This window comes from Triticum aestivum, chromosome 2B, assembly GCF_018294505.1.
Source record: "Triticum aestivum cultivar Chinese Spring chromosome 2B, IWGSC CS RefSeq v2.1, whole genome shotgun sequence".
In the NCBI taxonomy this organism is placed as follows: domain Eukaryota; kingdom Viridiplantae; phylum Streptophyta; class Magnoliopsida; order Poales; family Poaceae; genus Triticum; species Triticum aestivum.
This window is the reverse complement of record NC_057798.1, coordinates 102,510,396-102,582,281: the sequence shown is the minus strand read 5'-3', so window position 1 is coordinate 102,582,281 and position 71,886 is coordinate 102,510,396. Positions and strand designations below refer to the sequence as shown.

At 45.3% G+C, this 71,886-nt stretch overlaps 4 protein-coding genes across 6 annotated transcripts; 1 reads left to right on the top strand and 3 right to left on the bottom strand.

Annotated features, from left to right (window-relative positions):
• The first annotated feature begins 38,381 nt into the window (after positions 1–38,381).
• On the top strand, positions 38,382–39,525 carry LOC123040647 (uncharacterized). Its single transcript, XM_044463430.1, has one exon. The coding sequence runs from the start codon at positions 38,412–38,414 to the stop codon at positions 39,342–39,344; it is 933 nt and encodes a 310-aa protein (XP_044319365.1). The 5' UTR covers positions 38,382–38,411; the 3' UTR covers positions 39,345–39,525.
• Positions 39,526–42,315: 2,790 nt separating this feature from the next.
• LOC123040646 (RING-H2 finger protein ATL64-like) lies at positions 42,316–43,074 on the bottom strand. Its single transcript, XM_044463429.1, has one exon. It carries the CDS (start codon positions 43,055–43,057, stop codon positions 42,578–42,580), a length of 480 nt encoding a protein of 159 aa, XP_044319364.1. The 5' UTR covers positions 43,058–43,074; the 3' UTR covers positions 42,316–42,577.
• Positions 43,075–46,454: 3,380 nt separating this feature from the next.
• On the bottom strand, positions 46,455–51,341 carry LOC123043710 (uncharacterized). 2 transcript variants are annotated; one of them, XM_044466245.1, is made up of 4 exons: positions 50,802–51,341; positions 47,537–47,652; positions 47,270–47,369; positions 46,455–46,913 (listed from the first exon to the last, which is right to left on the bottom strand). In XM_044466245.1, the coding sequence occupies exons 1-4, from the start codon at positions 51,087–51,089 to the stop codon at positions 46,818–46,820; spliced, it is 600 nt and encodes a 199-aa protein (XP_044322180.1). In that variant the 5' UTR covers positions 51,090–51,341; the 3' UTR covers positions 46,455–46,817. The 2 variants fall into 2 exon arrangements, with proteins under 2 accessions (XP_044322180.1, XP_044322181.1); XM_044466246.1 differs by lacking the exon at positions 47,270–47,369.
• A 208-nt stretch (positions 51,342–51,549) lies between these two features.
• Positions 51,550–54,227, bottom strand: LOC543436 (60S ribosomal protein L19-1). Of its 2 annotated transcripts, none has more exons than XM_044466244.1 (5): positions 53,978–54,227; positions 52,616–52,738; positions 52,218–52,529; positions 51,879–51,928; positions 51,550–51,788 (listed from the first exon to the last, which is right to left on the bottom strand). In XM_044466244.1, exons 1-5 carry the CDS (start codon positions 54,087–54,089, stop codon positions 51,756–51,758), a joined length of 630 nt encoding a protein of 209 aa, XP_044322179.1. In that variant the 5' UTR covers positions 54,090–54,227; the 3' UTR covers positions 51,550–51,755. The 2 variants fall into 2 exon arrangements, with proteins under 2 accessions (XP_044322179.1, XP_044322178.1); XM_044466243.1 differs by having other exon boundaries at positions 51,879–51,925; positions 52,216–52,529; positions 53,978–54,226.
• Between the last annotated feature and the right edge of the window lie 17,659 nt (positions 54,228–71,886).

Here is a 71,886-nt window from a genome sequence, read left to right as displayed (position 1 = left end):
TATAAACAGTGACGGATGGAGTAGTATGAGCGGATTCAAAGAAGAGCGTATTGATGGTTGCTTCTTCAGAGCAACTTACAGTGGGAAAGGTGGGGCTTATGATTTGACTGCTCATTACTCACTATTAATGCGGCGCAACGACTGTGCTGAGTCTCCCATGCGGTTGTGCACTACCCCCTCGGTTCTTAAATATACTCCGGAGTATTTGTCTTTCTAGAGATTTCAACGAGTGACTACTCAAATATTTGTCTTTTTAGAGATTTCAAATGGACTGGCACATACGGATGTATATAGACATATTTTAGAGTGTAGATTCACTCATTTTGCTCCGTATGTAGTCACTTGTTGAAATCTCTAGAAAGACGAATAGAATATTTAGGAACGGAGGGAGTACACATACGAAGCAAAATGAGTGAATCTACACTCTAAAATATGCCCGTTTGAAATTTGTAAAAAGACAAATATTTAGGAACGAAGGAGTATAATTTTGTGCATGGCACATGGACCCGGATGATGAAGAGGCTTCTGGCAATGCTATCAAGCTTCCATCATTTGTTTACATAATTGACGTACTATACAAATAATTTTCCAGCGACATGAAATTGTACAATGGTGTGAGCTTTCAGCTTTTGTTTCGCGTGTCTTGCCATCGATGCTCTTTCGGAAACAATAAAAAACTAACTTCCTTGCTAATGCATGTCAATTATTAGCAGATCAGAGCTAATAATTACATCACAACTGAAAACAGAGTTGTGAGAAGGTGTTAAATTAAAATTGATCCATGCTTTCATTGGCAGCAACGTCCCCCCAGCTCTGTCTAAATCAACAAGGCATGTTGGGAAAAAAGTAGCTGTCTGGAGCATGCAACATTCCGATCATTTTGTGCAGTTCCACTAAAATAGAGCTGAGCGTCCCTGTTCCAAAGATATTAAGTGTGATTACGATAATAGAGGACTGCTGATGAAACAATAAACACACAAATAGAAGCCGGTCACCTTTGCAGTCTCTCTTAAGACTAACTAGTTGGAGAAGATTAGGCTCGGAGTTGGATGAGGAGGATAGAGCAAAACCAATCTCCCTTTGTGCAGTCGCACTGAAATGTAGAGACGTTGCCCGTGTGACATTTTAGTACAACTGCACAAAACACTCTTAAGAAAAAAGTGATTTGTGCAGTTCACCAAAAGGTCGCAATAGCAACGAGGTGAAATGGATAGCCCTGTTTGCAAAAAAGAGGTAGAAAGGAAACAATTACTAGCCAATAACAGTTGATGACACATGCGACGACAAAAAAGAAGGATATTCCTTGTCCTAAGGGAAGATAACAACACGGTTGTGTTTGTCTAAAATGGTGTGAGGACGAGAATGCAATATGGAAAGTACGTCGGATGAGCTACGTTTTGGGCAAAGAACTATGGAAGATCCACATGCAGCGACGTGGGAAGACGGGCAGTGGAGCAAGGCCAGAGGGGATACCTAGAGGTCGTCGGGATGTAACTAGGTGAGCGGCGGCAGGCGGAATCTGCGAGCAGGTGGCGTAGGCCCTGCCGCGCTGGAGCTTGGTCAGAGAGAACGGCATATACCGCAGATCGGGACGTGCTGCCTCGGTGTCATCGAACGGAGAAACGATGCACTTCCTCCCTTTCCCCCGGCGGGCGGGATGCGGCCGGATCAGTGGCCAACGGTGAGAGAGAGAGAGGCCACCGCACTCCCTTTCCCCTGGCGGACGGGATGCGGCCGGATCAGTGACCAACGGTGAGAGAGAGAGAGGCCACCGCAACCTTGTGTGAGATACTCTGAAGAGCGACAAACCAGGAAGGCAGGCTCCATTGTATATAGTGAGCGGACTATCTTTTTCTCCATAAAAATCATTTATATTCTGTTTACGTGCCATTGAGCGCTATAACTTTATTTAAAAATAACAGCAACGCGTTAAGTCCAACTTTGTTTCGTGCACGTGTGGTACACAACCTCCCTAGGTAAACAACCGCTACAGGCGTTCAAATTAGCACATGGGCTGCCATTTCGGAAAGAAATGAGCTCCACCATGTACCCGCGCGGGTGTGGCTGGGCACGAAGAGTGAGTACGTGCACGGTGCACCTATTCTCTTCTTGTATACGTACACCACCTACGTGGGGTTGTGTGAGAGAGATACAAACCTAGAGAGATATAGTGTGTGGGTTCTTGAGAGTTTTTTTGGGGGGGGTCAATCAAAAATGTAACATATGCAATGTGTGTGAAATAGAGTCTTGGATATAACATGTACATAGAGGAGGCGGTCCACGAGAAGAGAGTTGAGGTATCATCGGCTTGAGGTGTCCAAAGAATCGAAGAGAGGGATGATGTGTGTGTGTGTGCGCGCGCGATCGATAAAGAGTGCCATCGAATTTGTGTGTGCCCACGTCAAAGATATAGAGTGGCTGGCCTACTGGAACGTGAGAGGGGACATGTGCAGTTTGTCTCTATGGCATGGATACCTACCTGCAGCGCTCGACTATCGGTGTGTGGTGGGGGAAGAGGGAGGCCCAATTAACTATAGAGGTACAATGGCTGGTATATGTGTGGAGGAGGAGAGAGGCCTACCTCATGTATTAAGGAGATCGATCTGCCTCATGTATTAAGGGAGATCGATCAACATCCATGCATATGTGCAGGAGAGGAATAAGGTTGGGAGAGAGACAGAGCTAGAGTGTTGGAGGGGGTGGTAGTGGAGTTGCTTCTAACAAATGGTGGGATAGGCTTGCTAGACAGACGGAGGGCACGCCCGCAATATCAATAAGAGAGGAGATGGCTGCTTTTTGTCAGTGCACGTGCGTGTGAGAGACGGGTCAGGAGGCATGCACGAATGATGAGGGGGACGATGTGGCTGTGGTAAGCAGACGTAACTACATAGGAAGATCAATCACCCTTTGTTAGAGAAAGGAGAGACATAACTTGTGAGGTACGTCGATCGATGGGGGGGTAGTTAAAGTCGATCTAGGTATATGTTGGGAGATCGATCGGTATACATGCATGTGTGTGTTAGAAGCAAATGAGGCACGAGGAGAAGGATAGAGAGAGAGGGATGCATGTAGGAGGTGGTACGAGAGGCATACTATATCGAGGGGGGAGGAGTGTGCGAGTACGAGAACGATGAAAAGAGTGGTGGGAGTGAGGCATGGACGGTGACAAGAGAAGAGGGGAAGCTTGTGTTTGTGCTAGGCACACCTGGCTAGAGAGGCATATCGATCGATGTGTGCCGTAAAGAAGGAGTTGGGGGGCCTACACACACCGTGGGTGAACGACCTAAAGTGAAAAGACGAATTTGCGTGATGGAGCTAGAGAATGCTGAGGGAGGGTGAGAGGGATGCGGGCGTGTGCATGCACAAGAGAAAGTTAGCGCTAGCTACAAAGATAAGAGGGTTGTGTGGGTGTAAAAGACGAATAGAGATCATATATACTTCATTATAAAAAGCGAATTCGGATATTTGAAGAATTTATCATAGTGTTTTAAACCGACGCATGTGTGAATATATATAACGGTGATACACATGGTGTGGTTATGAACATGTTATACTACATTTAATATATTTTATCTCTACTCTTATAAAAAAACGGAGTTGTTGATGATGGTGTGCCTGCCATCCTGCATTATAGGCCGTCCGATTTATATCTGGCGGATAGCAAGGAAACTATGATGGTTGAAGTTGGCAACAATCATGATATTAGATTCTTATTGAAATAGAGAAACGAATTCAAATTTAGTTCGAATTGCAGCGGTAGTATAGACATTTGGAATGCACTAAAATGTTGGTATGAGTAGGTTACATGCATTATACAGCAAGCGAAAAAATTTAATCGGACATAGCTTTGAATAGCATTTGTATAGTAAAACGGGGCAAGACTCTCTCTTTGTGTGGTGTGAATAGTTTTATTTTTTTCGTTTTCTTTTTGGTTGAGGGAAGTGCGAATTGATTTGGTACGTACAAGTACAATAGTACTACACGTTAGGCTTGTCCCTAAAATTCAACCCGCGTCTTGTTATATCCCGAAAATTCAGATATCGTGCTCTCAAAATTGGCGCCTTCACAACCCGCGCCTTGCTATCCCGAAATTACAACGCGCGCGAAAACTCCCTCCAGCTGCCAAATCCCGACACGCGAAGTCCCCCTTCTAACCCTGAGCCAAAAGGGCCGCTAGTTCAAATCGGTGGGGGGTACTTTTGTAACACACCCTACATTTTGGACAAGCGCGTCCCTAAGTCATGCTTCACCCCCTCCCATCGCCCCATTTTCGCCATTCGAAATCCCAGGCCACCATAACCTCACAGCTCCAGCCGCGGAACCCCACACTCCTCCGTCTGCCACGTCACCGCTGCCCAGCCGGAGCCTCTTCCCCGACGATGTCGTCCACCGCAACAGCTCGACATGCCTCGTCCACCTCCCCGGATGAGGATCCGTCGTCCATCTCGCTGTCCCGCCGGTTCAGCCGCCCCGTCCTCCACCTCCAAGGAGCTGCTCCGACGATCGCCTCGTCTATCACGGCTGCTCCATCCCCACAGCGCCGCCTTAACCTGCTCCACCGAAACCACAGCATCCTCACCGACTCCTCGGACGAAGCCGAGGCCTACTCGGCGCCACCAAAGAGGTTGTACACTCATCGCATCACACCTTCTCCTTAACTCGACCTCCCGGCGCCGACGGTGCTCCATCCCGCACCCCCATGGAGCGGCTACCTTGAAGCCGGCGCCGCGGGTGACATCTCCATGGCGGCTCTCCCCCAGTACGAGGCCCCTTCGGCGGCGGCGGCCATACCAGCCGGATCTGCTGATGCTGCTCCGGCTCCCGCTCGCTCGCTCGCCCAGCTGCTGATGCTGCTCTTCTCCTCGCTCGTGCTGCTGCACTGCTCCGATTAAGCCACACTTCATTCGACTGAATCGACTTTTGGGTCAGTCGATTTTCAGGGGTTGGGGGGCTCGCCGGGGTTAAGGAAGAACCACCCGCAGCGGGGACGGGGGCTCACCGGAGAGGTACCCCACTATATATCTTAGTGTTCAGGGCGGGGGCGGGGGGGCTAGATGGCTGTCCTGGGCGGCGGTGGTGAGTTGTTTCGGGGCGGCGAGGCGGCGCTGGGGCCGGCGGTTCGGCCGGTGGTGGCTGGCGGCTCGGGGGGTGCAGGTTGAAGATGAACTACAGGCCCTCCCTAAACTACATGTCAAGTGCCTCTCTGCTACCATTGCGTTCAGTTTCGACAGTAGCATTCAGATTCTACAGTAAATTCCAGTTTCGACAGTTAAGTTCAGAGTCAACAGTTTTTACCTCATCTGTTGTAGTCAGGTGGTTTTTGGTGATGTTAATTTTACATCCATTTTACATCATCTACTGGAGATGCTATTAGAATCCCACTTGAGATTGACGATGTCTGTCTTGTGCTGCTTCAGCCTTGACGTCTTACGGCTCACCGGAGCTGCTCCAACGACAGAACGATCCATCACAACAGAGCAGTGCCCTGGACGCCGTCTACAGATTCCTCAGATCTTCCTCCACACCTCCGACAGCCACCTCTGCCTCAACTGCTTCAGCGACCAACCCAATGATGCTGAAGTCGACACGGCTACGGCAAAGAGGTTGTACACTTGTTGCATCACTTATTACTATACATTCACGTCGATCCATTAGGGCTATTTTGGTTCAATGGAAAAACGTCGATCCACTGGTTGTTACCATCACTCTAAATTTCTGCATGCTCTCCTTACATAATCTCACCATATTTTTTTCGTATGCATGTCAGATATTGTACACAGTCATGCTGAACATGTAGAGAAAAAGAGAAGAGTTTTGCGTGGCAATACAATGTCATGCAGACATCGCTCCATGGTGGGTTCAATGGCAAACCCTCCCCACCCCTCTCCAGATTGTAATCCAGAGGATATATCTGTTCTGAGGCGGATTCAGACTCCGCTGACCACTCCTATTTACCCCCCAAGGTGTTTCTACCTTGGCATGATGATGTTAGTCATATCATGCATATGTTGCCTTGCAGTGCCTACTTTTGACATCATGTATGTCATCTGCTTAGTTTAGACATGTTATGTAATGCCACCTGTTTAGTTTCTATATCATATATGGGAATTATGCAGTCTCATGTCTTTTAGCAATGCCATCGTGTTTAACCAGGCATCATATATTTGAATGATATCTTGCCCATCCTTTTCTTCATTACATTTCCATTTGTCGACAATGTTTATACATTAAACTACTCTTCCTGTGAATCAGCCATTAGGGTGGGAGATGGAAAATCTGGAGTGAAAACAAGGCCTTTAGAGCAGACAGTGCTACCTGTCGAAGAAGATCTCTTGTTGGGTCCCGATAGCTCCTCAGAGATGGATTCAGAGACAGATGACCAATCCTATTCCCCCACTGAGGTGTATGCTCTAACTTGGCACAGTTATACTGCTCATATCATGCTTACGGTGTCTTGCATTGCATAGTTTAGACATCATATACACAATATTCAACACCATGTTCTTAGTTCAGACATCATATCGAATGCCCTCTGTTTAGCATATAAATCACATATGTGAATTAAATGATGCGATCCTGATTACTTAGATAACATGTAGGTGACTTATGTCATGCGATCCTGTTTAGCTATTCATCATATCTTTGAATTATGTTATCCTATGCTATCCAGTTTAGATAGTAATCATATATGTGAAATTATGTCATGCTATCCGTTTTAGTTAAACAATATACATGTCAATCATTTCATGCCCTCTTTTTTCCACACTATCTATTGCATCTGTCTCTCATGCAATGTCTGTACATTCAACTATGTTTCCTGTTTATCAGCCATTTGAATTGGAGCGGGTGATGCCAGTATCTAGCGGACTAAAAACACGATCTTCAAATAAAACAGTGCTACCTCTTGGTGGAGATAGCACCCCGGTTGTACATGCACAAGAACCAGCCCTACCACACATAACCCAAGCTCTCGCAGATTGTACCCCTACTGCGATGGACAGAGAACCAGCTTCACCCAATCTAACCCCAACCCCAGCCGATAGTAACACAGTTCCTGTTGACACAGCACCATCTCCACCACAGAGCTCCCAAACAAGAGCAGTTAGTAAGGCAACTCCAGTGCCCAAAGGGCCAGTAGTATCACGGTGAACCCCAACTCCACCAGTTAGTACGCCTATTCCTGTGGAGGAAGCACAACCAGCTAGTCGTAGTTTAGCATCTATCGCATTTGATGTTGTTAAATCGTATGTGCGTATCTTCCCATCTTGGAAATATTATACTGAAGATGAAGGAAAATGCCAGTTGCAGGTGTTTGTCCAGGAGTTATGTGTAAGTAATGTTATTCATGGCAATTACTTTGCTTCGTCCCATACATCCTACCTCCATGATGGTTATAATACAGCAAATTTTCCCATTTTTCTCTATAGAGAAGGACCGATTTGGAAACTCAGGATGAGGTAACCTGTGCTAATACCTCTGCTATCTTCAAGAATGCTTGGTGGCAGTATCGGAATTACCTGAAGAAAACGTACTTCACCGGCAAAGAAACTCATCAAATTCCCTTACGTTCTCCTGAGACACATTTACTGGACGATGACTGGGAACGCCTTGTTCTGTACTGGTCCCGAACCAAGAATGTGGTAAGGTCTATGAGCTCATTTTCTATTTTTAAGTATTATATTCTTGCGTCTTACTGTACTCTGTTCATGTAGAACAAGTGCCTAAACCTGAAGAACAACTGTTCTAATTTAAGATTCCATTGCTATCATAGTTCAAAAAAGCGCTAGGCGTTAATTGTGCGTTTTGCCACCGTCTTGTGCTTTATTGACCAAAGCGCATGCTTATGCGCAGTTATGCACAGATTATGCGTAGTTATGCGCAATGCGTTTTGCCAACGCCTAGAGCCTAGGCGCGCTTAAGCGCTCGCTTAGGCACGCCTTTTTTAACTATGATTGCTTTGCTCTTGTATCACTGTATTTACTCATACAAACTTATTTTTAAATTGAAGGATCCAATCGAAACTCCAATGGCACAGCAGGTATGTTCACGCATGTTTCTTTAACAGGTTTGCTCTTATCAATAGCTCTGTTGATTTCAATTTCAATTGTGTATACAGTTGACTTTCATATCATGCACATTACTAGCATCACAACAGAGCCAATAGTGTTGTTATACATGTAGACCCGTGGTACCCATATGAAATCTTGTTGTGCAGTGTAGTTTCCCACGCTTTGTATTCTTTCACTGTTGCTTTGTCTTGAACTGATATGATTTGAACCGTGTCTCTATTTTGATTTGGCAAGACAATGCAGTGACCATAGGACATAGATATATGTTTGTTTGATGCTTTTATTATGTACTAGTACTTGGCAATAGAAGACTTGGTAGTTTAATCATGTCCACCTTACTACTGAACTGGTTCACCGAAATGAGTTTCATATACTAGTACATGCTAAACTTGTTATGTGTCTGCTTGTTTCTTCTTTTAGAATGCTGACAGAATATTGGGGAAGAGTGCCTTATTAAGCAATGGTAAAGGAAGTAATGCAGATAAGGTTCAGGATAGTGACACATCCTTGTTGGTCTCCAACAAAGCTGATAAAATAGCTAAGGAAGACTATCTTGAAGACAGCGAGACAACCCCAAAGTCCTGTCTTCGTTTAGTGTTTGAGTTACTGGACACTACCGCTTACACAAGCTATTCAAACTCACTGTCTGAATTAGTTTGGTTTCTTGAGTCTCAACTACAAGCTGAAAGACATCAATCAGCTGTGCTGCGACAAGAAGCGGAAGGACTGCGGAAGTCCCTGGAGCATTCAGATGCATACTTTCTGGTGCAACAGCAAGCGTTGGAGGATTTTAGCGCCAAACAGGACAAAGCTAATTAGCTTGGTAAGCTTATTGCCAGCATAGTGGATACCCAAGATAACGTTTCTTGAGCTCTTCTAAAGTTGTTTCAGTTATGCTCTTGTTTTGCTGTCGCGTTTATTTGCACTAGTGGCCAATTTTGACGGCCAGTGTATGTAATGTGCTGCTTTGTTCCCTATATTTGCACTGGTGGCGAACTTTGATGCCTAGTGGATGTAATATGTGTAATAGTGGTAATAGTCTAGGGTTAATTGCTTGCTTATTTATTTCCTTATTGTCTTGTTTTGTTGTTTGCTTGTAGTCACAATAGCCTATTTTTGGTAACTAGGCCAAAATAATCATGGCAACACACGGACTGTTGTAACCATGGGCCTCATGCAGACCATATGATCCATGGGCCTTCTTTCGGTCGTAGGATCCATCAGCCTTCTATACAGGCCTTAGGGTCCATGGGCCTTCTACGGGTTGTAGGGTCCATGGGCCTTCTGCGGGCCGCAGGGTCCATGGGCCTTCTACGGGTCGTATGATCCATGGGCCTTCTATGGGTCGTACTATCCATGGGCCTCATACGGGCCGTAGGATCCATGGGCCTTCTACGGGGCGTATCATCATTTCGCCAATCATGGTCCATACTATTCGTGGACCATAACGGGTCGTTAATAGGCCGTATTTGATAACTCTATGAAAACAGCCCAACTGGTTTTTTTACATGAAAACGGCCCAACGTATTAACGGTCCGCAAACGGGCCGACTGTAACGACGGGCTGAATTTGGCCCACAAGCAGAAAATGACAGTAACAGACCGTATGTAAGCGAATGCTGCAAATGAGCCCAAGAATCAATGGGCCCTGAGAAGGCCGAAAGACAACTTGGGTTGGAAACGGCCCAATGGAATAACGGGCCGTTAATGGGTATAGCGTGATACACTGTTCATTACGGGCCAGTTTCACCACGGGCCGTTAATGGGCCAAGAGGTACAAAGGGCCTCATATGGGCCTAAAGAAGTCATGGGCCACACATGGGCCGGAAGTTAAAACAGGCTGGAATCATATTGGACGGCCCAGATGACGCTACTGGGCCTAATTTGGATAGGGCGTAACGGGCCCTGGGTTAGCGGGTTGTAAATGGGCTATATGGGAATAGGCCGTTAACAGGCTTTCCATGGGCCGGCCCGCCACCTTTTGACCAAGTCAAATGGGCCGGCTTTTTCACAGGAATGGGCCTCTGTTGGGCCGTGCCACGTGTTGCTGTATCATAGGTGCCTTCGGTACAATGAGCAGATGACATCTGTCCCAGCGGTGAGCCGGCACGTGTTTCCTCCAGCCAATGATGATTTTACACGTGGAAAATCCCCATTGGTCGGGGCTGTTAACGGGTTATCGGATCCAAAACCCGACCCGATAGCTTAACGGCGTTCCGTTATGGTGGATGCCACGTGTCGGTCACCCTTGACGAAAGCACTTCTGTGACGCGCGATTTATCGTCATGGAAGTGGACACTTCCGTGATAATAATTTTGGTAATGTCATGGAACACTTCTACGACAGCACAGGTATGACTATCTAGATTCTATCATAAATTTGTCATGGATGTACATGCATGACAAAAAAACGCGACCTACTATGACAAACACGTATCATCACAGAAGTGTATTTTTTGGGTAGTGTTGGTGATGATCATGTTTTGCTTGTGAGAGAGGCTTAGTCAACGGGTCTACAACATTCAGATCCGTATGTATCTTGCAAATCTCTATGTCTCCCTCCTTGACTTGGTCGCGGATGGAATTGAAGCGTCTCTTGATATGCTTGGTTCTCTTGTGAAATCTGGATTCCTTTGCCAAGGCAATTGCACCAGTATTGTCACAAAAGATTTTCATTAGACCTGATGCACTAGGTATGACACCTAGATCGGATATGAACTCCTTCATCCAGACTCCTTCATTTTCTACTTCCGAAGTAGCTATGGACTCCGCTTCACACGTAGATCCCGCCATGATGCTCTTCTTGGAACTGCACCAACTGACAGCTCCACCACTTAATAAAAATACATATCCAGTTTGTGACTTCACCCGGATTAGTGTCAAAGCTTACATCGATGTAACCATTTATGATGAGCTCTTTGTCACCTCCATAAACGAGACATATCCATAGTCATTTTCAGGTATTTTAGGATGTTCTTGACCGCTGTCCAGTGATCCACTCCTAGATTACTTTGGTACCTCCCTGCTAAACTAATAGCAAGGCCCACATCAGGTCTGGTACACATCATTGCATACATGATAGAACCTATGGCTGAAGCATAGGGAATGACCTTCATTTTCTCTCTATCTTCTCAAGTGGTCGGGCATTGAGTCTGACTCAATTTCACACCTTGTAACATAAGAACCCCTTCTTTGCTTGATCCATTTTAAACTTCTTCAAAACTTTATCAAGGTAAGTGCTTTGTCAAAGTCCAATTAAGCACCTTGATCTATCTCTATAGATCTTGATGCCCAATATATAAGCAGCTTCTCCGAGGTCTTTCATTGAAAAATTCTTATTCAAGTATCCTTTTATGCTATTCAGAAATTCAGTATCATTTCCGATCAACAATATGTCATCCACATATAATATCAGAAATGCTACAGAGCTCCCACCCACTTTCTTGTAAATATAGGCTTCTCCAAAAGTCTGTATAAAACCATATGCTTTGATCACACTATCAAAGTGTATATTCCAACTCCGAGAGGCTTGCACCAGTCCATAAATGGATCGCTGGAGCTTGCACACTTTGTTAGCACCTTTTGGATCAACAAAACCTTTTGGTTGCATCATATACAACTCTTCTTTAAGATATCCATTAAGGAATGCAGTTTTGACATCCATTTGCCAAATTTCATAATCATAAAATGCGGTAATTGCTAACATGATTTGGATGGACTTAAGCATCGCTACGGATGAGAAGGTCTCATCATAGTCAACTCCTTGAACTTGTCAAAAACCTTTCACAACAATCGAGCTTTGTAGACAGTAACATTACCATCAGCGTCAGTCTTCTTCTTGAAGATACATTTATTCTCTATGGCCTGCCGATCATCGGGAAAGTCAACCAAAGTCCACACTTTGTTCTCATACATGGATCCCATCTCAGATTTCATGGCCTCAAGCCATTTTGTGGAATCTGGGCTCATCATCGCTTCCTCATAGTTTGTAGGTTCGTCATGGTCAACTAACATGACTTCCAGAACAGGATTACCGTACCACTCTAGTGTGGATCTTACTCTGATTGACCTACGAGGTTCGGTAGTAACTTGATCTGAAGTTTCATGATCATCATCATTAGCTTCCTCACTAATTGGTGTAGGAATCACTGGAACTAATTTCTGTGATGAACTACTTTCCAATAAGGGAGCATGTACAATTACCTCATCAAGTTCTACTTTCCTCCCACTCACTTCTTTCGAGAGAAACTCCTTCTCTAGAAAGGATACATTCTTAGCAGCGAATATCTTGCCTTCGGATCTGTGATAGAAGGTATACCCAACAGTCCCCTTTGGGTATCCTATGAAGACACAATTCTCCGATTTGGGTTCAAGCTTATCAGGTTGAAGCTTTTTCACATAAGCATCGCAGCCCCAAACTTTAAGAAACGGCAACTTGGGTTTCTTGCCAAACCACAGTTCATAAGGTGTCATCTCAACAGATTTAGATGGTGCCCTATTTAACGTGAATGCAATCGTCTCTAAAGCATAACCCAAAACGATAGCGGTAAATCAGTGAGAGACATCATAGATCGCACCATATCAAGTAAAGTACGATTATGATGTTCGGACACACCATTACGCTGTGGTGTTCCGGGTGGCGTGAGTTGCGAAACTATTCCGCATTGTTTCAAATGAAGACCAAACTTGTAACTCAAATATTCTCCTCCACAATTAGATCATAGAAACTTTATTTTCTTGTTACGGTGATTTTCCACTTCACTCTGAAATTCTTTGAACTTTTCAAATGTTTCAGACTTATGTTTCATCAAGTAGATATAGCCATATCTACTCAAATCATCTGTGAAGGTAAGAAAATAACGATACCCGCCGCGAGAAAAAACAGTCATCGGGTCGCATACATCAGTATGTATTATTTCCAACAAGTTTGTTGCTCAATACATTGTTCCGGAGAATGGAGTCTTAGTCATCTTGCCCATGAGGCATGGTTCGCAACCATCAAGTGATTCCAAAAGCCCATCAGCGTGGAGTTTCTTCATGCGCTTTACACCAATATGACCTAAACGGCACTGCCACAAATAAGTTGCACTATCATTATTAAACTTATATCTTTTGGCTTCAATACTATGAACATGTGTATCACTACTATCAAGACTTGGTAAAAATAGACCACTCATCAGGGGTGCATGACCATAAAAGATATTATTAATATAAATAGAACAACCATTATTCTCTGATTTAAATGAATAACCGTCTCGCATCAAACAAGATCCAGATATAATGTTATGCTTAACGCTGGCACCAAATAACAATTATTCAGGTCTAAAACTAATCCCGAAGTTAGATGTAGAGGTAGCGTGCCGACAACGATCACATCGACTTTGGAACCATTTCCAACGCGCATCGTCACCTCGTCCTTACCCAATCTTCGCTTAATCCATAGCCCCTGTTTCGAGTTGCAAATATTAGCAATAGAACCGGTATCAAATATCGAGGCGCTACTGCGATCATTAGTAAGGTACACATCAATAACATGTATATCAAATATACCTTTCACTTTGCCATCCATCTTCTCCGCCAAATACTTGGGGCAGTTCCGCTTCCAGTGACCAGTCCCTTTGAAGTAGAAGCACTCAGTCTCAGGCTTAGGTCCAGACTTGGGCTTCTTCTCTTGAGCAGCAACTTGCTTGCTGTTCTTCTTGAAGTTCCCCTTCTTCCCTTTACCCTTTTTCTTGAAACTGGTGGTCTTGTTGACCATCAACACTTGATGCTCCTTCTTGATTTCTACCTTCGTAGCCTTTAGCATTGCGAAGAGCTCGGGAAACATATTATCCATCCCTTGCATATTATAGTTCACCACGAAGCTCTTGTAGCTTGGTGGTAGTGATTCAAGAACTCTGTCAATGACACTATCATCAGGAAGATTAACTCCTAGTTGAGTCAAGTGGTTGTGGTACCCAGACATTCTGAGTATATGTTCACTGACAGAACTATTCTCCTCCATCTTGCAGCTGTAGAACTTATTGGAGACTTCATATCTCTCAATCCGGGCATTTGCTTGAAATATTAACTTCAACTTCTGGAACATCTCATATGCTCCATGACGTTCAAAACGTCGTTGAAGTCTCGGTTCTAAGCCGTAAAGCATGGCACACTGAACTATCGAGTAGTCACCAGCTTTGCTCCTGCAGCGGGTTTGTCACCTAGCGGTGCTTCCAGGATGTAATTCTTCTGTATAGCAATGAGGATAATCCTCAAGTTACGGACCCAGTCCGTGTAATTGCTACCATGCATCATCTTTCAACTTAGCTTTCTCTAGGAACGCATTAAAATTCAACGGAACAACAACATGGGCCATTTATCTACAATAACATAGACATGCAGAATACTATCAGGTACTAAGTTCATGATAAATTAAAGTTCAATTAATCATATTACTTAAGAACTCCCACTTAGATAGACATCCCTCTAATCATCTAAGTGATCACGTGATCCATATCAACTAAACCATGTCTGATCATCACGTGAGATGGAGTAGTTTTCAATGGTGAACATCACTATGTTGATCATATCTACTATATGATTCACGCTCGACCTTTCGGTCTCAGTGTTCCGAGGCCATATCTGCATATGTTAGGATCGTCAAGTTTAACCCGAGTATTCTGCATGTGCAAAACTGGCTTGCACCCGTTGTATGTGAACGTAGAGCTTATCACACCCGATCATCATGTGGTGTCTCAGCACGACGAACTGTAGCAACGGTGCATACTCAGGGAGAACACTTATACCTTGAAATTTAGTGAGAGATCATCTTATAATGCTACCATCGAACTAAGAAAAATAAGATGCATAAAGGATAAACATCACATGCAATCAATATAAGTGATATGATATGGCCATCATCATCTTGTGCCTTTGATCTCCATCTCCAAAGCACCATCATGATCACCATCATCACCGGCACGACACCTTGATCTCCATCGTAGCATCATTGTCGTCTCGCCAACTATTGCTTCTACGACTATCGATACTGCTTAGTGATAAAGTAAAAACAATTACAGGGCGATTGCATTGCATACAATAAAGCGACAACCATATGGCTCCTGCCAGTTGTCGATAACTCTGTTACAAAACATGATCATCTCATACAATAAAATTTAGCATCATGTCTTGACCATATCACATCACAACATGCCCTGCAAAAACAAGTTAGACGTCCTCTACATTGTTGTTGCAAGTTTTACGTGGCTGCTACGGGCTTAGCAAGAACCGTTCTTACCTATGCATCAAAACCACAACGATTTTTCGTCAAGTGTGCTATTTTAACCTTCAACAAGGACAGGGTGTAGTCACACTCGACTCAACTAAAGTTGGAGAAACAGACACCCACTAGTCACCTGTGTGCGAAGCACATCGGTAGAACTAGTCTTGCGTAAGCGTACGCGTAATGTCGGTCTGAGCCGCTTCATCCAACAATACCACCGAATAAAGTATGACATGCTGGTAAGTAGTATGACTACTATCGCCCACAACTCTTTATGTTCTACTCGTGAATATAACATCTACGCATAGACCTGGCTCGGATGCCACTATTGGGGAATGCAGTAATTTCAAAAAAAATCTTACGCACACACAAGATCTATCTAGGTGATGCATAGCAACGAGAGGGGACAGTGTTGTTCACGTACCCTCGTAGACCATAAGCGGAAGCGTTATGACAACATGGTTGATGTAGTTGAACGTCTTCACGATCCGGCCGATCCTAGCACTAAAGGTACGGCACCTCTGCGATATGCACACGTTCAGCTCGGTGATGTCCCATGAACTCTAGATCCAGCTGAGGTCGAGGGAGAGTTTCATCAGCACGACGGCGTGATGACGGTAATGATGAAGTTACCGGTGCAGGGCTTCGCCTAAGCACTACGATGATATGACAGAGGTGGAATATGGTGGAAGGGGGAACTGCACATGGTTAAACAATCAACTTCTATGTCTATGGGGTGCCTCCTTCCCCGTATATAAAGAAGTGGAGGACCGGCCCTCTCTATGGCGCGCCCTAGGGGGAGTCCTACTCCCACCGAGAGTAGGATCCCCCCCCCCCTTCCCTAGTTGGAGTAGGAGAGGAAGGAAGGAGGAGAGAGGGAGAATGAAAGGGGGGCGGACCCCCACCCAATTCGGATTGGGCTTGGGGGGCGCCCCCTCCTTGGCCGCCTCGTCCTCTCTCCCACTAAGGCCCAATAAGGCCCATACACTCCCCGGGGGTTCCGGTAACCCCCCGGTACTCTGGTAAATGCCCGAACTCACCCGGAACCATTCCGATGTCCAAACATAGTCATCCAATATATTGATCTTTATGTCTCGACAATTTCGAGACTCCTCGTCATGTCCGTGATCATATCCGGGACTCTTAACTACCTTCGGTACATCAAAACAGATAAACTAATAATACCGATCGTCACCGAATGTTAAGCGTGCGAACCCTACGGGTTTGAGAACTATGTAGACATGACCGAGACTCATCTTCGGTCAATAACCAATAGCGGAACCTAGATGCTCATATTGGTTCCTACATATTCTACGAAGATCTTTATTGGTCAAATCGCATAACAACATATGTTGTTCCCTTTGTCATCGGTATGTTACTTGCCCGAGATTCAATCATCGGTATCTCAATACCTAGTTCAATCTCGTTACCGACAAGTCTTTTTTGCTCGTTCCGTAATGCATCACCTCGTAACTAACTCATTAGTCACATTGCTTGCAAGGCTTATAGTGATGTGCATTACCGAGAGGGCCCAGAGATACCTCTCCAACGATTGGAGTGACAAATCCTAATCTCGATCTATGCCAACTCAACAAACACCATCGAAGACACCTGTAGAGCATCTTTATATTCACCCAGTTACGTTGTGACGTTTGATAGCACACTAAGTGTTCCTCCGATATTCGGGAGTTGCATAATCTCATAGTCATAGGAACATGTATAAGTTATGGAGAAAGCAATAGCAATAAACTAAACGATCAAAGTGCTCAGCTAACGAATGGGTCAAGTCAATCACATCATTCTCTAATGATGTGATCCCGTTTATCAAATGACAACTCTTTGTCCATGGCTAGGAAACTTAACCATCTTTGATCAACGAGCTAGTCAAGTAGAGGCATACTAGTGACACTCTATTTGTCTATGTATTCACACATGTACTAAGTTTCCGGTTAATACAATTCTAGCATGAATAATAAATATTTATCATGATATAAGGAAATATAAATAACAACTTTATTATTGCTTCTAGGGCATATTTCCTTAAGACCCACCATTGCAAGAAGCACACCCACCACGACAAATTCTCAGAGGGTATCATGCGCGGCTCCAATGGCGCTCCGAGCGGCTGCCGACAACGAGAAGCAGTTCACCATGCATGGCATGGTGGACACCCACGGAAGGTTCACGAAGCTCTCGGTGGTGTATACCAACAACCCGGTTTGGGTGGAGCACTCCATCCACATCATGGAGTTGTTGCTTGCCGAGGAGAAGTACAAGGTGGTCGGGTTCGACCTCGATTACACCCGCGCTCGTGTCGGGTCTCGTCCCAAGGTCGTCATCGCCCAGATGTGCGTGCGCAACCACGTCCTCGTCTACCACTACTGCCTAGCCACATGGCCTTGCGAGCATTTCGCCAGTTTTATCAACAGCCCCCACTACATGTTAACTACGGTGCACATCACCAACGATGTAAAGGTGCTCAAGAATTCGGGCATCGCCTGCCAGAATCTTGTCGACATCCAGGGCCAATACAAGATCTGGGGTAGCAAGGAGCATGAGAAGGACTCACTGGTTCACCTCACCGAGGCTATCATCGACCCCTGCTACAGAGACATGAAGGATTCCTGCAACAAGGATAAGCGTGCCTAGCACTCGGCCTGGATGGAGAACTCGACAAAGCTCACGTCGTGTACGCAGCCAAGGAGGCGTACACGAGCTACGACATGTACAGGCGGATCGTTGACATGAGGAAGTGCATCCTTCCCCAAAACGGCCAGGGATCCAGTCGGAAGCAGAGCAATGGCAAGCGTCGTTGCAACAAGAAGTAGATGATTAGATCCTCGTTTCTCCTAGTTTAGTATGTGATACGTCTCCAACGTATCTATTATTTTTGAAGTATTGATGCTATTATATTATCTGTTTTGGATGTTTATGGGCTTTATTATACACTTTCATATTATTTTTGGGACTAACCTATTAACCGGAGGCCTAGCCCAAATTGTTGTTTTCTCGCCTATTTCAGTGTTTCGAAGAAAAGGAATATCAAACGGAGTCCAAACGGAATGAAACCTTCGGGAGAGTTATTTTTGGAATGGAAGCAATCCAGGAGACTTGGAGTAGACGTCAGGGAAGCTTCAAGGTGGCCACGAGGCAGGGAGGCGCGCCTGCCCCCCTGGGCGCGCCCCCACCCTCGTGGACCCCTTGTGGCTCCCATGACCGACTTCTTTCGCCTATATATATCTATATACCCTAAAAACATCGGGGAGCACAATAGATCAGGAGTTCCGCCGCCGCAAGCCTCTGTAGCCACCAAAAACCAATCGGGACCCTATTCCGGCACCTTGTCGGAGGGGGAACCCTCACCGGTGGCCATCTTCATCATCCCGGTGCTCTCCATCACGAGGAGGGAGTAGTTCACCCTCGGGGCTGAGGGTATGTACCAGTAGCTATGTGTTTGATCTCTCTCTCTCATGTTCTTGATTTGGCACGATCTTGATGTATCGCGAGCTTTGCTATTATAGTTGGATCTTATGATGTTTCTCCCCCTCTACTCTCTTGTAATGGATTGAGTTTTACCTTTGAAGTTATCTTATCGGATTGAGTCTTGAAGGATTTGAGAACACTTGATGTATGTATTGCATGTGCGTATCTATGGTGACAATGGGATATCACGTGATTCACTTGATGTACGTTTTGGTGATCAACTTGCGGGTTCCGCTCGTGAACTTATTCATAGGGGTTGGTACACGTTTTCATCTTGATTCTCTGGTAGAAACTTTGGGGCACTCTTTGAAGTACTTTGTGTTGGTTTGAATAGATGAATCGGAGATTGTGTGATGCATATCGTATAATCATACCCACTGATACTCGAGGTGACATTGGAGTATCTAGGTGACATTAGGGTTTTGGTTGATTTGTGTCTTAAGGTGTTATTCTAGTATGAACTCTATGATAGATCGAACGGAAAGAATAGCTTCGTGTTATTTTACTACGGACTCTTGAATAGATCGATCAGAAAGGATAACTTTGAGGTGGTTTCGTACCCTACCATAATCTCTTCGTTTGTTCACCGCTATTAGTTACTTTGGAGTGACTCTTTGTTGCATGTTGAGGGATATTTATGTGATCCAATTATGTTATTATTGTTGAGAGAACTTGCAGTAGTGAAAGTATGAACTCTAGGCCTTGTTTTCTATCATTGCAATACCATTTACGCTCACTTTTATCACTTGCTACCTTGCTGTTTTTATATTTTCAGTTTACAAAAACCCATATCTACCATCCATATTGCACTTGTATCACCATCTCTTCGCCGAACTAGTGCACCTATACAATTTACCATTGTATTGGGTGTGTTGGGGACACAAGAGACTCTTTGTTATTTGGTTTCAGGGTTGCTTGAGAGAGACCATCTTCATCCTACGCCTCCCACGGATTGATAAACCTTAGGTCATCCACTTGAGGGAAATTTGCTACTGTCCTACAAACCTCTGCACTTGGAGGCCCAACAACATCTACAAGAAGAAAGTTGCGTAGTAGACATCGGTATGCATGTAATTGCTAACTTTGGTGTGTGAAAATGTTATGTGTGTAGTCACTTCTGTAATTGTATGCTTAATTTGGTTATGCAATGTTGTCTTTTTAAGTATATATGTTGATGCTCTATAGATAGAGTGTAGATGTTGTGCGGACAAAGAAAATCACATCGCACACGGACTGAACAATGGAACTCGTCGGTGATGTTTTCATCAATCACTCACAATTGTATACCAGCAATCGTTTGCTCACAACACACGCGGCTTGTTAACAGGAATCGCATGTGTTGTTATCAGTCTTCCTACACGTTTCCGATTACACACCTGTTTGCCGCGTATCACACACATCTTGTTAAGTTGGACCATTTCTGTTCTCTTGGCTCAACGCAAATAGCTCATCCGAGTGAACTCTATGCCATATATCGCACACACCTTCATCTGCCTGCCCGTTTCTGTTGTTCCGCCTCATCACAAATAGTTTATCCGAGTGAACTGTATGCCATATATCGCACACGCCTTCATCTGCATGCTCGTTTCTTTTGTTCTGCCTCATCACAAACAACTAATTGAACTGAACCTTATGCCCGGCATCACACACGGAACTAAAATCTGGACCGTTGTAGGATCGAAAGTATGTCTAGAGGGGGGGTGATTAGACTACTTGACCAAATAAAAATCTAGCCTTTTCCCAATTTTAAGTCTTGGCAGATTTTAGCAACTTATCACAAGTCAAGCAATCAACCTACACATGCAATTCTAAGAGTATAGCAGCGGAATGTAAATCATTGCATATGAAAGTAAAGGGGAGGAGTTTGGAGGGAGCAAACACAATGTAGACACGGAGATTTTTGGCGTGGTTCCGATAGGTGGTGCTATCGTACATCCACGTTGATGGAGACTTCAACCCACGAAGGGTAACGGCTGCGCGAGTCCACGGAGGGCTCCACCCACGAAGGGTCCACGAAGAAGCAACCTTGTCTATCCCACCATGGCCATCGCCCACGAAGGACTTGCCTCACTAGGGTAGATCTTCACGAAGTAGGTGATCTCCTTGCCCGTACAAACTCCTTGGTTCAACTCCACAATCTTGACGGAGGCTCCCAAGTGACACTTAACCAATCTAGGAGACACCACTCTCCAAAAGGTAATAGATGGTGTGTTGATGATGAACTCCTTGCTCTTGTGCTTCAAATGATAGTCTCCCCAACACTCAACTCTCTCACACAGATTTGGATATGGTGGAAAGATGATTTGAGTGGAAAGTAACTTGGGGAAGGCTAGAGATCAATATTCTTGTGGTTGGATTGGAATGTCTTGCTCTCAACACATGAGTAGGTGGTTCTTTCTCAGAAAATGAATGCTGGAAGTGTAGGCACGTTTTGATGGCTCTTTCGGCGAATGGAGGAAGGATGGAGGGGTATTTATAGCGTCCACACAAAATCTAACCGCCACACACAATTTACCAAACTCGATGGGACCGAATAGTGAAACTCGGCCAGACCGATTTAGTTCAAAATGTGAACGTTAGGCTTTTTGGTGGGACCAATATGATCAACTCGGTGGGACCGATTGTGTTAGGGTTAGGGCATAATGTAATCTCGATGAGACCGATCACATGAACTCGGTAAGGGCGATTTCTATAATAGGCAAACAGAGAGTTGGTCAGGTAAACTCGGTGGGACCGATTCGCTCATTTCGGTGAGACAGAAACGTTACAAAAAGGAGACAGAGTTTGAATTGAGAACTCAGTGGGGCCGATCGCTCATCTCCGTTGGACCAAACGTTACGAAGGGAAACAAAGAGTTTGCAATCCCATCTTAGTGAGACCGAGATCCCTATCGGTGAGACCAAACTGATTAGGGTTTCTACCTATGGCTATGTCAAATGAACTCGGTGGCGCCGGATAGATCAAATCGATGGGGCCGAGTTTGACTTTTGGTTTGGGATATATGTGGATATGAGAAAGTGGTTGAGGGCTTTTGGAGCATATCACTCAGCATTTTGAGCAAGCAAGCCATTAAGCAACACCTCATCCCCTTTTAATAGTATTGGCTTTTCCTATGGACTCAATGTGATCTTGGATCACTAAAATGAAAATGTAGAGTCTTGAGCTTGTGACAATATGTGTCCTTAGCATTTTGAGGGGTCCACATCTCTAGTCCATGCCATGCCAATCATATAACTTTTTGAAATGATTATCTTGAAAGAATATTAGTCCAATGAGCTATATGTTGTTAAGAATTACCAAAACCATCCTGGGATTAGTTGCACTTTCAATCTCCCCCTTTTTGGTAATTGATGACAACATATAGATCAAAGCTTTGACAAATGATAATAAGAATGAAATACATCGTCGCGTTGAGAAGTATGTGATAAGCAAGAGCTCCCCCTAAATTTGTGCATTATTTAAAATTTGCTTTTGAATGCAAATGCACAATCGATTAGGATCATGGGTTACTCTTCCATGTCACATACATCTTGGTGGAGCGCTCAAAATGATAGTATATGAAATATGCACTCATCATCAAGGCAAGATGTGAATGATCATACATGAGAGATAGATAATATCATCAAGCACAAGCATTAACGTATGATATGATCAAACACATGACCATACAACTATCACACACACACACACACACACACACACACACACAAAGTATCATCCAAGCAAGCAAAAAAATAAGTGGCAAACAAGATAGCAAAAAGAAACAAAGCTCTCTCTCGAAGCCTATGATCTATACACTTTCTCCCCCTTTGGCAACGAGTTACCAAAAAGCTTGAAAATTCATAGTGCTATGTGGATCTCTAGGCTTGATCTTCGGGAGGTGGTGTGGAGAGGAGTCCTACAACAAATGCATCTGATGAGGTTGTGGGAGCTGGTGAAGTTGCAACCGGAGGGGCAATCGAAGCTGTGGCTGCAGGTGCTGAAGTAGTAGCTCTAGTGTCTGTCACTGGCACGGCTGCAGACCTATGTGCCCTAGGCACTCCCTAAAAAGCTTCAGTGGTAGCTTTCCCTCTCCTCTCTTCAGCTTCATCCTGGAGCTGCTCAACTGCTAATTGCATCTCTGTGACCTTCAAGTCTATATCATAATATATTTTTTCAATGATCCTTTCAAGGCTCTCTTGATTTTGAGTCAGGGTGGCCAATCCTTTCTCAATCCTCAAAGTGGCTTGAATAAGATAGCCAAGTTGATCCTGTTTTGACTTGAGAAAAACTTGTGAAGCCTCTTCAGCACTTGGCATCTTGGCTACCTTCTCTGCTTTTGCCTTCTCCCTCTTCTCTTGAGCCTCTGCAGATGTAGGATCTGAAGCATCCATAACAATTGTGTTGTCCTCACGATCAGGCCTCAAGGGAAGGTGCTCTTTGTCCAACAAGTATATGCATTTGCCCATCATGGAGTTGATGAGCATCTGGATGTGTGGAGCATACCCACATGATCTGTTTTGGCATGCTGCTGTTCTCTTGATGGTTTTAACAATCAAACTCATCACTTTGAATTTATGGGGCACATCAAACATCTGAAGCAAGTTGATGGAGTGGCCTCTGATCATCATGTGATCTCCTGATTTGGGCAGCAAGGTGTGCCTCAAGATGGTGTTCATGGTGGTCAGTCCAGACAACAGATAATACACTAAGCCTAGCTTGTGTGTCTCTAAGGCCTTGTCAGGAATTTCCTTGTACATGTTGGCCATGGAGTTGTGACCCTTCCTAGGTTTAGCATAGACATCACTGTCATCCTCATGCTCTTCAGGGGCATTGATCAGCTCGGCCCACTCAGCAATAGTAGACTGATATCTGGCTCCTTCAGTCATCCATACAATTCTTCCATTAGGGTAGAAGTGAGCATTTCTGACACTACAAACTGAAAGCTAACCCTATGAATAGATATAGTTGACATAGAGTGGATGAGCATCACAAAGTGCAGAGATTTTGCAAAATAATTGAGTCAAAAACTTAGTTTTAGTTTTCCAAGAAAGCATTTTGGAGCTACCGATTTGTTAAACTCGGTGCCACCGAAGCAATATTGGAATCTGAACTAGTGACATCGGTCAGACCGAGACACAGTTTGGTGAGTCCGAGATTGCTAGGGTTTCATTGAGACTTGAACTCAGTCACACCAATTTGCAAGTTTCGGTCAGACCGAAAGTTACAAGTGCAATGGCCTAAGCCAAATCGGTGAGACCAATTTCTATAACTCGGTCGGTCCGAGATGAGTTCGTCGAAAACCTAACCCTAAACTTTCGAATCAAAACTAATCTGAAGGGAGTTTTTGCTGGATAGATTGATCTCATACATGGCAAGAATCATGGCATTGACTTTTTGCTAAGAATCGATGGTAAAGATTGCACAAAGGATCGAACTCATACCCTAACTTGGCGATGAGCTTGCTACGGCGGCAACGGCGGTGAGGATACCCGCTGACGGCGGCGGAGACCAGTGGCGGGAGCTGGCGATGAGGAGATGATCTGGCGACCTAACTCGGCGGAGCGGGACACGCGCGAGCGAAAAGGTTTCGGAGGAATTTCCAAAATTTGACCCGTGGGTATATATATCCTGACCCTGTCGGTGTGACCGAGTGGAATGACTCGATGGCACCGAGATGCATAATCGCAAGCGGTTACTGCAACTCAGTGTGACTGAACTGTTCTAATCAGTTGCACCGAGATTGAAAACCTAGATCAACTCAATGAACTCGGTATGACCGAAGTGGATGAATCGGTCGGACCAAAATACACAGAGAGGTTTTGGATGTTTAAGTCTATGACGAATCGGTGACTCCGAGTGCTCCTCACCCAGAGGATTTGAATCTGAATTGATCGAACTTTGTGATTTAGCATGAATAGAGTTTGAGACGAGAAAAGCATAGATATCTAGAAGAAGTTCTTAGGCGTTCTTGTCCATCCATTTGGCAGAAGAAAAAGAGCCAAACAATCAAAGCAACAAATGGGTGTCCTCGAATGAGAAAAATATGCAATCAACATGCTCACACAATAAGATGGCAAATGAAATATGTGGCAAAGCATGCACAAACACTCTAGCATCCTTCAAGCAATTGGCGATGACTAGGTCATCTATATATGAGTATATTGACTAAGGAGTCAAATGAGAACATTTGATCATAGGTCATACTCATCATTTAAGCGCAAGTGGGGTTACCACTTTTACATAAAGCATTGTTGTGTTCACACCATTAGAGTTGCTTTAGCTCAATTGTTAGAGTAAAGCCCCCCCTAGATGTGATATCCCCCCTAAGAGGGATGAACTAACCTTGGGTTTTTTCGATGATGACTTCATGTAGATGTTGAAGATTTGGATGCTCAATGTTTATGTAAATCATTTGGAGCAATCCATTGGAGTGAGTTGCACTTTCAATGCCTACATGGGTTAGTCCCACAAGGAACAAACAAGGATATCCATAGACATAGAGTGAAGTACACACAAGATGATGTCCATGAAAAGATTATATTACCTTGTCCCTTGTCTTATCAACAAGAGGGTTTGTGACTCTTTGAACTAGTGCAAGATGTGGAAGTTGTTTGGACTTGTTCTTGCCAAAATGATATGAGTGAAGTATGTTGGTGGAGTCACCCTAAAGAACTCTCTAGTTCTTCTTCTTCGAGATCCACATCATCTTGATGGGAATACTTGGAGTTGCAGTCATACTTGATGAAGTATAACTTGATGTGGTCTTGGGAACCCACTTGACCAAGGCCTTAGGAGCTTCTTCAAATGCATCAATCTCCTCTTGAAGCTTGTCCTTGCCTTTTTGCTTGTGGTCTTATGGTGGAAGGTCATCTTGAGCTTGTGTCCCCTCGAAGGAAGTAGGGTCATAATTCTCTTGTTGAGGAACAAACTTTGTCTTGGTGTATTGATCTTCTTCCCACTCAACTCCATTGGCATTGAACTTTCGTTCAAAACCAACACCTTGATTCTTCCGGTGCCTTCCTTGATTGCGTACAATTTCCTCAAATTGTTTACTTCTGGCAAGGCTCTTGTAAACACCTTTCTATATAATTCCCTTCAATAAGCTATTTTCTTGCTCAAGTGTAACTTGGCTAAGAGAATTGTTAGTGGAATCAAGAGAACTACTAGAAGCAACAATATTGGATTTAGCATGATTATTGTTACTACTAGAGGAAGAATCTTTCTTAGCCTTATTGCTAGAGTTTACTTGTGGCATGTAAGTAGACAAGAGTAAACGCTTGGCAATGTAAGAAGAACTTTCCTTATGAAGATCATCATTGATTGCTTTTAAGAACCCATGCTCTTTCTCTAGGTTGAGATTTTCAAAGCGTAACTTCTCATGAGTCTTTAAAAGTTCTCGATGATCTTCTAAGGTAGTTTCATGAGCTAACTTAAGAGTGTTTAGTTCTTTAGTTAGACGCTCAATCTCCTTCTTATCATCATCATTCGTTTTATCTTGATTAGCATGATTAATAGAAAGTTCATCATAGTTTTCATCACTAGAGTTGTCAACAAGTAAATCATCTTCATCACTATTGAAATCAACATACTTGGGATGTGATACCTTTGGGCCTTTAGCCATGAAGCATCTTCCAATTCCTTCATTTGGTGAGTCAAATATGTCATAGGAGTTGGTTGACACAAGTGCTAGACCGGCAACACCTTCATCTTGAGTATATTCTGAGTCGGAGTGATAACTTCTCTCAGAGTGATGGTCGGAGTGAGAGCCAGAAACCCCATCACCAACATGAGCTTGATGTCTTTGTTTTGTGTAGCTCCTTGATGACTTTCCCTTCCTTTCCGAATCCTTGCTTCTGCGAGAGGTTCTTCATTCATAACGATCATCTCTACTCCTTCTCTCTCTTGGAGGTGATTCTTCTCTTTTGCTTCTCCTTTTAGGTGAGTCTTCTATTCTTTTGTAGGGAGTTGTACACTCATTGGAGTAGTGTCCGTGCCTTCCACAATTGTAGCAATTACGTTTACGACTAGAAGATATTTTGTCATTGTAGGACCTTGACTTGGAACTTATTTCTTTGCTTCTACTCTTGTAGAACTTGTTGGAGTTCTTCACCATTAGGCTCAATTCTTCATTGAAGTCTTGTTTCTCTCTTGATGATGTAGGAGCATCACATGAGGCTTTGTAAGCACCACTAGACTTGTTGTGAAGCTCTTCTTTATCCTTGAGTGACATCTCATGAGCAACAATTCTTCCAATGACTTCGGTTGGCTTGAGATATTTGTAATTGGGCATCATATGGATCAAAGTGCACACTGTGTCATATTTTCCAATCAAGTCTCTTAGGATCTTCTTGATGGTGAATCTGTCGTTCATCTCTTCGCTTCCTAAGCCGGCAATCTTATTTGTGATGAGAGCAAGCCTAGAGTACATTTCAGCGACACATTCAGCATCCTTCATTTTGAACTTGTCAAGCTGACTTTGAAGCACATCCAATTTGGATTCCTTGACGGATTCGGTACCTTCATGCATATCAATCAAAGTATCCCAAATTTCCTTTGCATTCTCAAGACGGCTGGTTTTGTTGAATTCTTCGGGGCACAATCCGTTGAAGAGGATATCGCAAGCTTGAGCATTGTTTTGCAGCATCTTCAATTCTTCCGTGGTAGCTTCACGATTCGGTTCTATCCCATCAAAGAATTCATCTTGCAAGCCAATACACACAATAGCCCAAACGGCGGGGTTATATCCAAGAATATGCATTTTCACCTTATGCTTACAACTAGCAAAATTAGTACCATCAAAGTAAGGACCTCTACGGTGGTAATTTCCCTTGCTGGACGCCATACTCTCCTAGGTTGTGAAACCAAGGCTATGATCACCAAATCTATGGAATCAAGGCAAATGGAGACCAGAGCTCTGATACCACTTGTAGGATCAAAAGTATGTCTAGAGGGGGGGTGATTAGACTACCTTGACCAAATAAAAATCTAGCCTTTTCCCAATTTTAAGTCTTGGCAGATTTTAGCAACTTATCACTAGTCAAGCAATCAACCTACACATGCAATTCTAAGAGTATAGCAGCGCAATGTAAATCATTGCATATGAAGGTAAAGGGGAGGAGTTTGGAGGGAGCAAACGCAATGTAGACACGGAGATTCTTGGCGTGGTTTCCGATAGGTGGTGCTATCATACATCCACGTTGATGGAGACTTCAACCCACGAAGGGTAACGGCTGCGCGAGTCCGCGAGGGCTCCACCCATGAAGGGTCCACGAAGAAGCAACCTTGTATATCCCACCATGGCCATCGCCCACGAAGGACTTGGCTCACTAGGGTAGATCTTCACGAAGTAGGCGATCTCCTTGCCCATACAAACTCCTTGGTTCAACTCCACAATCTTGACGGAGGCTACCAAGTGACACCTGACCAATCTAGGAGACACCACTCCCCAAAAGGTAATAGATGGTGTGTTGATGATGAACTCCTTGCTCTTGTGCTTCAAATGATAGTCTCCCCAACACTCAACTCTCTCTCATAGATTTGGATATGGTGGAAAGATGATTTGAGTAGAAAGCAACTTGGGGAAGGCTAGGGATCAAGATTCTTGTGGTTGGATTGGAATGTCTTGGTCTCAACACATGAGTAGGTGGTTCTTTCTCAGAAAATGAATGCTGGAAGTGTAGGCACATTCTGATGACTCTCTCCACGAATGGAGGAAGGGTGGAGGGGTATATATAGCCTCCACACAAAATCTAACAGTTACACACAATTTACCAAACTCGGTGGGACCGAATAGTGAAACTCAGTCAGACCGATTTAGTTCAAAATGTGAATGTTAGGCTTTTCGGTGGGACCGATATGATCAACTCGGTGGGACCGATTGTGTTAGGTTTAGGGCATAACGTAATCTCGGTGAGACCGATCACATGAACTCGGTAAGACTGATTGCTGTAATAGGCAAACAGAGAGTTGGTCACGCAAACTCGGTGGGACCGATTCGCTCATTTTGGTGAGACCGAAACGTTATAAAAAGGAAACAGAGAGTTTTCATTGCAAACTCGGTGGGACCGATCGCTCATCTCAGTTGGACTGAAACGTTACGAAGGGAAACAGAGAGTTTACAATCCCAACTCGGTGAGACCGAGATCCCTATTGGTGAGACCGAACTGATTAGGGTTTCTGGCTATGGCTATGTCAAATGAACTCGGTGGCGCCGGATAGATGAAATCGGTGGGGCTGGGTTTGACTTTTGGTTTGGGATATATGTGGATATGAGAAAGTGGTTGAGGGCTTTTGGAGCATATCACTAAGCATTTTGAGAAAGCAAGCCATTAAGCAACACCTCATCCCCTTTTAATGGTATTGGCTTTTCCTATGGACTCAATGTGATCTTGGATAACTAAAATGAAAATGTAGAGTCTTGAGCTTGTGCCAATATGTGTCCTTAGCATTTTGAGGGGTCCACATCTCTAGTCCATGCCATGCCAGTCATTGAACTTTCTGAAATGATTATCTTGAAAGAATATTAGTCCAATGAGCTACATGTTGTTAAGAATTACCAAAACCACCCAGGGATTGGTTGCACTTTCAACCGTGTTTGATGTATCCTTCATCGCAAACGTTTTGCATCTTTTTTGACGGTAATTTTACATCACCGTTTGGGATTAATGCATCGCACAATGTTTCTCAAAGGGTCTCTGATCGTAGTGTCCGGTTAGCAGCATCCTGCAGTAGTGAAAAACAAGTGATACGTGCTCTACTTTGTTCTTGCAAGTTTTACGTAGCTGCTACGGGCTTCTGGCAAGAACCGTTCTTACCTACGGCACAAAACCATACCGGTGATTTATCAAGTTTGTTGTTTTAACCTTCTTCAAGGACCATCCGTTGTCAAATTCGATTCAACTAAAGTATGAGAAACAGACACCCACCAGCCACCTTTATGCAAAACAAGTTGCATGTCTGTCGGTGGAACCGGTCTCATGTACGTGGAGATGTAAGGTTGGTCCGGGCCGCTTCATCTTACAATACCGCTGAATCAAAATAAGACATTGGTGGTAAGCAGTATGACTATCACTGCCCACAACTCTTTGTGTTCTACTCATGCATATCATCTACGCATAGACCTGGCTCATGATGCCACTGTTGGGGAACATTGCATGGAAAACAAAAAAAGCTGCACACACGCAATGATCTCTCTATAAAGATACATAGAAACGAGGGGGAGAGTGTGTCTATGTACCCTCGTAGACCGAAAGCGGAAGCGTTTAGTAACATCGTTGATGTAGTCGAACTTCTTCGCGATCCAACCGATCAAGCACTGAATGTACGGCACCTCCGCGTTCAGCACACGTTCAGCTCGGTGACGTACTCGCCTTCTTGATCCAGCAAGATGGGCGAAGTAGTAGATGAGTTCCGCCAGCATGATAGTGTGGTGACAGTGATAGTGAAGTGATCTTCGCAGGGCTTCGCCTAAGCACTACGAAAATATGAACTGGGGAGTAAACGGTGGACGGGGGCGCCGCACACGGCTAAGACAATGTTGTGTGTTATGCTAGGCGCCCCCTCCCCATGTATATATAGGTGGGAGGGGAGACGGAGGCAGCCAGGGCGCGCCCCTAGGGGCTGGCCGCTGGCCCTAGGGCTCCTGCCCTGCTGCCCCCCCCCCCCCCCCCTCCCCCTTTCCTTGTAGGAATAAGGGGGAAGGAAAGAGGGGGGAGGGGAAGGAAGGGGGAGTCCAACTCCACAATTTTCTTTACCTCCACTCTTTCCTTTCCCTCCCCATAGGGCCGGCCTCTATAGGGTGCGCACCAGCCCATTATGGGCTGGTGTGTTCCCTCACTTGGCCCATAAGGCCCATAGCTTTGCCGGGGATGCCCGAAACTCCTTCCGGTGACCCGATAAGTACTCGGTACCCTCCGAAACACTTCCGGTGCCCGAATACCATCGTCCTATATATCAATCTTTACATCTCGATGATTTAGAGACTCCTCATCATGTCCGTGATCTCATCCGGGACTCAAAACAACATTCGGTCACCAAATCACATAACTCATATAATATTATATCGTCATCAAACGTTAAGCGTGCGGACCCTACGGGTTCAAGAACTATGTAGACATGACCGAGACACCTCTCCGGTCAATAACCAATAGCGGAACCTGGATGCCCATATTGGCTCCTACATATTCTTCGAAGATCTCTATCGGTCGAACCATTATGACAACATACGCAATTCTCTTTGTCTGTCGGTATGTTACTTGCCCGAGATTCGATCGTCAGTATCTCTATACCTAGTTCAACCTCGTTACCGGCAAGTCTCTTTACTCGTTCCATAATACATCATGGCGTAACTAACTCATTAGTTATTTTCTTGCAAGGCTTCGTATGATGTGTATTACCGAGAGGGCCCGGAGATACCTCTCTGATACTTGGAGTGACAAATCCCAATCTCGATCATGCCAACTCAACAAACACCTTCGGAGATACCTATAGAGCATCTTTATGATCACCCAGTTATGTTGTGAAGTTTGATAGCACACAAGGTATTCCTCCGGTATCCGGGATTTGCATGATCTCATGGTCTAAGGAACATGTATTTGACATACAAGAAAGCAGTAGCAATAAACTGTACGATCAAATGCTAAGCTAATGGATGGGTCTTGTCCATCACATCATTCTCCCAATTATGTGATCCCATTATCAAATGACAACGCATGTCTATGGTTAGGAAACCTTAACCATCTTCGATCAACGAGCTAGTCTAGTAAAGGCTTACTAGGGACACGGTATTTGTTTATGTATTCACATATGTATTTAAGTTACCGATCAATACAATCTAGCATTAATAGTAAAACTTTATCATGATTAAGGAAATATAATAATAACCATTTTATTATTTCCTCTAGGGCATATTTCCATCACTAAGTAGGCCTCTAGGATTTATTAGGAATTTAGAAATTGTTTATTGGGCTGGCCCAAAATAGACCAATTTCCACGGGTGACATGTCCGGCCATTTTTTGTTTTTCATCATGGAGAAAACTTAAAAAATGAAAAACTTGTCGAAAACCCAAACAACTAGGAATGGTGCCTTGAATTGGTCATATAAGTCCATAAACAAATGGGGCAATTTCAACTTTGATGGAGCCTTCTGGCCTTGGTAGGCACCCAACGTGCTCTTGGATGGAGCCTTCTGGCCTACCCGAACACACTGTGTGACATGCTCTATTTTTGGACATATATTAAATGACCCCAACTTTTGCAACTAGGTAGGAATGCCCATGGTGGTAGGCATCCATGTCAAGTTGTGACATGTCCTGATATTTTTCGACCTTTTCTTACCGAGAAAACTCCAAAGAAATGCAAAATTTGTTGAAAACTAAATTTTTTTTCGTGGTGCCTTTAGTTGGTTATACAAGTCCATGGAAAAAATTGGGGCCATTTCAAGGATCTCAAGAAAGAACGTGCGCTGAGAAAAAACTCCATTGAACATGGTCTATTTTCTATCATTCTTTAAATGACTCCAACTTTTCCAAGAAAGTGGACATGCCCATGATAGGCATCCATGCTAGATTTGAATGATTTCAGGCACAGTAAGCAAGTTGTGACACGCCCGGCCATTTACCGTCTTTTCCTAGCCAAAGAAACTCCCGAAAATGCAAAAGTTATCAAAAACTCAAAGAAATTGACATGGTGCCTTGAATTGGTCATATAATCTCATGAAAAACATTTTGGGTCATTTGGGGTCTAGCCTACCCGAACACCATTAATTGAATATGGTCTATTTTTAACATGTATGAAATGACCCCAATGTTTTTCAGCAGGTGGGAATGCACATGGTAGGCACCGATGCCAAGCTGCGCCACATCCGACCATTTATCGGTCATTTTTCTCCGAGAAAAGCCCCAAACATGCAAGAATTATAGAAAACTCAAACAACTTGACATGATGCCTTGAAATAGTCATATAAGCTCATGAAGAAAATTGAGGTCATTTGATGGATGCCGAAAAAACGTGCTCTCAAATGGAGCCCTCTGGCCTACAAGGACACCCTATGTTTAACATAGTGTTTTTTGGACATCCTAGAAATGATCCCTATTTTTTGACGCCAACTCGGCATTCCATGGTAGGCATTCATGCCAGGTTTGAATGAATTTCGACAACCTATGCAAGTTGCGTCATGTTCGGCCATCTATCGGGCTTTTCTCATTGAGAAAACTCAAAAAAACAAAAGTTGTCAAAAACCAAAACAACTTAGTGTGGTGCTTGAATTGGTCATACAAAACCATGCAAAAAAAATTATGCCCATTTCAAGGATGTCGAGAAACAACGTGCCCAACCTTTCCGGGTGTTCCCGAAAAAACAAGCCTTTTCGGGTGGCCCAACCGCTAGGATTTCTATAGGAAAATTTCCTTTGAAGTCTTTCGGTTGGTAGGAATGAAATTTTATTTCTATGAAGGAATTCTTTCCATCCTCCATATTTTATAGGAAAATGCCCAAGCCTCTATTTCTGGCAACGTTTTTGCCCCAAGATTCACCCACTTGGCTGAAATGACCGATGGTGAAGTTCGGATGGGGCACGTATTATTTTGGTACCTCGTTGTGTACAAATGCGTTGTGTATTCAGGTTTTCATTTAAATTTTTTTGAACGTGTGTGCACCTTGGTTTGGTTGGTTTAGTATTTACTGTTGCGTGTGGGCCAGTCTTTGTGCTGAAGTTCGTGTCCTGACAGTCCCTTTTACTTCGATGCTTCTTCGGTCTTGTGATTGGTTTGGGTATTCCGGCCGCTGTTGGCCCAGTTGTCCTGTCGTTGTCGACCTCTGCTGTCGTTGGCCCAGGTCATTTTCTTGCTTTCTATTCGTCGTCGGGTGGTGTATCGGTTGATCCTGTCGCTATCGCTGCGTGGCTGCTGTTGTTGGGTGGTCAGGGGATGGGCTGCCAGGTCCAACGGCACGACGATGAAAGGACGTGGCAAATCAGTCAGCGCATGCATGCACTCCAATCCGAACACAGCGTGTCGATAGATGGTCAACCAATGCCAAACTGACGAAGCGGTGGTCAGGAGATGGGATAGACACGGTCTGAGTACGTGTTTGCATGCAGTGCTGCATGTGGTGTTGGTTCTGTAGGCGCCGCTGCTTTCGTTCTCGAGTGGGCTTTCTAGATCCTGCTTAATACGATTTGTCTGGACTGATTGCCTACCTATAAATACATGCATGCACCCATGCAACAGCTGCCGCACCGCACCCTCAACATTGCTACACCTAGCAGTGTCGGCCATCTTCAAGCTACTGTCCTCATTTGCGCAGCAGTGACGCGAGCGTTGCCCTCGATTCCCTACCACTATGTGCTCGAGTCCGTCTTTGGCGATGGAGGGCGCCAACGGGTTACACCCCGAGGAGCTGCGTGCCGTAGAGGACCGCGTCGGTGCCTGGCACGGCCTCAATCTCGGTGTCGATGTCGAGGCCCAGGCATCCATGTTCTTGGCCTCGAGTTCGCCCGAGTGCCCCGTCAATGTCTCGCAGGTGGAGTTCGGCTTGTGAGACTAGGAGGCGTAGCTCGCTCCAGCAGCAGCAGGACTGTTACAAGATGAGCACGACCGTGTCGAGACCGCAACTCCTCCCGCTGCTCCTCGACGATCTACCGGGCACTCCACATAACCACTTTTTCCCTACCTCTTGTCCGCCGCCCACCGCAGGCGTCCGCCATCTGCCCGTGCTGTTTTGTCGAGCCTCATGTCGGCCACTGCCACTCCACCCTGTCGTGATCCGGGAACCAATGGCATCGGCCCACCGCTTGCCGACCTATCCCGGCCAGTTCCCCAGCGCAGAGCCCCTGACGCCCTCCCTGTCGACTCCGATGTCGTGGGAACCCTGGCTGCGTTCCTCTGCATCGTCGGCCTCGCCGTCGTTAGATCCGTGTGCTCCCAGTGTGGCGTCAACGGCTCCAGCTACGCTAACTCTCCGGTCTGACACGGCAGCGGTGAGCAGTGGCTCTAGAAGAAGGTGATCATGGTGTTGCCGAAGCTGACATACAAGGGCGACGGCCCGCCGCGACGCGTGGTGGCCATCGGCAGAGCTCGGTGTGCTTGCGGCGGTGCGCGACACTTCGGTGGTTTGTGCGTGTGCATGGTGGCCGTGACCGTGAGTGCGAGGAACCGGTCGCAGGCGGTTGCGTCGTCGACTCGTCGTGTAGGGCAGTTGCGGCCTGCTACAACGCAAGGAACACCTCGTGCTCCGGTGTGAGAGCAGCGCCGTGTAGATGGCTAAGATGTCGAGTTTCTTGAGCTGGCCGAGCTCGCCGGTAGGGGGCCAGAGATGCTGGTCTCGGCGAGGCCGGGCATGGTGAGGTTGGAGTAGGCGGCGAGGTGATCCAACTTGCTCGACAGAAGCGAACAGGGACGCACGAAAACACTTGCTCAGCAGAAGCGAATAGGGACGCACGAAAACACTTGCTTGGCAGGTCGCCAAGCTGGGGCGGGATCAGAAACATGTTCGCTTCTGAACATATTTTCGGAGTCTCCGAACGTGTTTGTGCCGGTGTCGCCGACAAGTCGTCGGGCACGACGCTCGGCAGGTCGATGAATTGCAGGCTCAGCTCCGTCCACCAACACGACGACTTGTCCGCCGGGTTCCACTCACCCGGCGCCGCTGCGCCACTGCCGCCTAGCATGCACCGCGGCCTGCATGCGCGTCCATGGCAAGGGCGCCGCCCTTGTACCCCATGGCAACCGCGCAGGCGCAGCACAGCAGCAGCCGCGGCGCCACATTTTCTTTGAAATTCCACTGTAAATTTGAAAATTATAGTCTGAACTAAATCGGTTTAGATCTTCTTTTTTGCAGGGAAAATCGGTTTAGATCTGACTGGTATGAAATGATATGCATAGATTAGAGGTGTGTATTTTGTACATGAACTGCTGATAATTCGGGCATGGGCACCTCCACAATAGGTACAGAAATCAGGACATGTCCTCCTCTCCTTTTGATGTAATTCGGGTGTGAGCACCTCCTCCTCTCCTTTGGCTGCATCTGTAACTGAAGTCCAGGACATGCCCTCCTCTCCTTTTGATGTGATTTTTTCAGTTTCGAAACAAATGTTCATGAGTTTCAAGAAGTGTTCATGGTTAAAGATGACTTTTAGTGAAATCTTCATGAATTTGAAAAATATATGATTTCTAAATTTTTTTCATGACTCCAAAAAATATTGGTGAATTCAAAAAGTATCATGATTTCAAAAAACTCTTCACAATTTCAAAAAGTGATTGTGATTTGGCAAATGTTCATGAGAAAATGTGCACGATATCAAATAGATTTTGAATTTCTCATGGCACACATATTATCCTCTATTTCTTTTTTTCCGGCGGTACAAGTCGATCGAGCTCGAAATGCGGCCACAACTCAAACAACTATTAATTGAACAAGATAAAATATATGTACATAAAAACTTATATACTCCATAGATGATATGCCGAAAATTCACCAAACTCAAACTTAGCATGCAATATAAAAATAGCACTTCCCTTATGTCATATGTATCGATTACTTTATGCAATAAAACTATCCTTTTCAAACACCCTAGCATACGCAATACCTTTATGATCATAAACAAATTCATTCAATATGTATGTTATTTTATAGAGATGCAAAAAATGAAATGAATAAGTAGTAACCAACCAATTAGCAAAATGATCAGCAGATAAGACTCTTTGTGAGCGCATACAGGATTTTAATAGTGTTGCATGCACACCTCTATTAGACCACTTAAGATAGATTATTGCCAACAAAACTAATTTTCATGCTGCATCAAAACCAACAAATAAAAAAGCACATTAACAAGAAAATGTTTAAGTATTATAGAATAGTATACACTGTCAAGCATAACAAGGCGCGGCGTACCGCCGCGCAGGTATACGCTAGTAAATATTAGCCTGGACTCAATTGAAAAAATCATATGGTGTGAATCAAAAGGCATCTTCTTTTTTATTTCTATGCATAGAATTTTAGATACATGTCATCTCATTTCTTATAACATTTCTATCCTTACGATATTTCTACCCTATAAATTAAAAAGGCCAAGGCATCTTCTTTTCTATTTCTATGCGTAGAATTTTAGATACATGTCATCTCATTTTCTATCCTTACGATATTTCTACCCTATCTCTACCTCTGTACCTCTCTATCTCTACCTAATAATAAAGCAAATTAGGTTTCTGTCATACGTCATAAAAAATACCCTCGAAGTTGGCAAGAATTACCCACCAATGCCACCCGTAAGTTAAATAAAAAAATGATTCGTTTTTTTTTCAAATTCGTCGTCGTTATCAGCTGTTATATAAAGGTGATACTGCATGCATGGCAGAAGCTCTGAGATGGCGCAGTGGCGCAAGCATTTCTGTCCCACCGCAGACACCAGGGTACGAATCCCAGGTTCTACTAATTTTCCCAGTCATTTTTGTCACGCACCTCCCCTCCCCACCCAGTGTGCGTTCATGGGCCGGCCCGGAGGGCGTGACGCCTATGGTTTTTTTTCTTTTTATTGCATTTCGTCTTTTGTCTTTTTTTTTCTCATTTCTTTTTTTTGTGTGTTTTTCCTTCTTTAAATTAATTTGAGATTTCCAAATTTTAAAACATTGCAAATTTTTTAAATCATGTTCGAGAAATCATAAAATATTTGTGATTTCAAAAATGTGTGGGACATCATAAAAAATTCGCAGTTTTAAAAATATTGGTGATTTTAGAAGAGTGTTTGCAAATTCTTAAAAAAATCAAAATTTCGAAAAAAATGACAGGAAATAAAACAATGTTCATGATTTTGAAAAATAATCGTGTATTCAAAACAAATTCATGAATATGACAAAAATGTCCACGAAATTTTAGAAAATATTGAAAAACTCAAAAAAATTGCAAGTTTGTGGTCGATGAGATTTGTTTTAAAAGTTTAAAAGTGTGACGTGCAATGGCAAGCTCATTGCCTTGGGATTTACCATGTCGACTACATTGCGATCACGTGGATATCGCATATGTCAGGGTATTGAGTCATACTTATTTGGCTAGAGTGTAATTCTTTATCCTCAAGTTCTGCAAATATTTCCCCTCTTTTTGTGATGCACCTCCCCTCCCCCAGTGCGTGTTCATGGGCCGGCACGCAGGGCGTGACTCCCCTATTTTTTTTCATTTCATCTTTTGTATTTTTCTTTTATTTTCTCATTTCTTTTTTTTGTTTTCTCCTTTTTAAAATTAATTTGATATTTTCAAATTTCAAAACATTGCAAATTTTGAAAAACATGTTTGAGAAATCATAAAATGTTTGTGAATTCAGAAATTTGTGTGAAATCATAAAATTTTCGCAGTTTCAATAAATATTAGAATTTACAAAACTGTTCGCAAATTATAAAACATGTTCACAACATCGCGAGTCACTGTGTTAAAATAAAGAACGCTCATATGTCAGGGTATTGAGTCAAATTTATTTGGCTAGTATGTAAATTTTTTTCTCCCGTTGTAACGCACGGCCATGTTTGCTAGTAAATCAAAAAGGCCTTATTGGTTCCGACCGACCGACCCAGAGTCGCGGTTCCTGGGTCCGTCTCGAGTCGACTCGTGTCTTCCACGTCATTCTCGATGCGCTCGAACTCACCACGTGTCGAACCGTCGCCCACCCCCGTCCTCCTGCATGCTCCGGCAACTCTCTCGACGCCACCAGACGCGACCATCCTGCACCTTATAAAGAACCACCGCCGCACGTACAGACGCCACGACCAACGGAACGGGGAGGACAAGAAGCACATGAGCACGATGGCCACCGCACGAGCACTCCGTCTCTTCGCCTCGACCTCGCCAGCGACCCGACGCGGCCTGCTTGGCGCGCACGGCCGCGCGCTGTCCGCGTCGTCGCAAGCCAGCGGCGCGGGAGATCCCGCCGTCCACTACGGCGACCCTCCGAGCGACGACTACGCCGAGAGGCCCCCGAAGTTCTCCGGCGCGGAGGAAGCCACCTCGGGCGGCCACGACAAGCACCCGCCGTCGTCGGCGAAGACGACGCGGCCGACGGAGGCGTCCGCCAAGGAGCAACGCGTCCCGCCGTTCACGCCCTCGGGGAAGCTCGGGTCGCAGGAGCTGGCCGACCCGGCGGCCGGGTCGACGTTCACGCAGAAGCGCCGGTGGTCCGCCAAGCCCGCCGGCAGCGACCCGCTCGGCGACGCGACGCCCGGGGACGAGGAGGCCGCGGCGAGGAAGGTGCGGGAGGAGGACCGGGAGTACTACCGGACGCACAAGCCGTCGCCGCTGGCCGAGGTGGAGTTCGCGGACACGAGGAAGCCCGTGACGCGCGCCACGGACGGCGGCGCCGAGGACCGGCTCGAGCACGACGTGCCGGGGACCATGGTGGAGGACACCGCGGACGCGTCGCTGGCCCGCGCCGAGGCCATGTTCCGGGAGGCGGCCTCGCGCGGCAACCCCGCGTGGCCGCACTCCCGCGCGCTCGCCGCCATGCTGGCCCGGCAAGGCGGGGAGGGCGGCGATGGCGCCCGGGACGCCGCGCCATGGGGAAGCTAAGCCGATTCGTTTCTGGCGCGCGAGCGCGCGCGTCACTGACGCTCCTGTAAGGATAGGAGCGGGAGTGTAAAATAGGTCGCCACGATCGTGTAAAATACAGAAGGCTGATAGAAGCGGTGCCTCTGAATAAAGCGTGCCAGCGAATGTAAATATGTTGCTTGATGTCAATTTCATTTTGCAACTGCAAGTGTGTAAATTCCGGGTCATGGCCCGTCGTCCATCTCGACCAGTTCACATCTGCGCCTTGATCTCTGTAAAACCCATCGACCTAAGGTCAGCTTCAGCTTTCAGGGTGGTTTGCTGCCTCAACTCTTCTGAACCAAATTTGGCAAGAAAAAGGTATGGTTCCTAGAGTTCAAACGTTCGGCTGGAGAATTCTTCGAAAAGCACTCCCAACAGGCATGAGGGCAGGTACATACTCCTCTGTGCAGTTTCACTTGCCCTTGTTCTAAAGATGCTTTGTTCTTTTACCCCTGGTACATTAAAACAGAATATCTTGCTCAAAAGCCAAGAACAGATTTCAAAAGCAGATTCCACTTCACGACAAAAACAGAGTGAAGTGGATGAAACAACAACACAGTGCAGGAGCAGCTGAACCCACACAAGATACATGGTCTTCTCCAAACACTTCACGTATCAGCAGCAGGAATAGTAGTGGAATTCACCATTACAAAAAGAAGCTCTTGCTCTACAAACGGCCGCTCAGATGACAGGGAAATCACATTCTATGTTGACAATCAAGTCTAGCTCAAGCTGCAGCTTGCAGGAACATTTCTTTTTAAACAGAGGCAAAATACACGACATGTGCGATACAATGTTCCCCAGTTTCTTAGCACCCGCAATGACCCAAAGCTAATTACTCTCGTGATATAATGTTCTCTAGTTTCTTAGCACCCGCAATGACTCAAAACTTTGCCTCACCTAAGTGTTTCTCCCGTTCCAAATGGTTTAGAAACGAGCATAATTACTCTCGTGATATAATGTTCCCTAGTTTCTTAGCACCCGCAATAACCCAAAACTTTACCTCACCTAAGTGTTTCTCTCGTTCCAAATGGTTTAGAAACGAGCATGGGCCGAAGAGCGAATGTTTTTCTCGTTTCAAACGGTTCAAGAAACGAGCATGGTAAGAGCGGTTTTTCTCGTTTCAAACGGTTCAAGAAACGAGCATGGTAAGGGAGGCCATCACTCGCTTATTGAGATTTTGCATGCCCAGTTCTCTTATCTCACTGGTCCTTGACGGACTCCTCTAAGTGGCAATTGGAGGTGTCCATGTGTGCAAGACCCAGTTTCTTAATAATCAACCTTCAAAGCCTAATAGTGTAATGGCACTTCAAGAAAAGGTGAGCACCCATTTTTTGCTCTTTTTTGCAAAGTTGGCATAGGCGGCAATTGAGCCAACCACGTTTCTCCAACTTATCAAAGATTCAAATACGATCTTATAAAGCCAACCAAGAGAAGAATTTTACTTTTGGTGGCGTAAAACCTTTCAAACCATGAAATCCATCGAGGAAAGAGTCAACCCAAGGAATTGAGCCTTGTAAGCGGTAGTTGCCGAGTAAAGTCCATCATTTGAGTGCTTCCAAACGATGTCATCCGCGATTTGTTCATCAAGATGAAAGTCGTTCACGAGTATCCAAAGGGTTAAGAATTGCCAGACATGGGTACCAGTGATGACCGTGCCAAGTTTGATCTTTAGAATCCAAGCATTCCCTTTTAGGGCCTCGCACACTTTTCAATTCGTTCTCCTCGAGGCATCAAATATTAGCGCGGCAATGTCCTTAGGTTTGCACCCAACCAACCAAGGTGAGTCCCAAAATGGCGTTTTGGCGCCATTCCCCACAGTGATCATGGTGGAGGCATAGAAGAAATTAAGGTAATCCGCGGTGCATGGGTTACCAAGCCCCACCCATAGCTTGTTTGGCTCCTTCCACTCATATCATGGCTATCTTAACCGCAAGGCATGTGCAAATTTTTCAGTGTTGAGCATCCCGAGACCGCCGTATTCACAAGGATGACACACTATTTGCCAGTTCACCTTGCACTTAGCCCCGGTCATCTTATCCGAGCCCGATCTAGCTACATTCTTCCAAGTCACCAACGATTTTCAAGTTCAGGTTTATCATATCAACATGAACTTTGTCTACAGAGGATCTTGCTCTCACAAGTCTGCATCCAGATACTCCATTCAAGAGGATCTAAGTCCAGTGCTTTTAAAGCTAGGTAATCTACAGATGAACGATTGTAAAATTACTCATGCGCATTGCTCTCAATGTTAATGATACCCTTTGTCCAAAAAGAATAGCATTGCAATCGTGGTGTGTGCAATGAGACACAAACTAACCATATGCTTGCATTTTTCTAAAACGACCAAATGTACATGTCATATCTGTGCTGTGCTGTGCCTCCCACCGGCGCCGGTGCCGGTCCATCCCGTCTCCGGTGGCTCTACGGCCATGGAGGCGGAGTGGATCTCGGCCCTTGCCGGTGGGAGGCCTCCGTTTTTAGATCTTTTTTCGAGCTTTGTTAGTATTTGTGTCTTGCTCAGGAAGGCGAGACGGTGGCGGCTCCCTGAAGATGGAATAAAGGTCTCCCCGCCTAGCCCCCGTTCCGGTGATGCGTCTTGCATCGTTGGTGGGCGTGTGGAGTTGTGTCTCCGGCGGATCTGCCTTTGGTGGATTTGCTCGGATCTGTTCGTCGTTCGTCTTCGTTCGTGTGTTTTCAGGTTGGATCCTTTTGATCTACACTCTTCATCCGCGGCGGTTGCTGTTCTGGTGCGTTGGTTCTACGGGGCCTTAGCACGACAACTTCCCGACTGTCTACTACAACAAGGTTTGCCCGGCTCCGGCGAGGGAGGGGCGATGACAGCGACGCGCCTTCGGCTCGCTTCAGTGCTTGTAGTCGTCGCTAGGTGGTCTACGGATCTGAACGTAATTTTTATTATTTCTAGTATTCGTTGTACTACCATGATTGAAGATGAATAGATTGAAAGTTTTTCCCGCAAAAAAAAAAGAAAGGAGTACCAACTAATGGATCAACTATACACATGTCACGCAAGAGAAATATATGTGCCTTGCAAGCGCTGCGGCCGGATATGCGAATATGCCCCAGAACGGAGACAAACGCCCGAGCTGGCTTCGAACGACGTCTATCTACATCTACTCCAATTCTACATGCACACGTACGTTGCGCACCATGCGGACCACGGCCGTCGCCCCTCCTCGCCTTGTTTGCATTCACCCGGGCGACGCCACGGCGGCGCGGCAGAGGGGACACGTCGAGTTGAGCCGGAGCCACGCCGCGATGCACGCCTCGTGGAACCCGTGGCCGCACCCCGGCAGCCGCCGCCCGGCCTCCCGCTCCGCGAACTCCGAGAGGCACACCGCGCACTCCTCCGGCGCGCCCCGGTGGCCCTCCCCGCCGCGCACGAACGCCGGGAGCTGCGACACCGGCGGCGCGGCGCTGCGGAGGGGCCGCGGGACCACGACGACGCGGACCGGGGCGGCCGAGTCGACCCGTGCGCCGGGCGCGTTCGCGGCGGCCACCTCCTTGTTGTACACCCAGACGAAGCGGCCCGCGAGGTAGAGGAGTAGGAGCACCGTGCCGGCGGCAGTCAGGCCCGTAGCGCCGGCGCCGGAGAGGGTCCTGCCGACGTGGTGCCACGAGGGGGCGGCCGGAGCGGGGGCGGGGGCGGAGGCAGGAGCAATGCCGTTCATGTCCGGCGACACGGCAGAGCGAGATCGTATGAGGTGACCAGATGGGTCCGGGTTTTAAATTGGCATGAAAAGTGCACTGCCCTGTCTCGTCTATCGGCGGTACAAGATATCGTTCGCGTTTACGTTGTGCCGTCGTGTTCTCTCGGATAGGTTTGGTGACAGCGCGCGGCAATTTGGCCGTGCAGCATTCTTTCTGATTCAGAAATCCCAGATGATCCAAGGAAGCGGAAAGGGAAGGATTCAGACCCCAGTACGTCTCTCCACGTTTCAAACCCAAAAGGTTTACATGATACTCCAGGATATAGGCAAGGACCCTCCTTTTTAATTCAAAAGTCTAAAATATATACTTTTTGGGCCTCTACTAAATCGAGAAATTGGATTGTACATTTTGGTACCGATTTTGATACTCCCTCCATCCCGAAATTATTGTCGTGGGCGCAGTACAGTTGCTGTTTTGCAAAAAACACCTCCTAATTTTAAAAACAACTAGGACATTGCCCATGCGTTGCAACGGGGCATAAATATTTTAATGATAAACACCAATCTTATGAACAAATACCGCCTTCTAATTTCTCATGCACATCAAACAACATCGAAGCATACACCTTGCTGACAGCTCTTCAGACAAACCCACATACATGCAACATCAAAGTTAGAACAAATAGTGAATCAATTATGACACAAACAATGTAGCGAAATCTAATAGTGATTACTCACATCCATATTGGTTAACTTAAGCATCACCAGGAAAGCACTTAATTAGTTCCTGAAGGCACTTAAATGTAGTTTCATTGGAGGCACAACAGTGACCACAACATTCTTTCCACCAACTTCAGTAACCACGTTGCATAATGTCACCCATTCTTCCATCTACCAAGTGTGTGGAAACACAAAGCTCAATAATACATTATATGGTATTTGATAATTTTTTCGACTTTTTACAGTTGTTCCAAAAAATTCAATCGATTTTTATGTTGCAACAGATACAAATATATCACCAATAATTTCCAAGATGAGACGTTTAGGTTACACTGAGAAAGTCATGATGAAATAAATAAATATAAGCTACATTTTATAGTTACTTCTTAAATAAGGTGGCATTTCTCCATTCAATACCAACTTGATAGTTGGGGGCACCTGAAAATAATATTTAACATATCAAAACATCACTTCTTCCCAGGAAAGAGACTGTATCCAAGGTATCACAAAGTGAAAAGTGTCTCCATGGTAGAAAGAGAAAGCATGTTCAGAACCATTATTTATCACACCAAAATGGATGTAAGTAGAAACAACACTTTTTCTTGGAGCGGATGTAAAATTCATATTACAACAATCATCGAATTTCCTAAATGAACCTACACAGACCAGTAAACAATTTTTGCTTCCCTAGGGAATCTTTCTGGATTGTTTCTTGTATGTCCATTCCTCCTAATCTCCGGTTCTGTACAAAGCTCTTCCATCAAACTGCACAAAACAGAAAAATAAAGACGACAATTGCATGATCAACATAAATCGTGTGTTCCAATGGAAAGAAATGTAATGCAGCCATATAATTCTGTGCTGATTACAGTACAAGTTGTAATACAGGTCGACCAAAATGCAAGTTTCAAGAACCTGGATTAGCATCCTTTAACCACTATACGTACTAATCCAAATTAATTTACAATGTTCATGCACATAGAGCAAATTATATTGCCCACTATAGGGTAGGAAATTAAAGATGAACACTTATTAGAGTGTGACTGACATGCCGACATGATCCTGCAAAGTTTGAAATTAATTGCGTAGATATTGCTGATCCTAAATTGAATTACAACCAAAAGGTGGAATACAAGTAGAGGAAAACAATTATGTGATTGACCAAATGACGAGAAGTGGATCTGGGCACGGCCCGCCCGTCAGCCGTTGGGAGATCAATGACCTACACGGATAGATTAGATCAAAACAGTGGAAGGGGCACAACATGCAGAGGGATTACTACGTCCCTGGTCGTGGAGATTGACAACACAGCAAAAAATAGGAGTGTACCATGGGGTGCAGGTGCGGAAGACATTGGCAGCGCACTTGTGCGTCCTGCTCAGCTCCTCTCGGCACTCGTCCTCACCGAGCACCACCAGCAACGCACACACCACCGGCACCTTGTGTCTCCTCACAACGCCTCTGGTGTTGCCAAGCTCTTCCAGGAGATCCTCCTCCGCCTCGTTGCGCCTGCAGGGCGGGACATGCGGTGTTATGTGAGCAAACAGGTAATTCCACGGCGATTCTTAGAAGGGCTATTAAATCAATTAAGAGAGGGTTCATGTGGAGAGATTAATTGGTGAATCTGTAGGTAGAGAGGGCTCCGGCAGCCGCCGTGTATTCTCCTTGGCCCTGCGACGTGTTGTTGTTGTCTTCCTCCTGATCGATCGCCATCCTGCTGCGCCGTCGCGGCCGAAGATGTCGGTTTTCCTGGAGAATGGAATTTTAGTGATTTGGATTTGGTAGGATTGCTTCGAGATAAAAAAAAATTCGAGAGATCCTATACCGTTATACATGCAGTAATTAGCGAGCGTTAATTAATGTCTTTCCTTCACTGCAGCGATGCATGCGCGCACGCATTGATCCGATTCCCTTTTAATCCGAGAACCCTATAATTACGCTACTCTCTTTCGCCACGAATTAAAGGAAAGACTGCTTGGTTTCCATGTGGTGGACAAGAGGTAAGACGAACGTATATGACGGTTTGTCCGGCCAGACGAGGATAAAACCGATGGAGGGAGAAAAAAATTCGCTGGAGGGGAGAGGGTCGTACGAGAGGGTTGGACGAGAGTGGGGAACGTAAGAGGGGAAACGGAACACTCCATTTCTTTTAGGTAGTAGAGATGACTTTTATTGAAATCTTCATGAATTTAAAAATATATGGTTTCTAATTTTTTTTCATGACTCCAAAAAATATTGGTGAATTTAAAAAGTATCATGATTTCAAAAAACTCTTCACAATTTCAAAAAATGATTGTGATTTGGCAAATGTTCATGAGAAAATGTCCACGATATCAAATAGATTTTGAATTTCTCATGGCACACATATTATCCTCTATTTCTTTTTTTTCCGACGGTACAAGTCGATCGAGCTTGAAATGCGGCCACAACTCAAACAACTATTAATTGAACAAGATAAAATATCTGTACATAAAAATTTATATACTACATAGATGATATGCCGAAAATTCACCAAACTCAAACTTAGCATGCAATATAAAAATAGCACTTCCCTTGTGTAATATGTATCGATTACTTTATGCAATAAAACTATCCTTTTCAAACACCCTAGCATACGCAATACCTTTATGATCATAAACAAATTCATTCAACATGTATGTTATTTTATAGACATGCAAAAAATGAAATGAATAAGTAGTAACCAACCAATTAGCAAAATGATCAGCAGATAAGACTCTTTGTGAGCGCATACAGGATTTTAATAGTGTTGCATGCACACCTCTATTAGACCACTTAAGATAGATTATTGCCAACAAAACTAATTTTCATGCTGCATCAAAACCAACAAATAAAAAAGCACATTAACAAGAAAATGTTTAAGTATTATAGAATAGTATACACTATCAAGCATAACAAGGCAATGCGCGCACGCATTGATCCTATTCCCTTCACTGCAGCGATGCATGCGCGCAGCCTCTCCTTCCCTGCCGGCTCCTTCCTCGTCGACTGTGCTGCTGAGGTAGTCTTTCCTCGCCGGCTCCTTCCTCACCATCGACGCCTTTTACTGCTGCTGCTGCATCGACCACCTGCAACTGGTATTTCTGACTCGACCAAACGAACTCGCACAGCCTCTGCTGCTGCTGCTAGGTAGGTAGTCCTGCAAAATTGGTAATGTTTGATTTGGAAACATTCAATCAGGAAGATTTTGTTAATTCTGGAAACATTCAATCATGTTAATAATGGAAACATTAAATCAGGAAATGAGATTTTGTTAATTTTGGAAACATACAGGAAGATTTTGTCAGAAAGAAGGGGTTCATTTTTGTTAATCATGTTAATCATGTTTTGTCAGGAAGATTTTGTCAGGAAGATTTTGGAAACCTGCACCTTTTGTTAATCATGTTTTGTTAATTCAGGAAGATTTTGTTGCTTCAATTTCGTCAGCTAATGATCATTTCATAGTGATAAAATTACTGCGTCGATCTTTTATGTCAGAGGGGGTTCATTTCATACCTGATGAAAGTGGTTGCAGAAGAGTATCAGGGTAGTTGTCAACCCAACAAGGATGGATGAAGCTATGACTGTTTTGGTGATAGGGAGGAGCGCAGTCCCGCTGACAAATTCCAACATTTGCAAAAGAAACTGTGTAGCTATGAACGAGTCCTTACAGTTTTGTAGAGAAATTAAAGATAGAGCCCCCATCCCTCAACACTCTCAAGTGCTGACTATGCACACGATAGTTGAGAACTACAGTAGACAACTAGTTGCTCTAGAGCGTACCTTGAAATGCTTCTGCAGCTGTTTGAGAAGTGGAATGCTGACGTCGCCAATGGGCCAAATGCAGCAAAACATAATGGTTCACCTAGGCCGCGATAACTTAATCGGAACGGCGGGCACTGCGAAAATGCACATGGATAAGATGAAAAACATTATAACACAATTTCATTCTGCCCAATTTTAACTGAATGACAGAAGGTAGGTGAAATATATGGTCCATTCATTCTGCTGTTTCAAACAGTTTTCTGCTGTTTGAGAAGTTAACTTGTGTCAAAATTTGTTTCAAACAGTTTTCTGTCAACTTGTGAGCAGGAAAATGGCTTCAGAAAATTCAGTTAACTGAGGCTACAGTGAATAATGTTTCAAACAGTTATGAGTAGAAGTGGTTAGAGCAAAGTGTGTATAGCAGGATTAAGCTACATTCTTTTCTTTTTCCCACCATAAACAGCAACTCAAAAGATAGCACTGATTACAAATGACACTTTCTAAAATCCTCCACATCCATTTTTTGAATTGTGATGATCAATTGTGCAAGCAAGTCTAAAGTTTTCATTAAGCTGAAGATACAACCTATGGATTTGAATCAATATGCTAACTACTCCATGATCTGTTGATAATTTGCTGATAAAGTAAATGCAAATTATGACTGCTATTCTGTAGATGCATAACTCAATAAATGCAAATTTGTAGAACCAGTTGAATTAATTTGAGTAAGTCTTGAGTAAGCACTGTTGTGATGTTATAAAAACTGTAGCAGTCCTTTTTTGTGTGTATATATTCTTGCTATGGTATACTCATCTTTTGTCATTGATAGTAGGAGTATGGATTTGAACATGATGCCTCAAGAGGAAGAGGATGAAGATATTAATTTGAATTGGATCCCTGGAGAGGAAGAACCTCAAGAGGCGGAGAATGGAGCTATGGATTTGAACATGATGCCTCAAGAGGAAGAGGATGAAGGTATTAATTTGAATTGGATCCCTGAAGAGAAAGAACCTCAAGAGGTAGAGAATGGAGCTATGGATTTGAACTTGATGCCTCAAGAGGAGGAAGATGAAGCTATGAACTGGATGCCTCAAGAAGATGAAGAGGAAGAGGATGAAGTTATGAATTGGATACTTCAAGAAGATGAACAAGCTCAAGGAGATGAAGAAGATGTAGCAGGTAAACAATAAAGACGAGAATTGTCAGATAAGGAGAGGCATGGTGTTTACTTCGCCTTGCTAGTAATCGAGCTGAGAGATGGATCTATTCAACCAGACGACAAGCTGCTAGTCTCAACCCTGTTGAACATAAGTGTACGATCTGTTGAAAGAATCTAGGAAGACGCCAAAAATCAGATTGCCGAGGGCAAAGAAGTAGATGTCTCAAGCAAGAAGCCAAGAAGAACTGGTCGAAAGAGAAAGGAGTTGGGTCTAGCGAGGACCTCAACAATCCCACTGAATAGAAGAAGGACAATTCGATCTCTGGCACGGTCTCTAGGTGTGGCCCGATCGACCCTACATAAGAGGTTCCAGTTGAATGAGCTCAACTGCATCACAAGCATTGTGAAGCCTCATCTCAAGACAGAGAACAAGCTTGCGAGATTGAAATTTTGCATGTCCATGCTCAATGACAATTGGATCTCAACTTCTCGGGCTATGTTCAAACCAATGACCAATATGATTCACATCGATGAGAAGTGGTTTAACATGACGAGAGTGAAGAATAGTTACTATGTACTTCCAGGAGAGCCTCACCCAAGCGCACCGTGTCAAACACTAACAGCATTGGGAAGGTAATGTTCCTAACAGTTGTGGTCAGGCCTCGATATAACAATGAGGGGGAGCTAACATTTGATGGGAAGATCGGGATTTGGGCATTCATCGAAGAGAGTGAGGCGGTGCGGACAAGTCAGAACAGAGCAAAGGGAACAAAAGTGTTGACATCAGTGAAAGTAACCAGGCCCGTGTGCAGAGTTTATCTCATCAATAAGGTTATCCCAGCAATTCAGGATAAGTGGCCTGACGATGATGAGGGAGCAACAATATTCATCCAACAGGATAACGCAAAGCCTCGTGTCCTTCCCAATGATGTAGCTTTTTGAGAAGTTGTGGAACAAACTGATCTTGACATCCGATTGCTACAACAGCCCCCAAATAGCCCTGACTTCAATTGTTTGGACCTCTGCTTCCATAACTCTCTCCAGTCTCTAACCGACTGCAGGTCGCCTACAAACATCCAGGAACTGATACAGGGTGTGGAAGAGGAATTCGAGAATTATTTGAATTGATTTGGATTAATTTTGAGTATGAAAATGTGCAATACAGTGGTTTATCATCTAATTTTTGTTGAGAGAATTTATCATCTGAAGTTGACTTCATAAACTTAAGGAGACATGCTTCTGCACTGTCATGCCTTTTCTCTTCAACAGAGGTTGGCTTGACATGCTTTTATGCTGACATGTATCCTGGTGCTAGCTGTGCTAACCGCTAAACTGAAAATTATAATGAAATGTACACTACTGTTTACAAAGACTGAGACGCCTTGGTGTTTCTTTATTTTGCTATAAACTTTTCAAACAGTCAGCTGTATGAGAGACCGAGGTGCAAAATTTCAATAAAAGCTAGAAATACTTCCTAGGTTGAGCAAGAACTGTCATGTCGAAGTCAACTCCCTGGATGATAGATCTTTCTGGTTTGATATAGTGAACATTTTTTTCTACTGGATCTACAGTGAACAAATTTGCCAACACAATTTGCTCTACTGGATCTACGGTAAATAAATTTGAGAACACATTTTCTCCAGTCCCTCACTGACAACACAAACTTTTTGGATGCATTCAACTTGAACATGGAGTATTTTCAGCAAAAAAACTTGGGTATGGCAGCATTTTCTGCAAAAAAAACATCTTGAGCATGAAGTATAAGGGGTATTTGACTGAATTTAATTGATTTTTTTAGTAAAGTTCATATGGAAAGGTAATAAGTCAGTTTTGATTCTATTGACGGGAGTACATTGAACTCTGTCAATACAATTAGACATGAATAAGAACTCTGTCTAAACATTCAATTTATACTTCAAGATTAAATTGTCTAAATATTCAATATGTTATTGACAGGAGTAGTAAACATTCAGTCTAAATATGAACTCTACCAATAAATTCAGTTGACAGTACACTTCAAGATTTAGTATAATTATCAGAAATCTGTAATCTTGCTCAAAGACAGTGACTTGGACTTGCAATTCACCAGCAAATCAGATCCAGAGGGGGAAGGGGGAGGGGCACCTTTGACAAGCTCGAGCACCTCCCGGATGCAAGGGCGTGCCCCCTTGGCGGTGGAGTCCTAGAGCGGACGGAGGAGCTCGCCACCTTGGCGGTGTGGAGTCCTAGAGCGGGCGCTAGAGCTCGTCGCCCCTTTGCCGCCACCATCCTGTCGCCGCTGCTGTGTGGCCAGGTAGCCGCGGCTACAGGAGACGTGCTCCTCACGTGATGACCGGCAGCAGCAGCCCCGTGCAGGCGACCGGCAGAAGCAGCACCGCTGCAGATCAGAGTGCCAGAGGGGGGAAATCGCATTTTACGCGCAAGGGAGAGGGCGCCAGCGCTGGGGAGGGAGAGGAACCACGGGGGAGGGAGAGGAGACCCAAGCGGCGTGGAGCTGCGCAGGCGTCGCCGGCCGAAAGGCTGAGGAGTAAATTACAAAAGTATCCTCCAAGCAATTTGATTTCTGACTAGCCTGAGACCAAATACACTCCCATCTTTGTGGTATATATTCCATATATCATGGATTACGATCCAATTTCAATACAAACACTGAGTGGACTATGTTGACGCAAGAGCAGCGGGTCATCTCCAACTGTAGATGATCTCAGGCTCGAATTTATTTATATCCACATAATATGACAAAATCCTCAACCGAAAGTATCAACCCTCCAGAGAAACTGTGAACGTCCCAGGCAAAATTACCATCACAGTAGGTCCAGAATTACCACGACGAATTAATCATCACAGCACGGAAATTTGCACGCACAGAATGTGTTTAACTAGGTTCAAAAGCATAATATAATACCGTGAACCCAAATGTTTTAACAAACTCTGCATCCAACAGAATAAACACGATATGATATTTAAGGTATCTGACACGCTGACACAAACAAGATATTGGACAGGAAACAGTTCTGAACTTCTGATGTTCCAAAATTAGGCTAACCCTTCATAGTACCAGAAAGCTAAAGCTTCATGTCAGAACTTCACTTCTTGGCCTTCTTTGGTGCCCTGTGAACACAATGCAAATTGGAGAAGGTAAGATAAACGGAACGAAGCACAAGAACCATGTGAAGATAGATTTCAGATGGAGATGCTTACGCAGCTGGAGCTGCAGCCGCTGGTGCTGGTGCATGATCTCTCGGGCCCTGTTTGCCAAATAGTACAAGTCAGACAAATTGTGCTAACAAGAAAAGACTCTAGTTAAACATTAGTAGCAAATTTAATCATTGAAATCTGTTATCTAAGATCAACAGACAAATGTCACCCAGTATAAGTCCCACTATGATAAGAGTAAAAGATGAAGATGAAGATGCTACAAATGATAATTCCTCAGGTGACATGTGTAAACATTATGTACTTCAGTACAAATATAGTGCAGCACCAAATCTAACTATACGAGGAAATAGGCAGGGCTCGAATGAAAACATCATCTTACCTGGGCCAATCTCTCCTCCCTCCTGGCAATCTTCCTCTCCCTGCTTGCCTTGCTCTTGGCGCGCTTGGCCTCAAACTGGTCAGAGAGGGTCTTCTCTCTTGCCTTCTCAGCCTTGGACTTGTGGATACTCTCCATGAGGACCCTCTTGTTCTTGAACATGTTACCTTTGACCTTCAGGTACATGTCATGGTACATGTGCTTGTCGATCTTCTTGGCCTCACGGTACTTGCGCAGAAGGCGCCTCAGGACGCGCATCCTCCGCATCCACAGGATCTTGGTGGGGAGCCTAGCCTCCCTGGTACCCCTACGCTTACCTGTGCAGAGAGCAGAATCACAGGTTACAACACAAATATCTACAAAAATGAATACTATCATGCCAGTTAAAGTTGCAGCTACTAACCATATCCAGAGTGACGGCCCTTCTGCTTGGCCTCATGTGCCCTCCTTGCACGAGACCTGGAGTGGATCTTCTGAGGCTTCCTGATGATGAAACCATCCTTTACCAGCTTCCGGATGTTCTGCCCTGCAAGTATTAATCAAACAATAATTCACAGTTATCCTCAGTCATGAATCAATAGACACAGCATATTGAAGAATGAAGGGCTCCAATGGATTGAAACAACAGTACAGATACAAATTACACACAAGCAAGAGTTAAAACAAACAGAACGGCATATTATAAGCAAACAACATAAAGCAGAAGAATGGATTTGACTGCAATATCCTGACATTTAAGTGCATGTGAATTACATATTTATTAATACAAACTAAGGAACAGCATAAGGAGCTAGGTCCACGAGATTTAACATTCACAAAACGAAGCAACAATTGAAACTTAACAGACAAGACTGCTGGTACATGAATTACAAAGGTAAAGTAACACCTAAAGCAGCAACTCTGCCACTGGATAAAACATTTAAGTGGAGTTATCATGGTTTGGCTAACAGAGCAACCTGTTCAGTTCAGTATAATCCAATAATGGTGTATTCTGTTAGTGCACATGAAGATAAATGAACACTGAAACCAGCTTCATCATTAGAAGTCATTGCACGCAAAGGTAAAGGAACATCAGAACAAACTAATGGAGGAACATGTTCATTGTGACTCGACTTGAAATATGGATAGGTTAGTAGGCTTTACAAGTGCAAGCAGGATTTCTTAAACTAGGTTCGAACTCTTGTTGTACATGTTTTGCAGTTTACCAGTGCCCCAGAGAGGAAACCCATTCATCACATGAAGAGACCCCCCTAATATTGAAACTGTGTGCACAAACAATTACATTAAGCTCGACTTGTACCAACATGGATTCGTACCATCAAATTCAGCAATTTACGCATACAAGACAGTAAATTTAACACTTATACACTGCGAGATGCGTAAACTACGCGACATAAGTTGAGAGCATGCGTGGAGACTTAATATAAACGAAGCATCTACATGAATCGCCGATTCATCCGCTATCTGAAACACCGTCAAAGTGGCACATCACAGTCACATAGCTATCACGGTAGCTCAGCAAAAAATCAAACCCATAGAGTGGTCAGCTATATGATGTTTCGTCTAAATACTCAGCCACCCGAAGAACACTCATCACGGCAACACGAGGCTGTTCGTCCGATCTATGAGCAGGCGCAGCACAAGCGAGCAGCGCTCTGCCCGCCTCGAACAACCTAAAACCTCGCGGGTCGCCGCCTCGGCCACAGATCTACGAAACACGCGAAAAAATCGAGGATAGGGGCGGGGAAGAGGGGGAGGCGCTTACGGGAGTTGGCCATGGAGATCTCGTTGACCTCATTGGGGTCGAGCCAGACCTTGCCCTTGCCGCATTTGAGGACGCTCGAGGCCAGGCGCTTCTGCAGCTTCAGCGACACCATCTTCGCCGCCGCTCTCCTCCTCCTCCCGTCTGGTTGTGGCGCTAGGGTATGGGAAATGCGGCGCTGGCGGCGCCTTATAGCTCTGGGGGGAATTAGGGTTTCCCTGGCCCGAGAGTTGGGCCGGGCCTTTGCTGTATGGCTCGCTTCGCTCTGCCTCTTGGGCCTACGGCCGGTTATAGTTGGTTGGCCCGTTCAGTCAGAGGGGATAAGCGATATCCTCTTCACAAAAAGAAAAGAAAAAAACAGCGATGTCCGACTTTCCTTTGTTATGAAACCACGTGTCTCTGAGAAACTTGTGAGTTTAACGTGTTGGCTCATGGTACTCCCTCCGTCCGGATGTATAAGTCATTCGCGTAGTTCTAGGTCATCAATTTAAGGAATTAAATATGTGTTATATGTCATGAAAAGTATACCACTAGATTTCCACACGGATGTAGTTTTTAAATATATATTTTTTGTCACATATAATACATATTTAGATAGTTAAATTATCAACCTAAAACTACGCGAATGACTCATACACCGGGACGAAGGTAGTAGTAGACATCTCGATCAACGGCCAAACTCTCAACCGAGCAAGCTTGGCATGCAAGCGTCCTTTGGCAAGCAAACTTCTATCCTAGCCAAAAAGTACCGTGAAGGCCAAGCTTTGAGAAGTCAATTCAATCAAATAAGCTAATTGACCAAGAAGTCTAGCCAGTTTGTGAAGCATGTTTCCTTATGGACTGAAAAATGGATGGCTATATATATGGTCTTCTTTGGGGAGAGTTATGAGGTAGAGAGATTTTGAGTACTATTTGCATGCGCGCAGTTCTATGTCGACAATTTAGCTAGCTAATTAAATATGTGTTATATGTGATAAAAAATATGTTTAAAAGCTACATCCGCATATGAATCTGACGGTATACTTTTGATGACATATAACCAATAGTATTTAGTTAGTAAAATCGATGACCTAAAACTACGCGTGCGCCCTATACACCGAGACGGACGAAGTAGCTCATTTCATCTTCTACAAAAGTCCACAAATGATTCATATATAAAGGACCCACGGGTTTCCCTCCTTACATCTTGTTTTTATTTTCTGGTGGTTATGGTTGTGCAATGAGTTTTAGTTGATTGGATTGTGTAATTGGTAAATGTGACCGGACAACTCAGGTGTCACCTCTGAAAGGGCATTTATGGACTAATCGTGTGTTTGAACTACACGTGCATATTCAATAGTGGCACGAGACAGTTAGGTACCCCTATAGAAAGGAAAGATTGAGGACACAGGTTTCGACGCTTTTGTTTCTATGGTCGTAGGAAATATGAACTATTAAGAGGGGGTCCGCGTTGGAAGGTGTATATTGCACTCACATTACCTTCCCATCAGTTTCGAGGAGAGTCTTAGATTCTACCATGATGTTGTCTTTGTACACCCGGTAGTATTGTTGTGCCTTGCAGTAGTATCATTCCTCTTGCGGGAGTAGTACTCTGCTGGCACCCAGGGCGTTAGTACTGTGCACTAAAGCGGTGGTACCACTCCCATGTTGGAGCGGCACTACCACTCCAAGTATCGGACCTACTACCGCCCAGAGGTGATTCCTTCTTGTTTTGGCAGCGGTTGTTAGGCGGTAACACCACGGTAGTACCGACTATTTTTCAATAGCCAACACTATCGGCGTCCAGAGAGGTTGTGTCGCTCCGTCCATTATGCTACAACTCGGCTAGTGAGCTGATAACACCGCACTCTGGTACTGAAGTACCGCTCCCTTTGTAGGAGCGACACTACGGAGCATAGCACCGGTCCAACTACCGCAGGGGGCCAATTCCCACTATCTAGACACTGGCACCAAGGCGACACTGCTACGATAATACCGGCTATTTTCATGTAGCCAGTACTACCGCAATTTAGAGCAATAGTACCGCTCAGGCTTTCGTGTTGCAACTTGAAGGGACCTTTGATGGAGCTATGTAGTCGATAGTACCACTTAGTTCAAAACTTGACATAACGGTTGGATTTGAGAGAGCTATGTAAGGATGAGCTTCTTCCTCCTTTGTTCTTACCTCTTGCCTCTTTCTCTCCTCCATTATCGCCAAAAGCGAAATCTTACCCGATCTCGCTCCCTAGCAACTCAAACTTGTTGATCTTCTAGGATTTGAGGGAGACGACCTATTTCTAGACTTCCAATAGAGGAAATTTGACACCCCTCTACTTTCTCTTATGGATCTTGTTACTGTTGGGTGTTTGTGCACCCTAGATGGAATAGGTCATCTCAAAACCACAATCCATTTGGTGCTGGAACCTCCAATTAAGTTGTGCAGTCTGCCTCAACCTTGATTGTAAAGGTTCTGGCAGCTGTCTTTCAGGGGCACCGCATAGTGGAATCATGACACCTTGCATTGTGTGAGTGCATGAGGAGAATAGGGTGAGCCATTGTGGTGCCTGGTGAACTACGTCAACATCTTACTTGCGGCTACTTCTTATCTCTACTTATTTATTACAAGCTTGTTTTAATTTGTATCTTTACTAACTTGTTGTTGTAGTTGAGCTTGTCATGTAGGTTGTTCACCTAGTTGCTTATCTAGACAACCTATTTTTTTTGTTTCCCTATAATTAGAAAAAAATGTTGGTCTCATATTCACCAGCCCCATCCCTCTAGTCAACCATCTTGATCCTTTCAATTGATATCAGATCCTCTTCTCTTTATTAAGGGCTCTATCACCTAAAGAGTATGGTTGCCACAGATGAATGGAAAGGCAAAATCCTTGCTGACGTGGCTAGTATTTCGATCACTCGAGATGAGCTAAATGAAACAATGACTTCACTTAACACATATATGGTGGACAAAGTACAAGACATGTTGGATAAATTCCTACTCCTCCGTTCCTTGATATAAGGTGTATAGATTTTTGAGAAAAAATCCGAAATATAAGGTGTATTGCGCTGCACCACTCGTTTGGATAATTTTTTGAGGGATTTGTTTACATTTCCTTATATCACGCAAGCTCCTCTATTTTCTCATGTCAATTAGTCATGTGTAATGTCGCCCAAAACTTGTGAAAATTTCCCTCCATATGTGTTCTTTAATTTCCGTGCCAAAAACTATACACCCTATATTTAGGAATGGAGGGAGTATTAGGCATGTCGAAAACCATCACTGCTTCCGAGAAAAATAGTGGATGTTATTTCATTGGAATCAGATGCTAACTCCTCCAAGGAGGGGGGTAGTGGTTTGACGCCTGACCCTTCACAAGGGAAAAATGGGTCGGGTGCTCATTCCGCGTTACTCCCCACCAATTGTCTATGGTGGCCTGGTTCCCTCGCCTCGTATCACTCACCTCAGCATGCCTCCTCAATTAGTTACTTCTAATTTTACTAACTAGGTTTTGCTTATGAAGTCTCATATTAGTAGTTCTTCGACTCAAATTGGGAGAATCATTGAATAAGGGTTCAAACCCTACGATCCAAGAAACTTGACTCCAAGAGAATAAGTGGACAAGAAACTCAATGTGTTTGATTTGTTCATCATTCAGAAACCTCTGCCATCCGGGCATCTTCCCCACATCTGTCCCTTTGTGACCGCAAAGGATGCTTGAGACCACCTGAACATTTTGTTGAACGACAGCTCGAGCATTCAATGATCCAAGTTTGATGGAATTCAAGATGAATGCGATGAGTTTGTCATGAACAAGGATGAGACCCCAGAAGAGCTTTATAGTACGTTGACGGATCTTGCAGTCTCACTAAGGGATAATGGGAGCAGGGGCATGGATGGCAGCTCGATCAAGCGCAGGTTTCTTAAGGCGATCATGGCTTCCAATAAGAGCACTTCTTCTGTGATTCACCAAAGACTGGACTTCCACACCATGTTGTCCAATGATGTGTTGGATGAGTTCATCTCCCTGGGATTCTTGGGCAAGACCGCCAACAACGCTCTCGCTCGTGCCCATCGAGTGAAGAAGCCCAACCTTGCTTTGAAAGCCAAAGTGGTCACTTAAATTACTTATAATGGTTGTAGTAGTAGCATGTGTGAAGTATTCAAGTGGGAGTAGGTCTTGATGGTTAAAACAAAGGTTTTGTTCTTGTAGATAAATAATTTAGAACATTTTCTCTACCAAGACTTATCTTTAGACTTGTTTTAAAAAGGCGGTGATGTTAACAAAGAATAAACATGCATATGGGAAAGTCTCTAGAAAGACTAGGTGTTGAGAAAATATTGTAGAGATGATTATATTAGTGATACTCAACCCCTTAGTGTTAATTTTGATAGATTTAATAGTACTTATGGATAGAGTTTTCCAGAAGAACGCAATTGAAAGGTGATCGAGATTATATCAAAATTTGGTTTACATTTCTATACATGGTGCTTCAACTTCTCGCTGGTGCCATGGCCTTGTCACTATATGCACGTTCACGCGCGTAAATGTGATTTTGTCACCTCTTTTAATGTGATGCCGAGAACTCCATTGGGCAATGAACGATCCACCTGAGTTTCGCCTTGGATTTCGGCTATGAGTTGTTAACGTTCGTAGTGTAACACTACAAAGAATATTATTGGGCTTTCTCTTGCAAAGTGTGTGTAAGTGGCAATAAACAAGTATTGATCGCAAGAGCTCAAAAAAGACAACACATTGGTCCATAGTACTTAAACTTAAGTCATAGCGAAACTCTGCGCATGTATCATTTCTTTGGCATAATTCTGTCACTAGACAACGAAAGTTTCGGTAGCCAATGATTGAAATAAATACGTGAGACCTTGATAAGGATACACTCATGGGAATTACAAATTATTCTAGTATCATGTTGTCTTTACATACCTTTCACTCCTGTAATTTATGTTTTCATTGACCAAGAAAAAAATACTCTTCCGTGTGTTCCCGATGACAAGAAAGTGAAATAGAATGAAATGTACTCTATTATTTTGTCTAGATGAACAAGAGCTTTGTGTTGATTATCTTTGCCTCGCCAACACTTGCATAATAACCATGCTACCACTACAACTATACTAAGTTTTCGGTAAAGAAGCGGAGGGTTATCTAGACGTACCGATCACAAGTGAACAAAAACCTTCTGGTTATTTTGGTTTAAGCAACCGAGTTCCTTATGGTTTGGGTTTCTCTGTTTGTTGCTCAAGGACAATCAAGGTTTTAGTTTGGGGAGGTTGATAAGTGTGTTTCTTACGCTCATCACACCATTGTTTAAACCAGATTATTTTAGAAAACCTGAGATATTTTCTCTGATATTATCACTAATGACTAATGAATATGCGAGATAGTGAAATCATCTCACTATTTTGTTTCCACATGAAAATAGGCCATATATGCAGAAAATGAAGCATATACAAGGAAAGAAGCAAAATGGAGAAAGAAATAAATTAATGGGAGGAAGAAGTAAATCCAAGGGACAAGAGGACGTCTGGTACGAGTGCACACGCTCGTACCAGCCGCTTGCGGCTCCATGGCGTCTAACCACAACACTTTTATAAAGGGGTCATCTCCAGAAACGCAAGAGAGGATCGTCCAAATGCCCATCTCGACATCAGAAGCCATTCAAAAACCCTAGCCGCTGTCATTTCTCATCTGATCTCCATAGCCACCACCATCACCACAACAATCCACCTCCAAGTTAGCCATACTTGTGATCGTGTATTACATTTGGCAATCATTGTAAGACATATTATTAATAAAGCATTCATATTTATGTCTCCTTCAATGATTTCTTCGCGCGATCTGATCATCATGTTTGAGTAATTCGGTAAGGCAATGGATTGAGACATGGCCTTGCAACCCTATGTATTTGTATGAGGTGTTGATGGAATGGCTTTGAATTAACGTCATGTATGTGTGAATTAAAACTGCATCATAGTTGTCTCTTGTCTTTTTATCATTCTTCGACCCTGCAAGTACCCAAGATCACTATTTCTATCAAGGAGATGTCTAGGAGCAGGGAGGACATGGAATGCTATTCTAAACACCAGTGACAAAAAGGTTTAGTACGGTAGCGTAAAGCTAATCCTTGGGATACATGAGGTGTAGTCATTAAACACCCAGTGTTTTTATATGAATTATTATGAATAAGCGAGGCAACGCTGCGCGGCGCATAGCACATACGGTTGGACAACTGACTCTTGATGCACGACTCGTGTCGGTCAAGATGTAATTAATTTGGACACACTCCCCACTTCACCTTGTTGCAAGCACACCTTGACGGGTGTCTTCGAGAGCACAAATTAATATCATGATCATCTTGGTCAACAAGTATATGGTTGTATGAATCAAGTCATCATAACGATGCATGTTTTAATTCTCTTGTTTACATTCGTAGGTGTTACAATCCAGTTACACAAAATGGAATTAATTACTCTTGCAAAAGCTTGCTAAAAAAACTTATCATAGTGCACGTCCTTTCGTGGGTTCGATAACTCCCAGTCATTCTCTGGGAAAGAGGCACAAAACCTTTATGTTACCCGTTACCAAATATCTAAAGTGAATCACCAAGTCACCGCTTTGCTTTCCCACTTGGGTCTGGGTGCAATGCTTAGGCGTGCTTGGTCTATGCAACCGCTCTGCGTTGATAGTTTGTGATTGGATTTTGTTCATCTGGTGACAAGGAGGCACGCTCTGCCTCACCTCAGTTCCGGCATGTGACGTTTTAGATGGAACACCCAAGGGTGTGAGGATGATAAGAAAGGTAAACCCGGTTCAGGTCCAGCGTTGAAACGACCGAAAATAGTGTGCCAAGAAGAGTGACAAGCTAGTCCATCATGCACCGGCTAGTGGCTGTGGGGACAACAGTTGAAAATCCTCGATGAGGCATGTATACACACCCGAGTTGATGTCATCATGCGACGACCCGACTCTTACGAGGCACGTCGCATGCAAAGGGTGTCAAAGCCAGCCACCTCCAATCCTAGGGCATTGTAAATCCTAGCAGGTATCTGGGAATGCGCGCGCCAGCCAGATAGTGAGAGTAGCAACGTGAGGACGAGTATGAAAGCCCTTCCATATCCCTCTCCACAGGGCAACCTGACACCCACTTGGCCCGACACAAGCAAGGGAGAACCAAAACCGGGCAGGTCCTACAGCATTGAAAAGCGATAAACAGAACAATGAGTCCTCTAGCCGGCCAAGGGCCAGGTAGGAAGGAAGCAAATCGAAAGCGAGATGGTTAGCCACGCCACCAGTCACTAACGTTGAGTGGTAGGAAGCAAATCGATAACAACCTTTGGACATGATTGGACCTCTAAAACGCAACATACCAGTTATCGACATGACTGCCAGATGGAAAGATCGATAACAACCTTTGGATGTTGCGTTTTGCCCAGATGACATGTTTTGTCATGTCTACCCGGCTTTTGGATGATGCACCTGGCCGGATGTGGGTAGATTGAAGGTCTTTTTTGCTGGACACTGCTTCCATCACTCCTCTTTGTTAGAGAACCATATGTGTCACCTCGTAAGTGATGTACAAAAGCTCATGTGTAGACGTAATTCTTGCATCAGCGTCAGGCCGATGAGAGAGTTCTCTCTGCACACCCATATGTTCAATTAGATTAGAACCCACTACAATGCACACTCCCTCTGAAGAAAAATCCATCAAACTTGGCTGAATAAGATAGATAGATTGAAGAGCATACATGGCTATTTAATTATATATAAAAAACCTCAAAAAATAATTTAGTTTAAAGGACAATCTTATCATAAAGTGACAATCCATCCCACCAAGAAAGACAACCATAAATTACATCGAATTGATCTTGATCATGTGAGGCAACTCACTAGAACTTCATATAGAAGTTGAGAGAGGGGCGGGGAGAGAGCCATCTTGCTACTGCTATGGACCCTAATTAAGGTCCCAAGAAAACTACTCACACATGGTCATGGAGCTAGCAAGATTGATGAAGAAGTCTCCGACAATGGATTCCCCCTCCGGTAGAGTACTGGACCATGCCTCTAGATTGGATCTCCTCGAAACAGAAGCTTGCGGCGATGAAAAAATTCAGAGAAAATTGGTACCGAGGGTTTCAGGAATTATGGAACTTATAGGGGGAAGAATGTACGTAAGGCGGTGCTTGTGGGGCCCGTGTGGCCATGGGGCACGCCTCAGTGCATGGGCGTGCCACCAGGCCCTGTGGGTCCCCTGCCCCCGATGTTTTCTCGAAACTTCGTTGCCCGAAAAAAAACATATTAAATACTCATTTTTTTACCTTGATAGATATCGATTTTCTAAAAAGTAAAAAACATGCACGAAACAAGAACTGACACTGGCACTAAATGAATAGGTTAGTCCAAAAAATAATATAAAATGCTATAAAAAGCATACAAAAGTGATACTATAATAACATGAAATAATCACAAAATATAAATACGTTTGAGATGTATTAGTGGCTGAAGATTTCTCCAAGTCAAAGATATCAATTATGGTGAAACCTTTGCTCCGGTTGCTCGCCTTGAATATATTCACATGTTGCTTGTAGATGCATCGCGTCATAATATTAAGTTGCAACAAATGGATGTGAAGAATGCATTTCTTAACGGCCTCCTAAATAAATTGGTGTATGTCAAACAACCTACAGGATTCGAGGATCCCAAGTTCCCCAATCATGTGTATAAATTTGAAAAGCCGCTTCATGACCTTAAACAAGCCCACGCGTGTGGTATGAGAACCTTACCAAGTTGTTAAAGGATCGTGGCCTTGAAATTGGACTAATTAGTCCTACTCTTTACTAAGAGGGTTCAAGGGGTTTTGACATGAAATTTTGACCATTGTCGGTGATGATACTATGGGCACGCTGTCGGTGTCAAAACCAGCAGATCTCGGGTAGGGGGTCCCGAACTGTGTGTCTAAGGCTAATGGTAATAGGAGGCGGGGGACACAATGTTTACCCAGGTTCGGGCCCTGGGCCCTCTCTATGGAGGCAATACCCTACTTCCTGCTTGATTGATCTTGATGAATATGAGTATTACAAGAGTTGATCTCCCACGAGATCGTAATGGTTAAACCCTAAAAGTCTAGCCTATGAGGTTGTGATTGTTGTCCTACGGACTAAACCCTCTGATTTATATAGACACCGGAGGGGGCTAGGGTTACACAAAGTCGGTTACAGAGAAAGGAATCTACATATCCGAATCGCCAAGCTTGCCTTCCATGCAAAGGAGAGTCCCATCCGGACATGGGACGAAGTCTTCTATCTCGTATCTTCATAGTCCTACAGTCCGGCCAAAGTATGTAGTCCGGCTGTCCGATGACCCCTTAATCCAGGACTCCCTCAGTAGCCCCTAAACCAGGCTTCAATGACGATGAGTCCGGTGCGCAGATTGTCTTCAGCATTGCAAGGCGGGTTCCTTCTCCGAATATTCCAACATAGCCTTCCGAACATAGAAAACATGTCCGGCTCTGCAAAACAAGTACCACACACAACCGTAGAGAGTATAATATTTCACGAGTCCAATCCGCTGACAACTTTTTGTAGTGTGACATCATGCCACTGCCCGGTCATTATTCGAACCGTTTTTAGCCTGCTGCTCCGTGTTTCGAGGTGCGGTTTCATTGTCACGTCTTGTCAAAGCAAAGATCGTGTCCCCTTATCATGGGATTCTCATCAATACGGGCATGGGTAACCCAACCGTGTCATCTGCACGGTGCTTGGGGAATAGGCGAATTTTAAGGTGAGTAGGGAGGCACATGACTTTTACTGTCCTTATAAAGGGATAAAGATTCATCCTCTTTCACCCATGCCTTCTCCTTCCTCTGCCCATCCATCCTCAAGCTCCAGCGCCCAAGCTCTCGCCTTCTCCACCCAAAAAAGCACTCCAACCATGTCCGGATCCAGAGTAGGAGGCAAGTGGATGGTCTCCTCCGTCAAGGAGAAGGACATCAAGAAGCTCCGGGAGGCCGGGTACCTAGCCAAGGAAATCGATCACCGATTTCCCGCCAAGGGACAAGTCGTTCCCACCCCGGAGCCCTAGGAGAGGGTGGTGTTCCTTACACACTTCGTCCGCGGGCTGGGATTCCCCCTCCACCCGTTCATCCGCGGACTGATGTTTTACTACGGGCTAGACTTCCATGATTTGGCCCCCAACTCTATCCTCAACATCTCGGCATTAATTGTCATGTGCGAGGCCTTCCTCCGCATCCCACCTCATTTCGGCCAATGGCTGAAGACCTTCAATGTGAAGCCAAAGGTGGTGAGCAGCCAACAAGTAGAGTGCGGAGGCGCCATGGTGGGCAAGATGCCCAATGTTACCTGGCCCGAAGGCTCCCTTGTGGAGACTGTAAAAGGGTGGCAGTCGGGGTGGTTCTACATCATCGAGCCGCGCGGCACCAACTGGGCGGTGGCCCCCGCATTCCGATTTGGAGTCCCGATGCGGCTCACCTCCTGGCAAGAGAAGGGCCTATCCTGGGGCTCTCTGAACGAGCTGACAATGCTCCAGACACGCGTCCAGAGCATGATAAATAAGAAAGTCAAGCTCGTCAACATGATCCAGGTTATGCTCGTCCATCGAATTCTTCTGTGCCAATGCCGGACTTGCTATCTGTGGGAGTTTGATCCGGCCAAGCACCAGACGCTACTAGAGCTCTTTGACACGACACACGAAGATATCTGGAAGGTGCTCTTCAAGGCCGGTGAGACACCACCAGCCACGGACGAGGATCGTGGGCACGATCTAACTCACCCTACTAATCCGGTAAGTTCTTTCATGTTTTCAAGGTGTACCCTTTACTTGCATATTCGAGGAAGGCATTTAAGTCTCCCTATCAATTATTTCATGACTGGACAGAGATAGCGGAGCAGATTAATTGTCGGCTCCGCTGCCCGAAGACCCAGGAACCCCGCTCCTGAAGAAGATGTTGTTTCCGGCGCCTTATGAGGTGCCGGAGAAGAATGCCAAGAAGAAGGCCAAGGGGACCAGACGTGGTCTCCGCTGCAAGGGTACTTCAGATGCAACGTCCGAAGACGCAGAGGCTCACTCCTCCGTCGCCGAAGACGACGACGAGGAGGAGGAGGAAGAAGAAATCCATTCCCCCCTGTAGGGGGGAGAAAGAATAGGATGACTTCCACGCACCTAGAGGCCGAGGCGTCCAAGAAGGGGAAAGCTTCCCTTCCGAACAGCTCCGCAGCGGCCACCGACAGTAGCTGGGAGTGGAAACCCAGGGAAAAGCCCCTGGCCAAATCGTAAGTATCCGGACACATTCGTGTATACGACCTCTTTATTTTATTGTTTTAATGTGCTGATTTATGCATTTGCAGTCCGGCTCGGTCCAATCTCGAGCAGTCCTTATCTTTTGAGGACTGGCTGGATCCGGCCGCAATGGACAGCGGGACCCTTCCCTCGGCCTCCTCTCCCAAGTACACGGACGGCACCGAGGCGTCGTCCCGAAGGATTCCCGGTCCGGGAGAGAATTCAGAGGCCGTCAAGGAGGAGCCGGAGGGTAAAGCCTCAGCTGCCAGACACATGGTGGAGCAGACCCCCATGGATACTGACGATGTGGTCCGTATTCAATTCGGCCCTCATCCGAATATAATTCTGGAGACCCATACGGCTCCGGAATCAGGCGAGTAGCCCTCTTCGAAAAAAGGGGGCGTGCCACCGGACAGGTTGCTGGAAGCGCTGCAAGGCGTTTCTATTGTTGACGAACATCGTACCCTTATGGGTACGGTGATTGGGAGGATCCAGTCCGCGAAAAGCGGACTGACCGAAGCCTACACTAGTCTTTTAACAGGCTTTGAGGTAAGTAATGTAATTGTAAAAAGAATATCACAGTGTAGACAGTGGCCCCTGATACTCTATTCGGTGTTCGGAAAGAAAAGCCGAATAGAGGATCAAAATAATTTTCGCAGGAGTCTAACATAATATGTCTATGTGAATAAGCAGGCGTTTCTGCTGGCTGCGGCCGCTCATACTGCGGAAGTCTCCGGACTGAAGCAGAATCTGGAGCGGGCCGAGGAAGAGCTCGACCGTGTGAAGAAGCAGCTGGAGGACAGTCAAGGTATGTAGTAACCTGTGTATATATTTAGGAAGGATGAATGACTCATACTGACTAAAGTATCATGAACTTTATTACGGGTCATGACCGAAGTAGCGGCCCTCAAGAAGGCATTGGTCGAGGTCGAGGATAAGGCGGCCGAGGAGTGGGACGCACGCGAAAAGCATGAGGCCCGGGTCAATGAGGTCCAACAAGAGCTCCAGGATGCCATCAAGAAGTACGAGTCCTTGGAGCGCGACTTTAAGAATCAAGAGTCTGAACTTGCCAAGGCCCGCCAGAGTGCAAACGATGCCCGAACCGAAGCCCAGGGTACCCTCCAGGAAATCCAGTCGGCCAAGAAGATTATGGCGGGTAAGGCTTTCATTATGCAAAGCAGATATGTGAAGGAAATGTTCCTTTTACTTACCCGGATTTGGAGCTCTCCAGGGGCGTTTGTGGATCTGTCGTGCAGCGTGTCAGACGCTGCAAAATTCTATCGAGCCGAAGAGGGGAGCTCAACGGAGAAGCTGTTCTTACCTTGGACCAGAACATCCAGTGCCCTTTAGCGATCAGCTGAAACAGCTGGTCGAGCTGCATAAGGCAGCTGAACTAGCCATGAAGGATTTGATAATCTGGCTATGGCCTACCGAAGCCATGCCTAGCAGCTACTTCGGACTCGTGAAGCGGCTTGTCAGCGCCTGCCCTCGGCTTGAAGCCATCAAGCGGTCGGTCGGTATTGAAGGTGCGCGAATGGCCTTTGCCCGCACCAAGATGCACTAGGCGAAGATGGACGCCGATGATGACCAATGGGCCGCCTGAGGGCAAGGAGCACCGCCGACCCGAAGTGTATTTTGACAGTGTCCTGGAGGGATCTCGCCTAGTGGCGGAGCAATGTGCTAAGGATATCATATTCCCATGAACGCACTCATGTTATCATGTCCTGTAATATGAAACAGATCTGTTATGTAATATAATGTCTGTTATTTAAAATTTTACCTCATGTGCGGCCGTTTATGAAATCTGAGAGTTGGACAGAGGTCGGCTTCTGCCCTCACATAGATAATACGGGGGTGTTCGGGATAAATCTAAACACTCTTTACTCCACATTTTGGTCCTTAAAGGAGGTGTTTAGCGCAACGAACAAGGCAATTGGACTATACGACTTTATCACCCTCACTTAGCCATAGGAGTTTGACAATCAAAATTTTGGAGCAGCCCTTGGTGTCCGGAAGGCCGAACTTGGGACGCTATACACGCCTAATCGGATAAAAACCAATTCCTCGCATAATGCGGAAAAAAATCTCTAAGGATTTGAAACCTCTCGAACAGCTGACCAGCTCTCGTCGCATCATGACAGTCACTTTTCGGCTTTCTCTACTGAGGTGCTCGTCCGAAAGAACTGGGACACAATCGCAGTAGTTCTCCCTTTACTACCCTAGCCGATATAGCGGAACGTAAGGTAGTAAGCACAGGAGCCGGGCAACCCAACTATTGACCAAAGACAAGATTCGGAGCCGATGCATATAATGTTATAAGTTCGGGGTGCCGAACTGTACTATAAAAGTGTTCGGACTTTAGTATTACGGGGCATGATGAAGCCCCTGACAAAGTAATGCGTACCAGAGTGTACGGGTGTAATTGATAAAAAAATACGAAGACAAGGAAAAAATCAAGTAATAAGCTGACACCGCAAATTATTTTCCATTGTAATTTGATTAATACGTCAAGGCGTACTTGTACAAGTAATGCAATAAGCAAGTAAGGCTATTTGACATGCCATGACCAAGGGCGAGCTGCGTGCGGGTATTCAAAACAAGTATAACGATCGTTAGCAGAGACCACTTGGGGGTTCCCTTCTACGTCAAAGCTCCTTACCTTCTTGGTGTACCCGTCCCGTGATAGGTGCGATGATCAGGTTATCAGAAAAGCCTTGAGAAGAGAAAAACCTGAAATGAAAAAGAAAAAGTGAAGGTATGCGGATCTAGGGGCGGTTGAACCGCATTATAAATCACAGTCTAGTTGTGCCTCCGTCCATGCCCATGGTATTTTAAGTGTGTAGTTATGTACGCGCGACACAAATGTCACCGCTTGATTGGGACTGGGACGGAGGCCGAATTGCTAGTCACGCTCTGGACGAGCTAGACTGTCCTACTGCAGAGTAGTTCGGACTTGCTTAACAGTGTCTGGGAGCTTTACTGCCGAATTGAGGTTCTGCCTAAAAAGGCTGCTCTGTACTTCTGCTGCAAGGGCTCCGGTGTGCTCCTCGGTACGGAGGGAGCGTTCCGTATTTCCGTTGACTGTTATGACACCTTGTGGTCTGGTCATCTTGAGCTTGAGGTAGGCGTAGTGTGGCACCGCATTGAATCGAGCGAATGTGGTTTGCCCGAGCAGTGCATGATAGCCACTGTGGAAGGGGACGATATCGAAGATCAACTCTTCACTCCAGAAATTATCCGGGGATCCGAAGACCACTTCCAGTGTGATTGAGCCCGTACAGCAGGCCTCTACACCTGGTATGACACCTTTAAAGGTGGTTTTTGTGAGCTTGATCCTTGAGGGATCGATACCCATTTTGCGCACTGTATCTTGATAGAGCAGGTTCAAGCTGTTGCCACCATCCATGAGGACTCGTGTAAGGTGGAATCCATCAATAATTGGGTCAAGGACCAGTGCGACTGAACCACCATGACGGATACTGGTCGGATGGCCCCTGCGATCGAAGGTGATAGGATAGGACGACCATGGGTTGAACTTTGGGGCGACTGACTCCATCGTGTAGACGTCCCTGAGTGCATGCTTGCGCCCCCTCTTGGGGATATGGGTGGCGTATACCATGTTCACCATTTTGACTTGGGGGGGGGGGATTTCTTCTGTCCCCCTGTGGTCGGTGGTCGGGGTTCCTCGTCATCGTCATTGCTTTGTGACCCTTTCTCCTTATTCTCGGCATTTAACTTGCCACCTGTTTGAAGACCCAGCATTCCCTGTTGGTATGATTGGCTGGTTTATCAGGAGTGTCGTGGATTTGGCATGGTCGATCTAGTATGTGGTCCAAATTGGACGGGCCCGGATTGTTTCTTTTGTATGGCTTCTTCCGCTGACCGGACTTAGAGCCACTGAATCCGGCATTAACCGTCGTGTCATCGGTGTTGTCACTGTTGTTTCAATGCTTATGTCCATTGCGTCAAGGCTTGTCGTTGCTCTTTCTGGCTTCAGAAGTGCTAGGTTCGCTTGTACTGTTGTTGCTGCGGGCTAGCCAGCTATCTTCGTCCGCACAGAAGCGGGTCATGAGTGCCGTAAGGGCTGACATGGACTTCGGTTTTTCCTGGCCGAGGTGTCTGGCCAAGCATTCGTTGCGGATGCTATGTTTGAAGGCTGCTAGGGCTTCGGCGTCCAGACAGTCGATGATCTGATTCTTTTTAGTTAAGAACCTAGTCCAGAATTTGCTGGTTGACTCTCCGGGCTGTTGAACTATGTGACTTAGGTCATCGGCATCCGGAGGTCGGACATATGTGCCTTGGAAGTTGTCAAGGAAGGCATCCTCCAAGTCCTCCCAGCTGCCAATGGAGTTTTCGGGCAGATTGTTCAACCAATACCTAGCTGGTCCCTTGAGTCTGAGCGGGAGGTACTTGATGGCGTGAAGATTATCACCACAGGCCATATGAATACACTACAAAAAAAAAGACACATCCGTGACATTTTTGGGCCGAACGAAAAAAAAATCTGTCATACATATGACACTTCTATGACGATATTTGTGACAAAACCCGGTATCATCATAGATGTGGTGGGCTCCTACTTCTATGACAAAAAATCATGACAGAAAATGGGCTTTTCGTCCTGGGCGGGCCGGAGACGCAACTGCATGACATTCTTTGGGCCGTCCATGACGGAAAAAACCATGGTAGAAGTGAGGGCGAGGAAAATTTCAGGGAGTTCCCGGTTACGGTGGGAGGTCGGGGGCCGAGCGATGCGCATTTCTCTCGTACACGTACCGCGTGCGTGCGAGGCGTTGGCTCTAACTGAACCCGAGTGAGGCATTGGGCTCTAACTGAACCCGAGCGATTGCACTGTAGGCTACGTGTTACTGAACCCGAGTGATCGATCGATGGATGTTAACTGAACCCGATTGAGCGATTCCTTCGCTACTGCTGCTAACTGAAGCCGGTCGATGCTGCCTCTCTAGATGAACAGTGAGCATTGTGGTGGGGGGGGGGGTGGATGAACAGTGAGCCGTGGGAGTGGATGAACAGGACCCGTGGCGTTGCCTTTGGATGAACAGGACCCCGTGGTGTGGAGGGCTGGATGAACAGGACGACCCCGTGGAGGGCTGGATGAACAGTCGACGGTGGAGGGGTGTCCATGGAGGGGTGGATGAATAGGACCCCGTGGTGTGGAGGGCTGGATGAATAGTAGACGGTGGAGGGGTGGTTGAACAGTAGCCGGTGGAGTAGCGCGCGGTGGAGGCTGGATGAACAGGAGCCCGTGGAGGCTGGAGGAGGTCGACGGTAGCCCGTGGAGGCTGGAGGAGGTCGACGGTGGAGATGAACAATATCCCGTGGAGTCCTGTTTTGCGGTACGCCACACCCCTCCCGATGAACATGACCCCCGTTTCGACCGTAGCGCTCCAACACAAGTCCGTTTCGTCCGTTATGCGGTACGCCACACCCCTCCCGATTAACAGGACCCCCGTTTCGACCATAGGAGGTCCGTCTCCTCCATTTTGTGGTACGCCACCCCCCCCGATCAACAGGACCCCCGTTTCGACCGTAGGAGGTCCATTTCCTCCATTTTGCGGTACGCCACCCCCCCCCGATCAACAGGATCCCGTTTCGAACGTGGCCAGTCGAACACAAGGCCGTTTCCTCCTTTCTGCGGTACGCCAGGCCTCGTTTCCATCGCCTGTTCCGTCCAAGCCCTCCCGATGAACTCGACCACGCATTCCGTTTCGACCCAGCCGGTTGGCTCCCCATGAACATGACAACAAAGTTGTTTCTCCATTCCGACCCAGCCAATGTACACGAGCCCTGGCCGTACGTATATATGCGCGAGTAGGCGTTCGAGACCCCGCCCGTATGTACACATACGTGGTCATATTTTCTTTCTTGCACCCTGGCCGTTGTACGTACGTGTACATGCTACGTGCGCGCCTCTACTACGACACGTGCGCGCCTCTACTACGACACGTGCGCGCCTCTACATCCACCAGTATATATGTATGTACACGTTCGCGACCAGAATGACAACGCTACGTACGCTTCGACCAGGTGAGTCCCGACTGTCAGGCACTTCCTTGCCTGCGAAGATGTAGCTGGTGGGTCCCAGCAGTCAGGGGGCGATTTCTTTTTGCCCGGACGCACTTCCTTGCGTGCGAAGATGTAGCTGGTGGGTCCCAGCAGTCAGGGGGGCGAGTCGTTTTTTTGTTGCCCGGACGCACTTCCTTGCGTGCGAAGGTGTAACTGGTGGGTCCTAGCAGTCAGGGGGGAAACATTGTTTTCGCGAAATACGGTGGCCCCTCCGGTAGGTCCCTGCTGTCAGGTGGAGGAATCATTATTTTCCGCGTAATAAGGAGGCACTTCCTTGCTGCGGCCGTGGACCCAGCTGTCAGCCTCTCCACGTACAGTCCACGTCCGATGGAAGTCGTTCCTTGACCACGTTGACCACGCTACGCCGAGAGCACCAGGGCGGTGGACGACGGCGAGGCCTAGGAAGGGGACAACGCGGAGCCGGTGAAGACGCGTGTGACGCCCCCGATTTAATCGTACACTAATCATGCACGCAAATGTGTACGATCAAGATCAGGGACTCACGGGAAGATATCACAACACAACTCTACAAATAAAATAA

What these genes read in the sequence shown, in the direction of transcription:
- LOC123040647 (XM_044463430.1), top strand. Translation starts at nt 38,412, where the DNA reads ATGCGCTCGAACTCACCACGTGTCGAACCGTCGCCCACCCCCGTCCTC.
- LOC123043710 (XM_044466245.1), bottom strand. Translation starts at nt 51,089, where the DNA reads ATGCGATTTCCCCCCTCTGGCACTCTGATCTGCAGCGGTGCTGCTTCT. An exon ending in GGTGCTCGAGCTTGTCAAAG is followed by an intron (nt 47,653 to 50,801) that starts GTGCCCCTCCCC and finishes GCATTTTCGCAG; the next exon opens with TGCCCGCCGTTCCGATTAAG. An exon ending in TCTGCAACCACTTTCATCAG is followed by an intron (nt 46,914 to 47,269) that starts GTATGAAATGAA and finishes CCAATTTTGCAG; the next exon opens with GACTACCTACCTAGCAGCAG.
- LOC123040646 (XM_044463429.1), bottom strand. Translation starts at nt 43,057, where the DNA reads ATGAACGGCATTGCTCCTGCCTCCGCCCCCGCCCCCGCTCCGGCCGCC.
- LOC543436 (XM_044466244.1), bottom strand. Translation starts at nt 54,089, where the DNA reads ATGGTGTCGCTGAAGCTGCAGAAGCGCCTGGCCTCGAGCGTCCTCAAA. An exon ending in GGGCCGTCACTCTGGATATG is followed by an intron (nt 52,530 to 52,615) that starts GTTAGTAGCTGC and finishes CTCTCTGCACAG; the next exon opens with GTAAGCGTAGGGGTACCAGG. An exon ending in GAGGGAGGAGAGATTGGCCC is followed by an intron (nt 51,929 to 52,217) that starts AGGTAAGATGAT and finishes CTATTTGGCAAA; the next exon opens with CAGGGCCCGAGAGATCATGC.